The 72,089-nt window shown below is 40.9% G+C and overlaps 1 pseudogene; it reads right to left on the minus strand.

Annotated features, from left to right (window-relative positions):
- Positions 1-37,735: 37,735 nt before the first annotated feature.
- Positions 37,736-37,852, minus strand: LOC132616245 (5S ribosomal RNA; annotated as a pseudogene).
- Between the last annotated feature and the right edge of the window lie 34,237 nt (positions 37,853-72,089).

Raw genomic sequence — 72,089 nt, forward strand, 5'->3', positions numbered from 1 at the left:
TTAACAACATATCCTGGCCCGGGCTCAGTGTGGGAAACATTGAGGCATCCACGAATGGAGTAGTGAGAAACTAAATGCAATAAAAATATCATAGATTTCCAGAGACTCAATGAGGCATATCGAATGACAAATCAAATCGATGAAGTCGGACGGAATCATAGCAAGTGTATGTCATATGTCATAATGAGTTACGGAAGAATAATCCTCCTGAAATCTTTTTCATATTCCAAAATAGCTTACCAAACTCGAGGGAGTCAGCAAACGATTTTCCTTAGTAGTTGAAAGGATAGTTAAAACATTTTATTTTATATTATTCGAAAATAAGGCAATAGTACAATAAGAGGGAAAAGCGGGAATAGTGGAGCTAAACGTAATACAAAATATTGTACCTTTACAGAGACTCGATATAGTATCCAGAATAAGTATCATTAGTAGTCGGAAAAGTAGTTAAGACGTTTGCTTAAAAATTGCTTGAAATCAAGTTACAAAGGACCATAAGGGTAAAATCGGAAATAGTGGGCCCGCCTCGGGACAAACAAGGCGGCGGGCTCAAATTACGTATATTAAGCTTATGGGGTCACCTACAGAGGTCTTAGGGGTATTCCATAACTTTCTAGGCAGTTTGGAGAAGTTTGCATAATTTTTCAGTAAGCCTGCTTAGAGGGTTCAATTCTATTGAACGAAAAAAAAGCATTTTCAATTGAGGATTCCAATGGGCAGAATGTCTTCCGAAGTTCAAATCCAATCCTAGTACACCTAGGACATGCCAAGAGAAGAATCGGGATAGCTTTACATACCTTTTACGCACTTTACGCCTTTCCAAGTTCACTTCCCGTTTCGTCCAAAATCTGCAAATGGTCACATTTACCAAATGTTAACCATAAGGCTTTAGGCTTAAATCTCAAGTCAACACTTTTCTACAAAAGTTTGGGCAGCATCTCCCCTATACACATAGCATCCCCGAGAATTTAACTCGGCCAAAACAATCAACAACAACCCAACAACAACATCAACAACAACAACAATCACTATAACCACAATATAACTTAACTAGCTATCTTTTCAACATAATGTCATAACCTTCATTTCAACTTCAATTTCCAAACTAATCTTAATGGTTTCACATTCATCATTAATCTAGATCATCACAATATAATTTGGAAATATTTCATATCATTTCTACGAAATATTCACAAGATATACAAAATATACAAACTTTCCACCAAAACATAATTCACCCAAAACTTCAAATCTTCAACCTACATATTCATAACATATTTCCATCTTCCAATTTCATCAACCATAATCATAATTTACATCTTAACAACTTCATTTCCATAATATCACAAAATTATTCTAAGGTGACATAATCTTCTACATTCCAACTTCAACCAAAATTCATTCAACTTTCATTCCCAATATAATTTCCATCATAACCACAACTAGAATACAACATAAAATTCAACTCATATCATATATACAACAATATACACACACGGCTACATACACTATATTTCATACCCACTTTGAAATCTTCCATTTTTCCATACAATCAACTCATTCCCACATACTACAACACAAACAAGACTTCATAACACAAATAAAAGGGATGAATTCTTACCCTTTTTCCTAATCTTCTTCACTTGAATATATGATCAAATTGAGGAACCAAGTGCTCCTTCTTCCAAAACAACTACACCAAGTTGTAGAGGGACCTTGAATTAGTAGGAATTCAACAAGAAAATAATTTTAGAGGCAAGATTTTGGGGGTTGATTTTTCTATGGCCAAACCCGAAATTGGCTTGAGTTGTTGTTCTTGTCTTCTCCTTATGTTGTTTTCTTGAACCCTCTATAGGATAATGACTACTATATATTATTAGCACATGGAAAATTTAATTAGGACCATGGGTTTGGGCCATTGTTGGCCGGCCACCGCTTTGAGTTGGGCCCAAATTTTTCTTTTCATTTTTTTGGGCCAACTCGGTTGGTCCCGAGTTGGGCCTAGCCCACTGACCTTTCGACCTTAAAACGTTCATATCTCCTTGTATCGACGTCACCTTGGAACCCACGACCTATGGATGGAAAGCTAATTCAATTATCTACAACTTCTATTTCTTGGTATTTTCCAAATTCGAAACTTATAATACCGTTTTTGCCCCCCAAAGTCAGGTCACCCGAAAACGTTTTCTTAAAAATATTCGTTTGGAGGACTTCCACTTTGATTTGGCCCAAGGGTCCTTCTTGAGTTGTGTTTAACTTCACATATGTGATTCATATAATTTGTCACATGTCCCAAAAAAAAATCTTGACGTGTGGGCCCCACCTTAACTTACAATTAATCCGACGTTCAAAAATACGGGATGTAACAGGTACGTTAAGGGGTGCCCGGGTGGGCTAGCACCGGGTGCCCGTCACGGCCCTCCGGTTGGGTCGTGACAGATAACCCATATGGAATCAAACTTCCCCAACGTCTTTGGAAGACCAATCACGAAATCCATTGTTATTCTTTCCCCCTTCCACTCAAGAATGGGCATCCTCTAAAGTGTAACCCCAGGTTTCTGATGTTCTTACTTCACCAGTTGGCAGTTCAAACACTGAGCAACAAACTCCACTATGTCATCCTAGCCCACTAGTAATGTTGTCCCAGGATTAATGGAATGCCTCGAACTGTGAGCCTCTTGTTACACCTTGGAAATTTTCCCCGTTAGCGTACAGTGAATAAGCTAGTGAAGGGTACGAAATACACGATGATTCGATAAGTAAGAGATAGCATTTGATGATCTTAATCGAGACTTGAACACGATAGACGTAAAGATAGAAGTTTGACGAAGGAAGTAAGGGATATGTTATGTATCGGGTAGGAATTATGGACGACGTACCAATGAGGGCATAATGATCTCTTAGAGACAAGTAATAACGTCCCTTAGATTTGTATTGAAGTGTTGAACAAGTGTTAAGAAGGTTCCATAAAGATCGGAGACCAAACGAGTCGACGAAAACAAGTTCCGGACAACTGGACATTATACGACTGGACAAACTGGCCGTATAAAATTCACGGACCGTATGTTCAGGCCGTAGATCCAGTTTATAACAACATCGCTCACTGGACCAAACATACGGTCCAACATACGGTCAGTGAAAATTATACGGACCGTATGTTGGTCCGTATAAAGTGGTCCGGCCAGCTTTGGTGAATTAATATAAGGGACCCTTTTCATTTGATTTTCATTTCATTCCCACTCTCCACAAGTCAAGAGCCTTCTAGAACATTCTCTAACACTCATCCACAAGAAAATCAAAGGAAATCCACGATCAATAACACCAAATCCATGAGACAAAAGGTAGGAAACCAAGCTAAAGTTCAGCTCTCTCAACAAAACCCAAAGGAAGTGAAGTAGGATTTTGATGCTAGAGGAGAAATTCCATTAAAGGATTGTTCAACCATCATATAAGGTAAGTTTCATGACTAAACCATGTTGTTTAAGGTATTGGAAGGTTGAGATACCTGAATTGTAGAAAGACATAGGAAATTGGTCATTAATGAGTGAATAGTGTCATGGTTGGATGGTAGTTGGATTGAATCATGAATGTTGGTGTGTTGTGATTACGAATACGTTATAAATGACATTTAGACCATGAAATAAGTATTATATATGAGGAAACGCGATAGTAAGCTATAACCATAAATGTGGAGAAATTGAAGAAAAATGGTGGATTGTGGTCAATGTATATAAATGATGATTGTTGGTTGCAATATTGTGAATGTTGTTGTGAGCGTTTGGGAGTTGATATAGAATATGGGAAAAGTAGTATATACAAAGGAAGTGCTGTCCAGTTTTCCCTAGAAATAGTCACTCGTTCTTATAGTCGAATTAAATGACGATAGTGTGAATTCTCTCTTGAAGGTGGAAACGTGATATCGAAGGAGAACAAGCAAGCGATAACTTAGTTAAACGTCAAAGGTATGTGAGGCTAGTCCTTTCTTTCTAATGGCATGAATCTTCTAGCATAATTTTCCTTCCTCTTCATGAGTTCCTATATTCCGGATAGCTAAAAGCCCATATCTATGAGTGGCAATATAAGATAAGATATATGATATGATGAGTCCTATAATGATAATCATGTTATCTATTGCTTACACTCACCTTATATGCTACTTCCTTCAAGGTGAGGCAGGATGTTAATAATTGCTCCATAATGAAATCGGGGGATCACGACCTTACGTCACCCAGATAAAGTAAAGTTGTTCTTAAGCCATATGCATGTATTATGTTAAGTATGTTACGATAAGAATATTATGATGAGCATGTATGATGATGATATAACACAACACCTATTTGGCCGGGCAGTCAACGCCAAGGCTGGCAGCTATAATATACACCACAGCCAAATGGCATGGGCAGGAACCACTAGTGGGCGGCATGAGATGGAACCCCGAACGCGGGAGGCCTGAACGCAGGCTAATGTTATGATTATCACACCGATCCGATATGGACGGGTAGCTTATACATTATGCATATATGATTCGATGATGAGCATGAGTAAGACAACATGCATCACTTCATTTATATTTGACTGTCAGACATAGATGTTTTATATTGATATTTCCTCTCTATATCATCGACTTATTTCATTGTTTATGCCTCTCATACTCAGTACAATGTTAGTACTGACGTCCTTTTTCTTTGGACACTGTGTTCATGCCCACAGGTAAACAGGGAGGAGAGCCTGACCCAGATTCGTAGTAGCTGTCAGCCGATTGAAAGCACTCATTTGTTCCGGAGGTGCTTGATTATTCTGTTGTGTATATTAATGTATATGTATTTTGGGCATGACGGGGTCTTTTCCCGTCCTTATGTTTAGCACTCCAGTAGAGGCTCGTAGATACGCAGTGTGGGTTAAATGGTCTAACGAATTGTTACTATGTATACATATATTATTTTGATAGCCGAGAGGCTTATGTATATAAAAGTATTTCTTTTATGTTCTCAAATAAAAATATGATTTTCTTATGTCCTGATTATAAATTGATAAAAGAGCATTAAATGAGTAAGATGAGTAGTAGAACGAGTGGTGCTCGGTGGCTAGCCACCGGGTACCCGTCGCGGCCCCTAGCTGGGTCGTGACAAAAGTGTTATCAAAGCGGTTCAGTCCTAGGACGTGTCTACGAGCAATGTCTAGAAGAGTCTTGTTTATGGTGTGTTGCGCGCCACATCAATAAACAAGAGGCTACAGGGCATTTAGGAAAATGATCATCTTTCTTCTATGAGATCGTGCGATAGAGCCATGTATAAGATTTTACCCTCCCTAATAGTGTGTTGTGATTTCAGAATGCCGCCAAAGGGAAAAGCTACAGTCGTCCAGAAGGGCAAGACTACGGCAAAGAGACGGGTAGAAAGAGAGCCTTCGATGAATATAGAAGAAGGCAAATCACATAATGAGGCCTTGTCTAATACTTCTTCTACCCCCGTCTAATGTGGAAGAACAAGGAGGAGCTCCAGCTCCAATTCCTCCACCGGTTGCTTCGGGTAGACAAATGACCGAGGCCATCCATTTATTGACACAATTGGTCACCGCACAGGCACAACGACAAAATGTGAGTTCGAGTGATCAGACAGCAAGTACCAGGGCCCGTGATTTTATGAGTCTAAACCCTCCGGAGTTTTTCGGGTCAAAGCCGGATGAGGACCCGCATGGTTTCATAGATGAAATATTGAGGACATTGAGGATTGTCCATGCCTCTGAAACTGAATCCGTGGAGTTGGCATCTTATAGACTCTGAGATGTAGCAGTTTTATGGTATAACAACTGGGTACTATCAAGAGGAGAGAATGCGCCCCCTCCGGTTTGGCAAGAATTCGTAGATGCTTTCATTCGTCACTATTTGCCACCCGAGGTCCGCCGGGCTAGAGCGAATAGATTCCTAAATCTAAGGCAAGGAAATATGAGTGCCCGGGAGTATAGCATGAAATTTAATTCTTTGGCTAGATATGCCCTGGCTATGGTGGCCGACATGGGAGATCGGGTACATAGATTTGTGAGTGTCCTAGGGCCACATTTATTTAGAGATTGTTTGACGGCTTCCTTGCAAGACATGATGGATATTTCCCGAATACAGGTCCATGCTAATAATTTAGAGGGGCGACAACAACCACAAAGAAGTGATCGTGATAGTGATAGAAGGCAAAGCAAGAGGGTCAGATCTATGGGAGCAGGCAGTGATTATAAAAGGGGATCACGACAGACATACTCTAGGTACTCAGGACAGTCGGTGACTAGTGCGCCTCCCCGATTCATAAGTAGGAGATTTGATCGCTCCTTCCGTTCAGGACGGGGCCCGAATTTGAGGGCCTCAGATTCTTAGTTAAGGGAAGATTATAGCCAGAGGAGACCGCCAGTACCGCGATGCAGCCAGTGCGGTAGATTACATTCCGGACAGTGTCGCCAGGGTTTGGATGCTTGTTATACTTGTGGCCAGGTAGGGCACATGATGAGAGATTGCCCGTCGACGAGTGGCAGAGTTGGATTTCAGCCTACAGGTTCAGCGGCTGGTTCTTCCTCAGTGCGCCCGGTAGGGCAGATTCCCCAGATGTCAGCAGGCCGAGGCAGAGGTAGAGGGGCAGCATCTACTTCAGGTGCCACTCAGCCCCGTGTGTATGCTTTAGCTGGAAGGCAGGATCTTGAGTCCTCCCCGGATATGGTTACAGGTACCTTGTCTATATTCTCCCGTGATGTATATGCACTGATAGATCCGAGATCTACTCTTTCTTATATTACTCCATATGTTGCTGGTTGTATTGGGGTGAAACCTGAGCCAATCAAACCTTTTGAGGTGTCTACTCTGGTTGGTGATCCCGTGATAGCAAAGCAAGTGCATAAAAATTGTGTAGTTGTGATATGTGATTACCAGACCACGTGTTATATCCCGTATTTTTGAACCTCGGAGTATCTGCTGGGGTGGGGCCCACATACCGAGATTTTTTTTGGAACATCTGAAAAGTCATATGAATCACATATGTAAAGTTAAACACAACTCATGAAGTACCTTTGGACCAAATCAAAGTGGAAACCCTCCAAACGAATATTTTTAAGAAAACGTTTTCGGGTGACCTGACTTTGGGGGGGGGGGGGGGGGGCAAAAACTGTATTGTAAGTTTGGAATTTCGAAAATACCTTGAAATAGAAGTTGTAGATAATTGAATTAGCTTTCAATCCATAGGTCGTGGGTTCCCAGGTGACGTCGGTACAAGGAGTTATGAACGTTTTAAGGTCGAAAGGTCAGTGGGCTAGGCCCAACTCGGGACCAACCGAGTTGGCCCAAAAAAATAAAATAAAAATTTAGGCCCAATGTTTAAGGGGTGGCCGGCCAAGTGAGGCCCAACCCATGGCTTTAATGAATATTTCCATGTGCTAATTAATTATAAAGGGATCACTATCCCTTAGAAGGTTCAAAAGACTTAGAAGAGAAAGAAGAGCAAAACAAGAGCAAAAAAAAGAAGGCATTTCGGGTTTGGTCTGGAAAATTCACCACCAAAAATCTTGTGTTAAAAATTTGTATTTTGTGGTTTCCTTACTAAGTTGAGTCCCCTCTTCAACTTGGTGTAGTTGGTTTGGAGAAAGGAGGCCTTGGTTCACCAAAGTGATCACAAATTCAAGTAAAGAAGACTAGAGGAAAAGGTAAGAATTTATCCTTTATTCTTGTGTTATGGAGTTTTGTTTGGGTTGTAGTATATAGAAATGTGTTGATTGTATGGAGAAATGGAAGTTTGCAAAGTGGGTGTGTGGTATATATGTGTAGCCATGTGTATTTGTATATTGTATAGCCAAAAATGTATAGAATTCATGTTGTATTCTAGTTGTGAATGTGATGGAATTTATGTTGAGAATGAAAGTGGAATAAATTTGATTGAATGGAGAAAAATAGCATATGGCCGTGTGGTATATTTGACTTGGGAATGAAATGGATTAAGTTTGTTTAGAGTATTGGAGTGTTGTTGTAATGCTTGATATGTAAATGAAGTTAGAATGATATAAGTTTGTATTGAATTGGAATGTAGAAACTTATGTCGTTTTAGTATGGTTTTTCCGACATTAAGGAAATGAAGTTGTTTGGTTGTTAGTTGTGATGACCATTGATGAATTTGGAAGTTGGAAACTTGTTATGAAGTTGTATGCCAAAGATTTGATGTTTTGCATAAGTTATGATTTTGGCGGAAGATTGTATATCATGTATATCGAGTGTATATCTTAAGGAAAACGATATGAAATGTTTCTAGAACTATATGGTGATGATCATGATGGTTGTTGAATATGAAATTATTGATCTTAGTTGAAAGTTGGGTTGAATTGAAGATTATGTCAACTTGTGAGAAAAATGACTAGTTGAAGGATATTTGTGTTTTTAATGTTCATTGTTGATATTGTTGTTGTCGTTTGGGTTGTTGTTGATGATTTATAGCCGAGTTGAATTCTCGGGGTGTCATATGTATAGGGGAAGTGCTGCCGAAATTTCGGTAGCCAAATATGCTTAAAGTTGAAATAATGGCATTAATAATTCACAATTGGTAAACTTGACCAATTGCCGTTTTTCGACGAAACGGGAAGTGAGTTTGCAAAGGCTTAAGGAGCGCGAAAGGTATGTAAAGCAAACCCAATTCTTCCCTTGGCATGCCCTTAGTGTATTAGGGTCGGATCCGGGCCTCGAAGGACCTCTTGGCCCTCAGAATCCGCAAGACAAAATTTCAGTTTTTCCTTCAGTAGAATTGAACCATTTTGATACGCTTTTTCTGAAATTATGCAATTGTGCTCTAAGTTACTCAGAAAGTCATAGAATGTCTGTATAACCTTCGTAGATGATATTATATGTTTAGAGGGCACAATTTGAGCCCGCCACCTTATTTGTTCTGAGGCGGGCCCACTATTTACGTTTTTGCCCCTAATGTGTTAAAGCTTCCTTTTTAAGCGATTTTTGAAAGAAATGTTTTAATTACCCTACTAATCGCTTAACGAATATTATTTTAAATATTCTGTTAAATATTATAAATTATTTTGACACTCGGAATGACTTCGGGAAAGTTATACTTCTGTAATTTATTATGATATCCGAAATACATTTCTTATGATTCCGTCCGACCCCATTGGATTTGTTTGTCTTTGATACGCTTCATCGAGTCTTTGAAAACATTTATTATATTTTTAAATTGCATTAGTCTCTCACTACTCCATTCGTGGATGTCCCAATGTTTCCCACACTGAGCCCGGGCCAGGATATGTTGTCAAGCGTAATTCTCTGCATTGTTCGCCGCGTCCCGATGTGAGGGGGCAGGTATACGCGTACATGGGTCTGTGGAGTATGATGTGCCATGTCCGTCTATTCTGTTCTGATCTGTTATGGCCATTTTGATATGACATTATATGATACGGGGCCACACCCCTTTTTCTGATTCCTCTGTATAGTGGCACCAGCGTCGGGAGGGTGGCCACATTCTGTCTGCCGAGTCTCGTGGCAGGGACCGGATATGATATGATATGACATATGTTTCTGTACGCATTCTGTCTGTTTTTGAAATATGCATTTGACACTCTGGATTTTGTACTCATTTTCTGTAACCATTATGATTTGACTTCTGTGATTCCGCTTTACATATTCAGTACATATTTCGTACTGACCCCCTTTCTTCGGGGGCTGTGTTTTCATGCCGCGCAGGTACAGACGACAGGTTTGCTGATCCACACGTTTAGGATCCCGTTTCTGCTATTTTGGGGCGCTCTCTTCTTCAGAGCCCATCTTTTGGTACAGTCTGTCACTGTTATCTGGATATGTATATTGTTCTGGGTATGACGGGGCCCTGTCCCGTCTTATGATTATGATATGTTCTGTAGAGGTCTGTGGATACATCTGTGTGGGTTCTGTACATATGTTTGGGATATTCTGTTCTGTGATGGCCTTATCGGCCTATGTGTGCCAAGTCTGCTTTTCTGCTAAATTCTGTAGCGACCACTAATATTATTATTATATTATTATTCTGTTAATATGCTAATTTGGGGTATCGGGTACGTATAGGTGCCCAGCTCGGGCACTGGTCGCGGCCCACGGGGTTGGGTCGTGACACCACGGCTGATTTGATTGAGTTGGAAATGTTAGATTTCGATGTAATTATGGGCATGGATTGGTTGGCATCGTGCTATGCTAAGGTTGATTGCCGATTGAAAGTGGTTCGATTCCAATTTTTTAGAGATCCCGTGCTTGAATAGAAGGGTAATGCAGCATCTCCGAAGGGTAGGTTTATTTCCTACCTTAAGGCAAGGAAGATGATAGCCAAGGGTTATGTCTATTATTTAGTTCGGGTACATGACACCGAGTCAAAGCCACCAATTTTCCAATCAGTTCCGGTAGTGAATGAATTCCTAGATGTGTTTCCAGACGAGCTTCCAGGTCTTCCTCCAGAAAGAGAGATTGATTTCGCCATTGATGTGTTGCCAGACACCAAGCCTATTTCTATTCCTCCTTATCGAATGGCTCCGGCAGAATTAAAAGAGCTAAAGGCGCAGTTGAAAGATGTGCTTGAAAAGGGGTTTATTAGACCCAACTCATCATCGTGGGGAGCGCCGGTCTTGTTTGTGAGAAAGAAAGACGGTTCTCTGCGAATGTGCATCGATTATAGGAAATTGGACAAAGTGACGATAAAGAACAAATATCCCTTCCAAGGATTGATGACTTATTCGACCAATTTCAAGGTGCCAAGTGGTTTTCAAAAATAGATTTGAGGTCGGGTTACCATCAAGTGAGAGTTACAGAAGCAGATATTCCCAAAACGGCCTTTAGAACGAGATTTGGCCACTATGAATTCCGAGTGATGTCGTTTGGGTTGACTAATGCTCCGGCCGTGTTTATGAATTTGATGAACAATATATTCAGGCCTCTCTTGGACTTATTTGTGATAGTATTTATTGATGAATTCTGGTGTATTCTCGCACGGAATCAGAACATGCAGATCATTTGCGAATTGTTCTTGGCATTCTTCGAGCCCGAGAATTGTATGCAAAATTTTCAAAGTGCGAGTTTTGGCTAAATTCTGTGACATTTTTGGGCCATATTATTTCAGATGATGGCATTCGAGTTGACACTCAGAAAATTAAAGCGGTGAAGACTTGGCCAAGGCCTACGACGCCTACAGAAGTTCATAGTTTTCTGGGTTTCGCAGGTTATTATAAAAGATTCGTAAAAGGCTTCTCGTTTATTTCAGCCCCATTGACGAAGCTAACCCAGAAGTCAGTCAAATTTCAGTGGAATGATGCTTGTGAGCGCAGTTTCCAAGAGTTGAAAGGCAGCTTGACCTCAGCTCCGGTCTTAACACTTCTAGAAGGGTCAGATGGCTATGTAGTATATTGTGACGCTTCCGGTGTCGGGTTAGGATGCGTATTGATGCAGCATGGTAAAGTTATTGCATATGCTTCGAGACAATTACGAAAACATGAAAAGAATTATCCGACTCATGATCTCGAATTGGCTACGGTTATTCATGCTTTATAAATATGGAGGCATTATTTGTATGGTGTGCATGTTGATATCTATACAGATCACAAAAGTCTTCAATACATTTTCAAGCAAAAGGAGTTGAACCTGCGGCAGAGGTGGTGGTTAGAATTGTTAAAAGATTATGATGTGAACATTTTGTACCACCCCGGAAAAACGAATGTAGTAGCTGATGCGCTTAGCCGCCGATCAATGGGCAATTTATGTGGAGTCCCTCCGGAATAGGATGAGATGGTTCATGAGCTCCACCAACTAGCTAATCTTAGGGTATGTGTAATCGATTCGGGTAATGTGGGGATTAGTATCAATGATCCCACAATTTCATCCTTGGATATGGATGTGAAAGAATGGCAATATGAAGATCCTCAATTGTGTCGTTACAGAGACACATCTCATGGAAAATAGAAGTCTTCATTTGAAGTTTCTATGGATGGAATTCTTAGATACTGAGCCAGATTATGTGTGCCGAATATGGCAGGATCGCGCCGACGAATTCTAGAAGAAGCACATTGTTCACGGTATTTTATTCACCCATGTGCAACCAAAATGTATCATGATCTCAAGATGATGTATTGGTGGGATGGCATGGAGAGAGATATAGCGGAATTTGTAGCATAGTGTCCAAATTGCCAACAAGTAAAAGTTGAAAACATCAGAAGCCAGGAGGCTTATTGCAAGCAATGGAAATCCTTACTTGCAAATGGGAAGTGATCAACATGGATTTCATCGTGGGATTACCTCGTTCCCGTGGCAGGTATTATTCTATATGGGTGATCGTGGATAGATTGACGAAAGTAGCCCATTTTCTCCCAGTTAGGACTACATACTCAGCTGAAGATTAGGCGAGGTTATATCTTAAGGAAATTGTGCGACTTCATGGTATTCCATTATCTATTATCACAGACAAAGGAGCACAGTTTACAGCCAAGTTCTGGAAGTCCTTTCAAGAAGGTCTAGGCACTCAAGTGAAGCTTAGCACGGCATTTCATCCGCAGACCGATGGACAAGCTGAGCATACTATTCAGACCATGGAAGATCTGCTACGAGCATGTGTGCTGGATTTCGGTGGTAGTTGGGATGATCATTTACCGCTAATCGAATTTGCATACAACAATAGGTACCATTCCAGCATTCAAATGGCTCCATATGAAGCTTTATATGGAAGAAAATGTAGATCCCCAATCGGATGGTTCGAAATAGGGGAAGCACAACTAGTAGGCCCCGAATTGATTCAATAAGTGGTGGAAAAAGGTAAGGTGATCCGAGATCGACTGCTGACAGCCCAAAGTCGCCAAAAGTCTTATGCGGATAATCGCCGACGAGACTTGGAATTTAAAGTTAGTGATTGGGTATTTTTGAATGTGTCTCCAATGAAAGGGGTGATGAGATTTGGCAAGAAAGGGAAGCTAAGTTATAGATATATTGGACCCTATAGAATTATCTACAAGGTGGGTCATGTAGCCTATGAATTAGACTTACCCTCAGAGCTTGAATCATTCCATCCAGTCTTCCACGTTTCGATGCTCCGCAAGTGTGTTGGAGATCCCACAAAGATTGTCCCGATAGATGATGTGCAAGTGACAGAAAAGCTAACCGATGAAGAGGCGCCTATTGCTATTCTAGACAGGTAAGTGCGAAGACTTTGAAATAAAGAGGTAGCATCAGTCAAAGTCTTATGGCGAAACAACAATCGGGAAGAAATGACTTGGGAGGCAGAAGAGAAGATGAAGTCCAAGTACCCGCATTTATTCCAACCCCCAGAGGAGATCCAAGATGAAACACCAATGATATAAGGTATGTATGCTTACTTTTCATGTTTTCGGTCGTGCGTGGCCATAGATATGTTGACATTGTGATGTAGCCCTGTGAGGCGATGATATTATGAGTTGTTGTGACAGGTTGGTAGTGCCAAATTACAGGGGAAAACTCTAGCGAAATTTTCGTAGGATCCCGAGTGTTTAACATTCGAGGACGAATGTTCCAAAAGGGGGGAAGAATGTTATACCTTGGAAATTTTCCCCGTTAGCGTACAGTGAATAAGCTAGCGAAGGGCACGACATACACGATGATTCGATAAGTAAGAGATAGCATTTGATGATCTTAATTGAGACTTGAAGACGATAGACGTAAAGAAAGAAGTTTCACGAAGGAAGTAAGGGATATGTTATGTATTGGGTAGGAATTATGGACGACGAGCCAATGAGGGCATAATGATGTCTTGGAGACAAGTAATAACGTCCCTTAGATTGGTATTGAAGTGTTGAACAAGTGTTAAGAAGGTTCCATAAAGATCGGAGATCAAACGAGTCGACGAAAACAAGTTCCAGACAACTGGACATTATAACACCAGAAGGTTCAAATCTCCGTACATCCCCGAGCATACAAATCAGCATAACATATCACCAGCCATATCACCGCATAACTCCAAACGGATCCCGGCCCTATGGCGAGGTCTCGGGAACCGTAACACAGCATACGGCTGAATTTATCATAATGCGCACGAATCATAACCGGCCCGGGAACCGGTGAACAAAGTCATAATAAGGCATGAGCGGAGTCGTGAGCAAACAATGCAATTGTATATCAAAATAGCCTTTCAAAACTTGATTACTTCATAAGTCATTTCATTAATCAAAGTAGTCAAAAAAAAATTAGCTAGGACGAAAGTTTATTTCACAAAATGTTCCCAAAGTGGTATGTATGGCTCAAAACATAGCTTAGTATATCGTAGTAATCAAAACATTATTTCATAGAGGACAATTTCACAATCGAAGATTCTTTATCGAAACTTATCCAAAATAAGAGCCTAATAGGACAAATAAGGCATCTCGGGGTTAGCGGGCCCAACTCGGGTCAAGTCGAGGTGGCGAACATAAATTACAAACATTTAGTGTCTATGGGATCATACATAAAGATTTCGAAGTAATCCGATTGCATTTGCATAAGTTTCGGACGCTTACTTGCTTTCTAGCCAAAATAGGGTCATTAGGCTTCAATTTAATTGAATGAATAGTAGCCATTTTATAGATCGGATTTCGAGGAGCAGAATCGCTCCCGGGGTTCCGATATCAACCTAGCATACTAAGACATGCCAAAAGAAGGAGTGGGGAGCCTTACATACCTTATAAACGTCTTATGCTCACCCCAAACTCAAATCCCGTTTCGTCCAGAATCTGCAAATGGTCAAAGTTACCAATTAGAGATTTTTAAGCTTAAGAATTCCCTTAACTTCATTTTTGTTTACCGAAATTTCGGCAGCACTTCCCCTATATATATATAGCACCCCCGAGACTTAGCTCGGCTCAATAAACATCAACACAACAACCCAAACACCACAAACAACATAAATCATAACCAAATTACTCTAACTTCAATATTCTTCCTTTTTCTATAAGTTGACAACTTTCATTCAAACTTCACAATACCCAACTAATGTCCACATTATTGTATTCATTCTCTCATTCAAGGTTATTCGAACACATCCCAATTAGGTTCCAAACAACATACATAAGTTCATGAAATTCATCACTTTCCATATTTCATCCGAATCGTCAACAATTACGATGAACATACTAACTCGCATTGTATCATTCCAAGTTCATTAACAACAACCATAAGTCACATTTGGAGTCTTAATATCATAATTATACAAGGATATACACGAATATACCAAAGTCATATACTTCCCCATAATAATCCGCAACCATCTTCCAATGCCAATTCGATTCGTTAAACATTCATTTACGTCATAAATGTCACAACGACGCAACAAACAACTAAACGAAATCAAATTCACATTGCCTTTCACACCTTATAGCTCACGGCTACTACCCCACATACACACACACCCACGGTCTCATACATACATCCAAACTATGAGGTTCTCATCTATTCTCAATCCTTATCACATTCATGCAAATTCCATAACATTAAAAGGGCAAAATTCTTACCTTTTCTTGAAATTCCGACTTGTCGCAAACGTGCTCCTTTCTCCAAACTAATTGTACCCCGTTGAAGAGCGTCTTGAGTACTCTACAAATATGGGAAGAACAAGATTTTTGGATTAGAATCAAGGCTTGGGAATTGTTTTTGGTTAGGAAAGTGGGGGTTCGGCCGAATGGCTTATAAGCTCAAGAATGAGTTGTGATTTTTTTTCTTGATAATTCCAAAGGAAAACATTGATATATATCCAAATATGGGTCACATGTATATCACATGACCCTTTAAAAATGGGTTGGGCCTAGCCTTATGGCCGGCCACCCCATAGACTTTGGGCCTCAATTTGTTGTTCAATTTCCTTGGCCCAATTCATTAAAATCCCATTTTTGTAATTCCCGAAACTAATTTCCGAAATTCCAATTTTACCCTCGGCCTTCCCCAATGTCTTAGCACCAATGGTTTCATAACTAACATAGTCATATTAACTAGAATCAAAATATTTCCTTATAACATACAAGTCTTAATTATTTCTCGATTTCCAATTATGCGAAAACACGGGACATAACATTCTCCCCCCCTTAAAAACATTCGTCCTCGAATGTTAAATTAATCTTATAAGGTCTTATGATCATGGCGGGGGTGTCCCTTTTTAATAACGGCATACATAATTCATTTGTCAATCACCACAACAAACTGAAAGTTTAGATTACCTGTGGATGTCGGGAACAAGTGGGGGTATGTTTTCTTCATCTCGTCCTCCGCCTCCCAAGTCATCTCCTCCCGATTGTTGTTGCGCCACAGGACTTTGACAGAAGGCACTTCCTTAGTGCGCAATCTCCTTACCTGTCGATCCAGAATAGTTATGGGCTGCTCGTCATAAGACAAATGCTCCGTTACCTGAATGTCATCCACTGGGAATATCCTGGAAGGATCACCAATACATTTCCGCAGCATAGACACATGAAATACCGGGTGTACGACCTCCAAATCGGAGGGTAAGTCTAGCTCGTAGGCGACCTCGCCTATCTTCCGCACGATCTGATGTGGCCCGATATACCGCGGGCTCAACTTACCCTTTCTACCGAATCTCATAACACCCTTCATAGGCGACACCTTCAGGAATACCCAGTCGCCAATCTAGAACTCTAACGGCCGACGTCATCTATCTGCATAAGCTTTCTGCCGACTCTGAGCAGCTAATAATCGGTCCCGGATAAGTTTTACCTTATCCACTGCTTCCTGGATCACATCTGGCCCAATTAACTTAGTCTCGCCCACGTCGAACCAACCAATAGGAGATCTGCAGTTTCTACCATAAAGGGCTTCGTACGGCGCCATCTGAATACTGGAGTGATAACTGTTATTATAGGCAAATTCAATAAGCGGTAAGTGATCATCCCAGCTGCCCCTGAAATCAATAACGCAGGCCCGCAACATATCTTCCAGTGTCTGAATAGTGCGCTCGGCCTGCCCGTCGGACTGAGGATGAAAAGCTGTACTGAGGCTCACCTGAGTCCCTAATCCCTCCTGAAATGACCTCTAGAAATTTGCCGTAAACTGGGCACCTCGATCAGTAATAATAGATACAGGGACTCCGTGAAGTCTGATTATCTCTCTGATGTACAATCTAGCGTAGTCCTCAGCCGAATAAGTAGTCCGGACTGGAAGAAAATGGGCTGATTTCGTCAATCTGTCAACAATAACCCAAATAGAATCATACCAGCGTGGAGTGCGCGGTAACCCAACGACGAAATCCATATTAATCATCTCCCATTTCCAGGCTGGAATTTCCATCTCCTGTAATAACCCACCGGGCTTCTGGTGTTCAATTTTAACCTGCTGGCAATTCGGGCACTGACTAACGAACTCTGCAATATCTTTCTTCATACCGTCCCACCAATACAAACTTCTGAGATCATAATACATTTTAGTGGAACCAGGATGAACAGAATACCGCGCATTATGCGCCTCGCCCATGATTTGTCGCCGTAAGCCTGCAACATCTGGAACACAGAATCTGCCTTCATATAATAATACCCCTTCAGGTGAAATTTCAAACGGAGTCTTGTCTTTATTAAGGGCCACATCTCTGTACTGAACCAGGATAGGATCTTCAAACTGACGCTGCTTTACCTCTGCTATAATAGATGATTCAGCAACTGCACGAACAGAAATCCCAGAATCTCCAGAATCCGCCAAACGAACTCCAAGGCTGGCCAACTGATGAATTTCACGAACCAAGTCTTTTCTTATCAGATGGTACATCAGCTAAACTGCCCATGGACTTGCGGCTAAGTGCATTCGCTACCACATTGGCTTTTCCAGGATGATACAGAATATCAACGTCATAATCTTTCAATAATTCAAGCCATCTTCTCTGCCGCAAATTTAGTTCTTTCTGCTTAAAAATATACTGGAGACTCTTATGGTCCGTATAAATATCAACGTGGACCCCATATAAATAATGCCGCCAAATCTTCAAAGCATGAATCACCGCGGCTAACTCAAGATCATGAGTGGGATAATTCTTCTCGTGCGGTTTGAGCTGCCGGGAAGCATAGGCTATGACTCGACCGTGCTGCATCAACACGCAACCTATCCCAATACCAGAGGCATCACAGAAGACAACATACCCGTCTGGTCCTTCTGGAAGAGTTAACACTGGGGCTGTAATTAATTTTTCTTTCAACAGCTGGAAACTGCGCTCGCAGGCATCTGTCCACTGAAATTTCGCTGCTTTCTGAGTAAGCTTCGTCAGTGGTGCTGCAATAGAAGAAAAAATTTCCACGAACCTGCGATAATATCCGGCTAACCCTAGAAAACTGCGCACCTCTGTCGGTGTAGTAGGCCTGGGCCAATTCTGTACAGCTTCAATTTTCTGCGTATCGACCCGAATACCGTCTGCTCCGACAATATGCCCCAAGAAAGCCACAGAAGTTAACCAGAATTCACATTTGGAAAATTTAGCATATAATTTCTGTTGACGGAGAGTGCCAAGTACTGTCCTCAAATGATTCGAATGCTCCTCTGCTGATCGTGAATAAATCAAAATATCATCGATAAACACAATCACGAACATGTCCAGGAAAGGCCGAAATACCCGATTCATCAGGTCCATAAATACTGCTGGAGCATTAGTCAACCCGAAAGACATGACTCTGAATTCATAATGCCCGTACCGGGTCCTGAAAGCAGTCTTCGGAATATCTGATTCTCGCACTCGCACCTGATGATAACCTGAGCGCAGATCTATCTTCGAAAAATATTTAGCACCTTGCAACTGATCAAACAAATCATCAATCCAGGGGAGGGAATATTTATTCTTTATAGTCACCTTATTTAATTGCCGATAATCGATACACATGCGCAGTGACCCGTCTTTCTTTCTTACAAATAACACTGGCGCTCCCCAGGGTGATGTACTGGGTCTGATAAAGCCTTTATCTAACAAATCTTTCAGCTGCTCTTTCAATTCCTTCAATTCTGCCGGTGCCATTCTGTACAGAGGAATAGATATAGGCTGCGTATCCGGCATCAACTCTATAGTAAAATCTATCTCCCGCTCAGGCGGAAGGCCAGGAAGCTCGTCGGGAAATATGTCCGGGAATTCACTAACGATCGGAACAGACTGAAGGGTAGGTGTCTCAGCTGCAGTGTCGTGCACACGAACCAAGTGATAGATATAGCCTTTCTGAATCATCTTCTTAGCCTTGAGGTACGAAATAAACTTACCCCTCGGCGATGCTGTAGACCCGAACCACTCTATAACTGGTTCCCCTGGAAACTGAAAACGGACTACGTTTTTCTGGCAGTCAACATTAGCATAACAGGAAGCTAACCAGTCCATACCCATAATGACATCGAATTCCAGCATATCTAATTCTATCAAATCAGCTTTAGTGCAGCGATCACATATAGTCACAGAGCAATTCCTATATACCTGCCTCGCTATAATACAATCCCCAACCGGTGTAGCGACCTCAAATGGCTCTATAGGCTCAGACACTATCCCAATTTTACTAGCAACGAGCGGGGAAATATATGATAAAGTAGAACCAGGATCAATCAGTGCATATACAGATCTGGAGAAAACCAATAATGTACCTGTGACGACATTCGGCGAAGCCTCCTGGTCCTGGCGACTGGCTAATGCATATATGCGGTTCGAGGGACCGCTAGAACCTGAAGCACTGCCACGGCCTCGACAGCGTCCCGCCGGTGCCGGCATACCTCGCCCCGCAGGGCGTGCAACTGATGGAGCAGATGATGAACCAACGGCAGACCCTGTCGGCTGAGCCACACTACCAGAACCGCTCGCCAACGGACAATCTCGCATAAGATGGCCCTGACCACCGCATGAAAAACAGGCTCCAGTAAGTCGATAACACTCTCCCGGGTGCGATTTCCCGCAATGGGAACAATGGGGCCTGGGTGGTCTGGCCTGGCTGGGACCTCTAGACACCTGTGAACCTGCCACTCTGGAGCTCTGACCGGCCCCAGACGGTCCTACACTGTCAAATCTCCTACCGGCTGGTTGTGTACCCCGGCCTGACGGAGGAGGATGTCTGCCTGACTGCTGCTGCTGAGGCTGTCCACCTCGAGAATCTCCAGAATAACCTGCGGACCTGGCCCTCTTGGGCGGCCTCCTGTCCCGATCTCTGCTAGAATAATCAGCTCTATGTCGGTCCTCCATACCCAGGGCATAAGCCTGTAGTCGGGCAATATCCATGTCTGCCTGCAATGCCACCGCCATACAGCCATCAATCAAATAGCGGTCTAACCCCATCACGTATCTGTGCATCCGATCGGCCATATCTGCTACTATGGCAGGTGAATACCGGGCCAAAGAATCAAACTCCATATTATACTCACGGATGCTCCGACCCCTCTGCTGCAGATGCAAAAATCGGTCAACCCGCGCCCGCCGTAACTCTGGGGGCAAAAAGTGGTGAGTGAAAGCAGTCACGAACTCGTCCCAAGTAGCTGGGGTAGCACCCTCACCCCTGGATAGCTCCCAGGACTCATACCAGTGAGCAGCAACATCCCGTAGTCTATGCGAAGCCAACTCAATAGACTCAGTCTCTGAAGCCCTGACCAAGTCTAGTGAGCGCCGCATCCCCCGAATAAAGTCATGGGGGTCCTCGTCGGGCTTAGACCCAAAACACTCTGGAGGGCCACACAATAGGAACTCTCGAACTCTCAGGCTGTCACGCCTGTCGTCATCATCATCATCTCTCCGCCCGCGTCTGCGAGCCTATCCCGCAACCAGAGTGGTCAATAACTGCACAGCCTCTCTCAGTGTCCTGTCCTCCGCCCCTGGCTGAGGAGCTGGATGCTCGGGTGTGGGTACTCGGGCCCCTGGAGTTGCTGATGGACCTGCTCCAGGCTCCGACGGTGGTGTAGCGGATCCCTCTGAGTGGGGCACAACCTCGGGCAAATCATAAACACGAGCCCGGGTAACTCGCTGTGCCTGACTAGTGCCTGCCATCCCTGCCTTGCCCTTCTGGGCCGCCGTTGCCTTCTTCGGAGGCATCACTGCAAACATAATAACGAATCAGATCAAAATCATCCTAATAGCACAGCTCTAACGCACGATCTAAGATTCCAAAGAAAAGTAACACCCTAAATGCCCTGTAGCCTCCTGTTTATAGATGTGGTGCACAACACACCGATAAACAAGACTCTACGAGACACGGCCTGTGGACATTCCGAGGACAAACCGCTCTGATACCACCTTTGTCACGACCCAACCCCGTAGGCCGTGACTAGTGCCCGATTTGGGCACCCAAACCCATCTATCAAATGCATTCAAATACATAGCAGAAGCCGACAAGGCTATATTCCAAACTTAAATAATTTCTAGAAAAATTTCGGCAAAGTTTCCTTTGTTTTACAAACTATCCAAAATAGCCCTGTACACAGCAAACACCAACAAAGGCCACACAGGGCTAACAAAGCAACGTATAAACATATGCGGACCGGCTGCCTCGGCGTATGGGATCGCCCAAACAACATATACACATAACCATACGAAAAGACCATAACCCACAGACATGTCCACAGACCTCTAAACTGACCGACAGAATCATATGACGGGACAGGGCCCCGCCGTACCCAAATAGTCAGATATGCAGAAATATATACATGGCGAAAGATATATATACCAAAAATGGACTCCGAATCAAAGGGAGTACTCCGAAATAGCAGAAGTGGAGCCTACAGTGGTGGATCACCGGCGTCTGTACCTGCGGGCATGAAACGCAGCCCCCGAGGAAAGGGGGTCAGTATGAAAGATGTACTGAGTATGTAAAGCATAGAGTACAGAAATATGGGCCACAACTGAAAGCAAACAGATACAAAGGGAAGTACTGAATGATATATCAAAATTTGTATCAAAACATATATACATAATGCAAATAAAATCATGCAAAGCTCAGGAACGTGGTCACCACTCCGACGCTGGTGCCACACACAGCATAACACTAGAAGGTTCAAATCTCCGTACATCCCCGAGCACACAAATCAGCATAACATATCACCAGCCATATCACAGCATAACTCCAAACGGATCCCGGCCCTATGGCGAGGTCTCGGGAACCGTAACACAGCATACGGCCGAATTTATCATAATACGCACGAATCATAACCGGCCCGGGAACCGGTGAACGAAGTCATAATAAGGCACGAGCGGAGTCGTGAGCAAACAATGCAATTGTATATCAAAATAGCCTTTCAAAACTTGATTACTTCATAAGTCATTTCATTAATCAAAGTAGTCAAAAAATATTTAGCTAGGACGAAAGTTTATTTCACAAACTGTTCCCAAAGTGGTACGTATGGCTCAAAACATAGCTTAGTATATTGTAGTAATCAAAACATTATTTCATAGAGGACAATTTCACAATCGAAGATTCTTTATCGAAACTTATCCAAAATAAGAGCCTAATAGGACAAATAAGGCATCTCGGGGTTAGCGGGCCCAACTCGGGTCAAGTCGAGGTGGCGAACATAAATTACGAACATTTAGTGTCTATGGGATCATACATAAAGATTTCGAAGTAATCCGATTGCATTTGCATAAGTTTCGGACGCTTACTTGCTTTCTAGCCAAAATAGGGTCATTAGGCTTCAATTGAATTGAATGAATAGTAGCCATTTTATAGATCGGATTTCGAGGAGCAGAATCGCTCCCGGGGTTCCGATATCAACCTAGCATACTAAGACATGCCAAAAGAAGGAGTGGGGAGCCTTACATACCTTATAAACGTCTTATGCTCACCCCAAACTCAAATCCCGTTTCGTCCAGAATCTGCAAATGGTCAAAGTTACCAATTAGAGATTTTTAAGCTTAAGAATTCCCTTAACTTCATTTTTGTTTACCGAAATTTCGGCAGCACTTCCCCTATATATATATAGCACCCCCGAGACTTAGCTCGGCTCAATAAACATCAACACAACAACCCAAACACCACAAACAACATAAATCATAACCAAATCACTCTAACTTCAATATTCTTCCTTTTTCTATAAGTTGACAACTTTCATTCAAACTTCACAATACCCAACTAATGTCCACATTATTGTATTCATTCTCTCATTCAAGGTTATTCGAACACATCCCAATTAGGTTCCAAACAATATACATAAGTTCAAGAAATTCATCACTTTCCATATTTCATCCGAATCGTCAACAATTACGATGAACATACTAACTCGCATTGTATCATTCCAAGTTCATTAACAACAACAATAAGTCACATTTGGAGTCTTAATATCATAATTATACAAGGATATACACGAATATACCAAAGTCATATACTTCCCCATAATAATCCGCAACCATCTTCCAATGCCAATTCAATTCGTTAAACATTCATTTACGTCATAAATGTCACAACGACGCAACAAACAACTAAACGAAATCAAATTCACATTGCCTTTCACACCTTATAGCTCACGGCTACTACCCCACATACACACACACCCACGGTCTCATACATTCATCCAAACTACGAGGTTCTCATCTATTCTCAATCCTTATCACATTCATGCAAATTCCATAACATTAGAAGGGCAAAATTCTTACCTTTTCTTGAACTTCCGACTTGTCGCAAACGTGCTCCTTTCTCCAAATTAATTGTACCCCGTTGAAGAGCGTCTTGAGTACTCTACAAATATGGGAAGAACAAGATTTTTGGATTAGAATCAAGGCTTGGGAATGTTTTTTGGTTAGGAAAGTGGGGGTTCGGCCGAATGGCTTGTAAGTTCAAGAATGAGTTGTGATTTTTTTTTCTTGATAATTCCAAAGGAAAACATTGATATATATCCAAATAAGGGTCACATGTATATCACATGACCCTTTAAAAATGGGTTGGGCCTAGCCTTATGGCCGGCCACCCCATAGACTTTGGGCCTCAATTTGTTGTTCAATTTCCTTGGCCCAATTCATTAAAATCCCATTTTTGTAATTCCCGAAACTACTTTCCGAAATTCCAATTTTACCCTCGGGCTTCCCCAATGTCTTAGCACCAATGGTTTCATAACCAACATAGTCATATTAACTAGAATCAAAATATTTCCTTATAACATACAAGTCTTAATTATTTCTCGATTTCCAATTATGCGAAAACACGGGACATAATTAGTTCAATTCCACTGAATGGAACAAGGACAAGTTTAGACGCAGGTTCCGAAGAGTAGAGTAGTCTCCGAGGTCCAAATTCAAACCTAATACATCTAGGACATGCCAAGAGAAGGAAAGGTGGAGCTTTACATGCCTTTCTTGCCTTTTACGCTCGCCAAACCTCAAATCCCGTTTCATCCGAAACCTACAAATGGTCACATCTACCAAATGTTACTATAAGGCTTTTGGCATCCAATCTTGAATTAGTACTTGTCTACCGAAATTTCGGCAGCACCTCCCCTATAAATACGACACCCCGAGAATTCAACTCAGCCAAAATAATTCAACAACAACCCAACAACAACACCAACAACAACAACAATCACTACAAATCACAATATGTCACAATTAGACTTCTTTCCAACATAATGCAATAGCTTTCATTCCGACTTCGCATTTTCAAATCAATACCAACATGCTCATATTCATTACTAATCAAGATCACTACAATATAATTCGGAAACATTTCATATCATTCCTACAATATATTCACAAGATATACAAAATATACAAACTTTCCACCAAAATCATAATTCATCCGAAACCTCTAATTTTCGACATAAATATCCATAACACATTTTCATCCTCCAATTTCATTAACAATAATCATAATTCGTGCCTTAACAATTTCATTTTTCATAATTACATAAATTTACCATAAAATCACAAAACTTCCCATAACAACTTAACAACCAATCTTTCATGCTAATATGGACTAGCATCCTTCTAAATTCACCAACCAACATAACAATTCACATATAGCTATTTCATAATTTTTATTTCCGTAATGAAGTCGAAATTAATACTAACAACATCAATAGCAACATCCTCCACATTCTACAAGTTAACTACATTTATTTTCATCCAAAATTCTCTTCAAATCTCATTCCATAATTCACAATACCAACGGACGAATTTATATCGCTATTTTTCCCGTTCTAATCCGTTAAAACTTTAAATAATCTTGTTAGCAATGAAAAGGAGCCTTATCCATACCTTAAGAATTCAGCCACCACGTTATCACCCTCCTCCTTGGTTGATTTATACCTCAAATTGAAGACAACGCGACATACAACACTTTTGTCTTCATGGGCTTCGGGATTCGGGGCTCGGATTTTGATCAAAATTGATTTTTCTTCTTTCCAATACTCTTTTCTCTCTCTCTCTCCAGAACTTTCTGGTCTTCTTTGTATGAATAATGAGGAGAAAGACCTGAAACTTCATTTAAAAGGGTGTGGGTAATGGGCCTAACCCGGTTGGGCCCGAGTTGGGCCTAGCCCACTGACCTTTCGACCTTAAAACGTCCATATCTCCTTGTACCGACGTCACCTGGGAACTCACGACCAATGGTTGGAAAGCTAATGCAATTATCTACAACTTCTATTTCTTGGTTAATTTCCAAATTCCAAACTTATAATACCGTTTTTGCCCCTCAAAGTCAGGTCACCCAAAAACGTTTTCTTAAAAATATTCGTTTGGAGGGCTTCCACTTTGATTTGGCCCAAGGGTCCTTCATGAGTTGTGTTTAACTTTACATATGTGATTCATATAACTTGTCACATGTTCCAAAAAAATATCGATGTGTGGGCCCCACCCCAGCAAATAATCCGACGTTCAAAAATACGGGATATAACATCCTCCCCCCCTTTAGAACATTCGTCCTCGAATGTTCAACTGGCCTCATGGGGTGTTATAATACTTCGGGACGGTCCCTCATATAGTTATACTTCAAGAGGTCTCTTTCTTTCCTTCAAAATTTTTCAAATGTTACAATTGCCATCCCCTTTTTCGTACTCACTTTCTCTCCATTCCCGAACATCGTGATACTAGGACTTTCCAGCCTTGACTAGTGGTGGGGCTAGTATCAGTCTACTTTGTAATATTTGTACCATGTCTTTCGCTTTGTTTCTCAAATTCTGTGCAGTTGATATCTTTCATACCTCGCGACACTGGCTGCTGAGGTCCACCTGCCGGTCGGTACAGTCATGAATGGGGTGTCATATGCACATTTTTACCTTTCCTACCATTTCGCTTACAAAACATTTCCCAAACGCTTATTTAAACTTACTCTCATTCCCAAGCTGCATTGCGCTATCTTCTTCCTTACCGGCTTATCTTGCCTTAATCTACCCGACTTCTCGAGGGTTTCTAATCACTTCACATATTCTAATTTCTTTTAGGTTACCCCAAATTCCCATATGTCTCTTATACTCACACTTATGAAAATTTTAGTATACTTCCCAGGGGTCACCCATCCCAGAATTTCTTTGGCCCTAGCACGCTTAACCTCGAAACTTTAGTGCATTTCGGCACGTTAACATTGACATAATTGCATCGACTTCCCCACACAACTTTTCTCACACAGTCTAGGGCAAGCCCGGGTCTTAACAATTTCCGGATAATTATCGTAGTGGGTCCCACTCCGCTCTAAAGAGGGTCTTTTATTTCTCTAACTTAAGGAATTACCGAATTAGTCCTTTAAATCCTCAACATTCACCTTTTTATCCATAGAAATAGTTACCTCTCACGATCCTATTGCTTCGAATCTTATTCAGATTCTATCAGTAATTAGGAGGGAAAATATACCACAAAATAGAGCCTAAACCTGTCAATGTATATATATTTCGAGAAAAGACCGATAATATACCTGCATTCGCGTCTGGTGGCGCCTCCGGGTCCTGTCGACTAGTCAAGGCAAAGATGCGATGCGAAGGGCCGCTGGAACTGGGAGCTCCGCCACGGCCTCTACCGCGGCCTGCTGGTGTCGGTGTACCTTGCCCCGTGGGGCGCATAGCCACAGATGAAGATGATGAACCAACAGCTGACCCCGTAGGCTGAGCCATACCACCCGGGCCGCCCCTATACGGACACTCTCTCACAGCGTGGCCTTGACGGCCGCACGAAAAGCAGGCACCTGTAGCACGATAGCACTCTCCACGGTGGTGCCTCCCGCAATAAGAACATTGAGGCATAGGTGGCCTCGACTGGCCAAAACCTCTGTCCGTCCGTGAGCCCGAAATCCTAGAGCTCTGGCCTATCCCTGAATGCCCTAGGCTATCAAACCTCCTGCCTGAAAACTGTAGAGGTGTACTCAGTGCCGACTGGGAAGGATGTCTGCTAAACTGCTGCTGCTGCTGTGGCTGCATACTCCGAAACTATCCAGAATACCCAGTCGATCTGGCCCTCTTGGGCCGGCTCTCATCCTGACTCCTATCGGGCTGACGCCCTTTATGCCGGTCCTCCATGCCCTGGGTGTGCGCCTGTATACGGGCAATATCCATACCGGACTGAGTGACCATCACTAAACAACTATCGATCAAATAATCATCCAGCCCCATTATATACCGGTGCATCCTATCAGACCTAATACATCTAGGACATGCCAAGAGAAGGAAAGGTGGAGCTTTACATGCCTTTCTTTCCTTTTACGCTCGCCAAACCTCAAATCCCGTTTCGTCCGAAACCTACAAATGGTCACATCTACCAAATGTTACTATAAGGCTTTTGGCATCCAATCTTGAATTAGTACTTGTCTACCGAACTTTCGGCAGCACCTCCCCTATAAATACGACACCTCGAGAATTCAACTCGGCCAAAATAATTCAACAACAACCCAACAACAACACCACCAACAACAACAATCACTACAAATCACAATATGTCACAATTAGACTTCTTTCCCACATAATGCAATAGCTTTCATTCCGACTTCGCATTTTCAAATCAATACCAACATGCTCATATTCATTACTAATCAAGATCACTACAATATAATTCGAAAACATTTCATATCATTTCTACAGTATATTCACAAGATATACAAAATATACAAATTTTCCACCAAAATCATAATTCATCTGAAACCTCTAATTTTCGACATAAATATCCATAACACATTTTCATCCTCCAATTTCATTAACAATAATCATAATTCGTGCCTTAACAATTTCATTTTTCATAATTACATAAATTTACCATAAAATCACAAAACTTCCCATAACAACTTAACAACCAATCTTTCATGCTAATATGGACTAGCATCCTTCTAAATTCACCAACCAACATAACAATTCACATATAGCTATTTCATAATTTTTATTTCCGTAATGAAGTCGAAATTAATACTAACAACATCAATAGCAACATCCTCCACATTCTACAAGTTAACTACATTTATTTTCATCCAAAATTCTCTTCAAATCTCATTCCATAATTCACAATACCAACGGATGAATTTATATCGCTATTTTTCCCGTTCTAATCCGTTAAAACTTTAAATTATCTTGTTAGCAATGAAAAGGAGCCTTATCCATACCTTAAGAATTCAGCCACCACGTTATCACCCTCCACCTTGGTTGATTTTTACCTCAAATTGAAGACAACGCGACATACAACACTTTTGTCTTCATGGGCTTCGGGATTCGGGGCTCAGATTTTGATCAAAATTGATTTTTCTTCTTTCCAATACTCTTTTCTCTCTCTCTCTCCAGAACTTTCTGGTCTTCTTTGTATGAATAATGAGGAGAAAGACCTGAAATTTCATTTAAAAGGGTGTGGGTAATGGGCCTAACCCGGTTGGGCCCGAGTTGGGCCTAGCCCACTGACCTTTCGACCTTAAAACGTCCATATCTCCTTGTACCGACGTCACCTGGGAACCCACGACCTATGGTTGGAAAGCTAATGCAATTATCTACAACTTCTATTTCTTGGTAAATTTCCAAATTCCAAACTTATAATACCATTTTTGCCCCTCAAATGCAGGTCACCCAAAAACGTTTTCTTAAAAATATTCGTTTGGAGGGCTTCCACTTTGATTTGGCCCAAGGGTCCTGCATGAGTTGTGTTTAACTTTACATATGTGATTCATATAACTTGTCACATGTTCCAAAAAAATATCGATGTGTGGGCCCCACCCCAGCAAATAATCCGACGTTCAAAAATACGGGATATAACAATATGTGATCTGAACTGGAATGAATGAGCGAACTTAGTCAACCGATCAACAAATATCTAAACTGTATCAAACTTGCCCAAGGTATTCGGAAGACCCACAACAAAATCTATGGCAATCCTCTCCCACTTTCACTTAGGAATGGGCATTTGCAGAAACACCAGAGACCACCACTACCAGGTCTCTGGTGATCATACCTAACTTGCTGATATTTCCCACACTTAGCCACAAAATCTGCAATATCTCTCTTCATCCTACCCCACCAGTAATGCTGCTTCTGATCACGATACATCTTAGTAGCACCCGGATGAATGGAATATCTGGAACTGTGGGCCTCTTCCAAAATAAAACGAATCAAATCACCAACACGAGGAATTCACATTCCTCCCTTGATCCTCAGAATCCCCTAACTATCAAGCATGGCCTCCTTGGCCTCTCTTCTCAGAATCTTATCACGAATCTTAAACAACTGGGCATCCTCAAAGTGCTAGGACCTAATCTTCTCCAAAAGAGATGACCTCACCTCAACACAAGCTAAGACCCTGCCCGAAATTGAAAGATCAAGCCACACAAAACTGTTAGCCAGAGTCTAAACCTCCTTGGCTAACGGACGCTCTGAAGCAACCAATCGGGCTAAGCTACCCATACTCACTGCCTTGCAGCTCAAGGCATCAACTACTATATTGGATTTCTCTGGTTAACAGAGAATGGTGATGTCATAATCCTTCAAAAGCTCCATCCACCTATGCTGCTTAGAATTTAGATCTCTCTGACTGAACACGTGTTGAAGGCTGCAGTGATCGGGGAACACCTCACAATGGAATCCGTACAGGTAGTGGCTCCAAATCTTCAAGACAAAGACTACCGCTAACAACTCCAAATCATAGCTAGGGTAGTTCTTCTCGTGGATCTTCAACTGTCAGGAAGCATAGGCAATGACTTTACCCTTCTGCATCAACACAATACCCAAACCAACACGGGATGCATCACAATACACTGACAAATCCTTACTCTTCATGGGTAATGCCAAAATCGGGGCTGAAGTCAAAAGCGTCTTGAGCTTTTGAAAGCTCTCTTCACAAGCATCGGACCACTGGAAGGGAACCTCTTTCTGAGTCAATCTGTTCAACGAAGAAGCAATAGAAGCAAAACCCGTCCCAAATCGACGGTAATAACTGGCTAATCCTATGAAGCTACGAATCTCAGTCATAGTAGTGGGCCTCACCCAATCTTTAACAACCTTAATATTCTTGGGATCAACCATGATCCCATCCTTAGACATAGCGTGGCTTAGGAATTCCACAGACTCAAGCCAGAATTCACACTTCAAAAACTTGGTGTAAAGCTTCTTCTCCTTCAATAACCCAAGGACAATCCTCCAATGACACTCATGTTTCTCCCTACTCTTCGAATATATCAAGATACCATAGATGAATACAATGATGAAGGAATCAAGATATGGCTTGAAAATGCCATTCATCAAAGTCATACATGCAGCTGGGGCATTTGTGAGCCCAAATGATAGTACATGTGACTCGTAATATCATAACGAGTGCTAAAGGCCGTTTTCAGAACATCCTCGGCCTGAATCTTCAGCTGATGGTAGCTTGACCTCAAATCAATCTTTGAAAATATAAAAGCACCCTGAAGTTGGTCGAACAAGTCATCAATGGGAGGAATCAGATACTTATTACGAATGGTGACCTTGTTCAACTGACAGTAATTTATGCACATCCTCATCATACTGTCTTTCTTCTTCACAAACAAAATAGGAGCACCTTAAGAGGAGACACTCGGTCTAATGAACCCCTTACTCAATAGATCCTGTAACCGCTCCTTTAACTCCTTCAACTCAGTGGGCGCCATCCTATAAAGAGGAATAGAAATAGGGCGCATGCCCAGATCCAAATCAATACAAATATCAATGTCGCGGTCGGGTAGCATAAATGGAAAATTAGAAGGAATGACCTCTGCGAACTTACACACAATGAGCACAGACTTAAGAGGCGGAGAATATCACGAACATGAGAGTAATAAGACAAACACTCCATGCTAACAAACTTCTTCGTCCGGAGATACGAGATGACCTTCTTCAGAGCGGGGCTCGGAGTACCCCTCCACTCTAATCTAAGAATCCCATGCATAGCTAACGTGATAGTCTTGGCATGACAGTCCAAGATTGCGTGATACGGTGACAACCAAGTCTTATCTAAGATAAAATCAAAGTCTACCATATCCAATATTATTAAATCTACCCAAGTATCATATCCTGTAAAAGTAACTAAGCAAGACTGCAAGACTCGATCAACAACAACTGATTCTCCAACCGGAGCAGACACATGGACAGGCACATCAAGACGGTCACCAGTCAAATCCCAACCAACTGAGTGATAGGATGATACATATAAGAAAGTAGACTGCGGATCAAACAAGACTGAAGCAGGTCGATGACGAACATAAATATTACCTGATATCACAGCGTCAGATGCCTCAGCCTTGCGCCTAACCGGAAAAGACTAACAAGGACCACTACTGCGGCCACTCTGGCCGAACTGCACCCCTCCTCTAGAGGCTTGAGAATCACCTTACCCGACTGGTGTCCACCCCTGGACTGATGAGATCTCCACGGCCTGAATGAGCACCGCTTTTGGCTGAAGAACTACCTCAGCCACTAAATGGTGTCAGAGTCCTCAGAGTCTGGAATTGGGAACCCTGCTGGGACCCACTCTGTCAGGATCTGGGACAATCTCTCATCAGGTGACCAGAGTCACCACAAACATAAAAAGATCTAGGCGTTGGAGACCGATACATAAAAGACAATAAAATAGAGGGACCACCGCAGTCAGCTAGACGAGAGTAAGAACCACTATGGAACTATTCAGCTCCATAACCATTGGGTCTAGAAGGAAAACCTTAAGAAGCCTATAGTGCGGACTGAACAGGGCGGCTGGGGGCTGACTGATAAGGCCTGGATGACTTTCCCCCACCCCTTTAGCTAGAACAACTATAACCACCATGATGATGTGGCCTCTTCTCACTAGACTATCCTAAAGATCGAGCCTTGGCAGACTCAACACCTACAGTATGATCAACAATCACCTAAAAGGAAGATCCCAAGTTCACCAACTGGAGACAAACAACATGGAGTGGATACACATGCCCACCAAGAAACCTACGAACCCTCTCCTTCTCCGTTGGAATCAACTGGGTAGCATACCTAGCCAAAAAACGAAATCTATCCTCATCTCTAACACTGACATGCCACGCTGACAGCAAGTGAAAGAACTCATCTCTACGCTCATCCGTCAAAGTACGCGGCACGTACTTCTCCAAGAAAGCCTGATAAAACTGGGTCCAAGCAAGTGGACGTGCACCAACAAGTCTTCCCTCAATATAAGTCCTCCAATAAGTCTTTGCGTCGTTGCAAAACTGAAATGACACATAATCCACACCATGAGACTCCATAATACTCCTTTTATAGAGCGTCTCATGCATCTCCACTATGAACTCGTACGCATCCTCACTATGCAAGCCAAAGAACTTAGGCAGTTTCATCTTCAGGAACCTCCCAACAAGCTCTTGATCTTTAACGGTGAAAGTATGGACTGCTACGGGTTTGGGAGCAGCCTCAGGGACTGGAATACCGCTTAAACGTCGGGCCATGGAAGTAGCAGGATATTTCCCTATAATCTGGCCTTGCTCGGGACTTCGTACCCCGCTCGAGTCTGGGAACAACCTGAAGTAGTGGCACCACCTACGACATCCTGGCCGTTAAGATGAATAAGTACACGAGCCATAGTGTCACACTGTAATCTCGCTAGGGTGTGATGGGCACCCGACCCTTACTTAGGGCCGAGCGAACCCGCTGACTCTTACTACACACATACTCGTTTTGGACTCCTAACTTATACAAAAATGAAGTACATAGTTAAGGCTTCCAGAATCATTATTTTCATCGATCTTAAGGCAAGTAAATCTGTAATCATAAGGAATCTGTAACATAATGCATAATGACACATCGGCTGGTGGAGCCGCTTACAAGACTGACATTCTATACCCACGACTGTGTCTGCAAAGTCTCTAATATCAATCAGAATTCATAACATATACACTCAGACTCGGAAACACTCCGGAAGGAAATGGAGCTCGCCAATCCCGCTGGAACATCTTCTAGCATTGTCTTCTACTCATCTGGGTGTACCTGCGTGGCATGAAACGCAGCCCCCGAAGAAAGGGGGTCAGTAGGAATATGTACTGAGTATGTAAAGCATAGAACACAGCAAACAGAACCACAAACGGAATCAAAGTACAGAGAGTAAGTGCGCTATTCAGAATACCAAAATGCTTACTTTTAAAACACAAATCATGCATGTCAAAATCATATATCATATATGCATAAAACAGATCCCGGCCCTCTAGAGAGGGACGCGGTGGACAGAATCATCATATGTCATCCTGGCCTCCACCCCCATATCATCATATCATCATATACCTATATACATATAACAGATTCCGGCCATCTAGTGAGGGGCGCGGTGAACAATGCAGAGGAAGGCGCACGATAACAGATCCTGGCCCTGGACGCAGTGAAGGATACATTGAGGCATGCACGAGCAGAGTAGTGAGAAACTATATGCACATAAATCAATTTTAAGACTCGATGGATAAGCACACAAAACGACACTTGAGGGATCACAAACACGTTTCGGGTAAATCCGAGTTAGTACAAGAAAGTTATGGACATTTTAGTACAGAAACCTCTACGAACGTTTTAGAAGCTATCTTTGGAAAATCAAAGCAATAATCATATCAAGTACCTTTCAAATATCGTTATGGATCAAATCAAAATAGAACTTTCGGAAACACACACATGTATCAAAGCATAGCAAAACAGTTTTCGAAAGTCAAGAACATTAGCCATCCTAGTGGCTCTAAGAATAGGAGTTTCTTTGAAATCATACATATACTTTGTCTGTTTGTCTCACAAGGATCATGCCAAAAGAAAGAAAGGGTAAGCCTTACATACCTGCTCCACGTCCTATTAGCTACGCTTAATTGTCCAAGCTCGCTATCGCTAGTCTACATTAGAGAAGATTTACACAATCGTTAGACTCATCGTTATACGCTCGTCTTAGTCCTTCAAATAAATTTACTTATAATCTGCCGAAATTTCGGCAGCATTTCCCCTGTAAATACAACCATCCCCGAGAATCCAACTCGGCCAAATTATCAACAACAATACCGACAACGATATTAACAACTTCAACAATCAATCCAAAATGCATTCTAACGTTAGTAACTCCTTTATATAATTCGACGACATTTTACTTTTATTCAATTCAATCACAACAACCCAACTTACAATCTTCCAAACTCAATAAAACCCACACATCTCTCACTTCGAAATTCATGAATTATATCTACAACCACACGTTGAGAACATTTTCTTCACAAATACAAGAAGCCATGCTAGTGTCACATTAACCTCTTCAACAATCCCACAATAATTACAACTTCATTTCAGGCCACTAAATCCTCATTTTACATCATAGAATCTACTACAACAACAATTAAAATACTATGTAAAATTAGTTCATCACTTCTACACAATACAAACACCTACACGGCCTTACTCCAAAATACATAGTTCCATGAATTTCATCCATTGCTACATACCACAATACTCACAAAACATCCATAACACATGAAAGAGAAGATTAAACCTTACCTTTCTCCACTTGTCTTCTTACTTGGCTAGGGTTTGTAGATCACCCAAATGAATGCTTGGCTTGCTCCAACAACTCCTACATGTTAATGAGGACCTTCCAATTGGTTTAAATCCTAGAAGAAAATTATTTTTCTTGATCAACTTCTATGGCATGATTTTTCCTAGCCATGGCCGAATGGCACTCCTACTTTTTCTCCAAGTTTTCTTGAGTTGGAAGATGAATAATTTTGTCTTGCTTTGTAAGCTCTCATATATACCACCCTCTTATAGGCTATGCATATATATATATATATATATATATATATATATGCATATCCTATAAGAGGGTGGGCACATGCCCCACCCCATGGCTTGAGTTAATTGGCCAAGCCATGGGTGGGACCCACACACATACACCATACGGCCAAGTTGGAAGGTCTTGAACCTTCTTGAATATTTTTGTGAAATTCCCTTCTTGCCCCGAGCCTTCCTCAATAGTACCATGAACCACTTTGTAAATTTCCCTTTTTACCCTTAGCCTTTCTCAATATTTCCATACTAATAAACAACTTGTATATTAAAATAACTTTGGAAAGTAGTTTTGCCCTTAACTTACCACGACTACCTTGAAACATCCGAACATACAAAATACGGGATATGACATCCTCCCCCCCTTTAGAACATTCGTCCTCGAATGTTCAACTGGCCTCATGGGGTCTTATAATACTTCGGGAGGGTCCCTCTTATAGTTGTCCTTTTCTTCATGCTCATTCCTTATCTTTCACCCCATTTCCTTTATGATCGAACTCCTTGGTCTTTACATGAGTCCCCGTTCCATGTCATGGGTTTTCTAATCCACTGCGCCAACTTATTATCCTTGTCCTTCCCAGGTCATCTCTTCTCTGTTATTGTTTCGTCACAACACCTTAACAGAAGCCACGTCTTTGGTACGTTATCTTCACTTGACGATCCAGTGTGGCTATAGGCTACTCATTTATCCCCATGTCTGCCTCATGGTACACTTATTGTCAATTCGTTTCTACTTCTTTCAGGTATCCTTCTGATGTGCCGATATGCTTTGAACTCTGGCTCCGAGCTAATAAATTTTCCTCCTCTGGAGCCTGAAAATGTTGCGATTCCTTTTAAGTCTAATATAATATGTTCTCCCCCTCCCCCCTTTTTAAGGGGCTCCTTATACGCCAACAGTCTTCGAGTACCCTTGTCTATGATAATTACCTACTGCCCTTCACTTTCTTCTTTAGGCCGGGGTTCCATCATCGTATAGTCCGACCTGTCTATCTTCTTGCTACTTACACTCTCGTATTTAGCTAGAATACTTATGAGGGTATCCAATTCCGATGGCATCTTTTTGTCTCTCCATACCTCTGTCATTTGTGAATAACGGTGTCTTGGACTCACAAGTTCATAGGGACGTCGAGATTCACTATATCCTCTTGTGAAGTCTTTGATTATACCTTACTCCTCGTCTTTCTTCCTGACTCTACTCATAACGTACCTAAACGTCTTCCCCTGGATTCTTCTTAACTACGCATTTGTGTTGCAGCTGTGCATCCATGTATTTCGAGCGTCCTGCTACTTTTGCCCTTAGCACAGAATCCTTACAGCTTACACCCTCTCTATCCTTGCTCATCGAACCTTTAACCATATTTATGATGCTATGACCGAGCGGTCTCCCATGTACGTTACTTGCATTTCATTCCATTTCCTCTAAGATCAAATCTCTTAGACCTCCCATGAATTCTCATTCAATACCATTAATTTCCCAATCAGCAGTGTCGACCCATCATCTTTATTCTTTTCTCGACGCGTAATTGGGTTCCTACCACTAACTCGTTAAAGTATCCTTCTTACTCCTATGGTTAACTTTACACCTAAATGCTCTCCTCTTCCTTCGACTAACCCGTTAGTATACCTTTCCTACTCTCATCCTTAACCCTTCTTGGGTTTCTTCCACCTCGAACACTTTTCTTCTCTTGTTATTTGTGGCATCGGCTCTGAAGTTCGTGACATTTTATTTTAAATGCGCAATTTCGTTCCATTTCTAAGTCATCTTTTCAGAAAAATCCCCTCCATGTCCGAGGCAACCACATTAATATGGCTTCACATTTATCCCTTTATATACCTTTCAAGGGCCTAAATCTCCTAGCATCGTCGCAAGGCCTAAGCATTATTTCTCTTACCTCACATTCCTTGTCGCAATCACTATTCCTTCAGCCCCACTTATTGAAATCGGTTCTCGAACCTCACACATTCCTATTTTGTTCCATATTACCACACTTTATCATTTTCACATGCCTATCTTCGAATTTTTTACCCAAATAGTCTCGTGCCTTGCCTGTAGTCTCTCTCTGGGGTTTCACTCACTCATGTTTCTTACCTTTCACCTTTTTCTAACGTTTTGATCTCCTTGCCTTCCATTTACTCACTCTCTTTCTTTTCCAAATATCGTTGTATTAGAACTTTCCAATCTTAACCAGTAAACAAAATAACATCCACTTACCTTGTGACACTTGTACCATATCTTTTGTTGTTACTTGAACTTCGGTACCCTTACTCGATTGATGCCTTCCATACCGTAGCACCGGTTGCTGGGACTCACATGCCCACCGATACAATCACATGTGGGATATCATATGCATTTATATATATATATATATATATATATATATATATATATATATATATATATATATATAATTGCTACCATCTCACCTACAAAATATTTCCAAATGTTATTCAACCTCATCCTAGTTCTAGAGCCGTGATGCACCTCCTTTCTCTTCACCGGTCAAGTCTACCTCGTCCTACGCGACCTCTTATGGTCTCCAACCATCCCGTATACTCTAGTTTCCCTTAGGCTACTCTAACTTCTCATTTGTCTCTTGTGTCTAAATCTATAGGATTTCTTGCACACTTCCCAGGGGGTCACCCATCCTAATATTTCTCCCACCTTAGCATGCTTAACTTCGGAGTTCTGATGGGATCCGGTGCGTTAGTGCTGGTATTATCGCATCCACCTCATCGCATGACCTTCATTACATGGTCTGGAGCAAGTCGATGTCTTACAGATTCCAATACATTCTCGTAACACGTCTTTATCCTTTACAATTACTATTTTAGCCTTTTCAATTCCCACAATTCACCTTTCACCTATGTGTATGACTACCTTTCGTCCTAGATTCCTAGATTCCCGATGGTAGTGAACACACCTTCGTCGCCATTACTTATAAGTACTCGATTATCCACCTCCTTGGACTTCCGCTCGCCACTCTTATATAATAATCTACAGCAAAACTGATTGTCGACTTTCCCTGAATTCCCCAACAGACCTTGCTCCTACTAAACCTCGAATGTTATCTATCTTAACCCTTTGGACTGCTAATCGGCTTTCTCGAAATTATTCTTCATGCTATGCCAAGTTAAGAACTCCTCCAAAACAACGCATTCTACTTATTGTCTATTTACAATATTTCCTCCCCACGCTTCCTTCTGTTAGGCGTACGTAATTAAATGATCTGTTTTTGGACAACTCTGGCAGAATCTCCTTTTTCAATTCTTGCTATTCAGAATCTGCACGCAGCAAACACCAACAATGCCTCACAGGGCAAACAGTTTACGACACATTCCAGCCACCCAGAGCTTCCAATTCCAGATAGAAGGACAAAATATCAGAACTTACCTCCGTGTCTTCCCATATCGTCACTCACCTTATTCCGTCAACACTGTACTCCCGTTAAGATCAAAGGTTAGTGCAAGGAATCTCATTTCCTATGACTTGGCTCTGTCGCACGATCAAAGACAGAAAGAAGGTGAAAAATCCCTAGATGCCCTGCAGCCTCCTGTTTATAAATGTGGCCGGCTTCACACCCATAAACAGGACTCTACTTGACACGACTTTGCAGACAACCCCTAGGACGATCTGCTCTGATACCACTTTGTCACACCCTAATCTCGCTAGGGTGTGATGGGCACCCGACCCCTACTTAGGGCCGAGCGAACCCGCTGACTCTTACTACACACATACTCGTTTTGGACTCCTAACTTATACAAAAATGAAATACATAGTTAAGGCTTCCAGAATCATTCTTTTCATCGTTCTTAAGGCAAGTAAATCTATAATCATAACGAATCTGTAACATAATGCATAATGACACATCGGCTGGTGGAGCCGCTTATAAGACTGACATTCTATACCCACGACTCTGTCGACAAAGTCTCTAACATCAATCAGAATTCATAACATATACACTCAGACTCGGCAACACTCCGGAAGGAAATGGAGCTCGCCAATCCCGCTGGAACATCTTCTAGCAATGTCTTCTACTCATCTAGGTGTACCTGCGTGGCATGAAACGCAGCCCCCGAAGAAAGGGGGTCAGTACAGAATATGTACTGAGTATGTAAAGCATAGAACACAGCAAACAGAACCACAAACGGAATCAAAGTACAGAGAGTAAGTGCGCTATTCAGAATACCAAAATGCTTACTTTTAAAACACAAATCATGCATGTCAAAATCATATATCATATATGCATATAACAGATCCCATCCCTCTAGTGAGGGACGCGGTGGACAGAATCATCATATGCCAACCTAGCCTCCACCCCTATATCATCATATACATATATACATATAACAGATCCCGGCCCTCTAGTGAGGGGCGCGGTGAACAATGCAGAGGAAGGCGCACGATAACAGATCCTGGCCCGGGACGCAATGAAGGATGCATTGAGGCATGCACGAGCAGAGTAGTGAGAAACTATATGCACATAAATCAATTTTAAGACTCGATGGATAAGCACACAAAACGACACTTGAGGGATCACAAACACGTTTCGGGTCAATCCGAGTTAGTATAAGAAAGTTATGGACATTGTAGTACAGAAACCTCTACGAACGTTTCAGAAGCTATCTTTGGAAAATCAAAGCAATAATCATATCAAGTACCTTTCAAATATCGCTATGGATCAAATCAAAATAGAACTTTCGGAACCACACACATGTATCAAAGCATAGCAAATCAGTTTTCGGAAGTCAAGAACAGTAGCCGTCCTAGTGGCTCTAAGAATAGGAGTTTCTTTGAAATCATACATATACTTTGTCTGTTTGTTTCACAAGGATCATGCCAAAAGAAAGAAAGGGTAAGCCTTACATACCTGCTCCACGTCCTATTAGCTACGCTTAATTGTCCAAGCTCGCTATCGCTAGTCTACATTTAAGAAGATTTACACAATCATTAGACTCATCGTTATTCGCTCGTCTTAGTCCTTCAAATAAATTCACTTATAATCTGCCGAAATTTCGGCAGCATTTCCCCTGTAAATACAACCATCTCCGAGAATCCAACTCGGCCAAATTATCAACAACAATACCGACAACGATATTAACAACTTCAACAATCAATCCAAAATGCATTCTAACGTTAGTAACTCCTTTTACATAATTCGACGACATTTTACTTATATTCAATTCAATCACAACAACCCAACTTACAATCTTCCAAACTCAATAAAACCCACACATCTCTCACTTCCAAATTCATGAATTATATCTACAACCACACGTTGACAACATTATCTTCACAAATACAAGAAACCATGCTAGTGTCACATTAACTTCTTCAACAATCCCACAATAATTACAACTTCATTTCAGGCCACTAAATCCTCATTTTACATCATAGAATCTGCTACAGCAACAATTAAAATACTAAGTAAAATTAGTTCATCACTTCTACACAATACAAACACCTACACGGCCTTACTCTAAAATACATAGTTCCATGAATTTCATCCATTGCTACATACCACAATACTCACAAATCATCCATAACACATGAAAGAGAAGATTAAACCTTACCTTTCTCCACTTGTCTTCTTACTTGGCTAGGGTTTGTAGATCACCCAAATGAATGCTTGGCTTGCTCCAACAACTCCTTCATGTTAATGAGGACCTTCCAATTGGTTGAAATCCTAGAAGAAAATTATTTTTCTTGATCAACTTCTATGGCATGATTTTTCCTAGCCATGGCCGGATGGCACTCCTACTTTTTCTCCAAGTTTTCTTGAGTTGGAAGATGAATAATTTTGTCTTGCTTTGTAAGCTCTCATATATATATATATATATATATATATATATATATATATATATATATATATATATATATATATATATATATATATGCATAGCCTATAAGAGGGTGGACACATGCCCCACCCCATGGCTTGAGTTAATTGGCCAAGCCATGGGTAGGACCCACACACATACACCACACGGCCAAGTTGGAAGGTCTTCAACCATCTTGAATTTTTTTGTGAAATTCCCTTCTTGCCCCTAGCCTTCCTCAATAGTACCATGAACCACTTTGTGAATTTCCCTTTTTACCCTTAGCCTTTCTCAATATTTCCATACTAATAAACAACTTGTATATTAAAATAACTTTGGAAAGTAATTTTGCCCTTAACTTACCACGACTACCTTGAAACATCCGAACATACAAAATATGAGATATAACACATAGTATCCTGGAATGCTTGATTAGACGTGGCATCGTGGTAAGTCTGGGCTGGTCCTTCACCTCCCTGCAAAGCGTTAGCCCGAGCTCGGCCTTTCCCTTTCTTTGCGCCACCAAATACGCAAAGTCTAATCTTATTCGAGTTCTACATTAGAAATCAAGAAGAACAATCACCATATTGCTATGCTTCTAGTCTAAGTCAAATTCTAACTTATGGAATTGGGAAAACGGACCCACAAGGGTAAAATGAGAAATTGGAGGGTGGAATATGCAATTAATGCTCTAGATGAGGAAACACACTATTTAATTGCTAAATTATGTCAAGATTAAGCCTAATTTAAATTTAAATTGAAACCCCCAATTTTGGATAAGAACCCTAACTTTTCAATCCTCAAATTAGTCATCAATAATGGAAGAACTAAGCTTAACAATAATGAGTTCATCAAATTCTATGGCTATACTAGTCAATTTCATCAACAATTCCCATTTAGGAATTCTAGAACCTATTTCAAAACTTTATCGTAAGATTCATCTTCTCCGCTTTGATTCTAGTGATTCTAAGCATGAATTAAGGGTTTAGGTTGGTAAATGATGAAGTCTAGGGTCAAAGATCTTACCTCAACGAAGATTCAATCCAAAAACTATTTAATTTTCCGAAAGTGTGCTTAGAGAGTGATGAAGGGAAATGATAGGCTTTAAGGGTTTTAACGTAATAAAGAAATAGAAAATTTGCTCGTCATCCGCTACAGTGGATGGAATACCCACTGCAGCGGTCACGCTACAGCAACTTTAGGCCCGTTGTGGCGACCAACTCCAAAATCTCGACTAGCCACTACAGCGATTCTCATATTGCTGTAGCAAGTCCGCCTCAGCGGATATATATTCGCTGGGGAAACTCACCTCGAATCCTCTTCACCCGCTACTGCGGTCGGTCCCTCGCTACAGCGGGATCGCTACCGCGAGCCTGGTGCCTCTGCAGCGGACACCAGACACCAGAAAATCCTAGTTTTTGACAAGTTTCCACCCGAAATCTAACTATCACTCAAGGCCCCACAGATACAAAAACAAATAAGCAAGCACACACAAAAATGCGCTACTAACTCATCCGTGGCCTCAGAATTTCCAACGGAGGTCTATTTGACCAAGTCAACCCCCAATGACCAAAAGTCAAGTTTCCAACCCAAGTCCCAAAATGCTCCCAAGTGCTTGGGGAACCAAACCGAACATCCCAACAAGTCATAAACGGTCATTCGGACCTCTTGAAATCGATAGAATTCGAAAAAAGGTCTTGATATAGACTATGGATCAACCAAACATAGTATGGAGGGACCTGGTTCCATACCAGTTCCCTTATCCAATGCAATATGTAAAGGACATAGGATTTTACCGTGGAAACTCCTTTTTCAAGGGATTAAAAACCACGATCTACCCCAGTTGGATTTCAACTCCACTAACTGAGCAACTTTAGATTACAACTCTATTGTAAGCTAGGAATTAACACCCATAACCCCTCACCCTTACAATAACGCTCCTGTATCCTAGGAACTAATTCACATAGTCCCTCAGCCCGTTAAATACTTCAATTGCAAGCAATTCCACTTAGCTAACTCTAGCTAAGGATCACTAATACACCTTGACTAACTCTAGCCTAGTGTACCACTCAAAAGCATATGGAAACACACTTCCAACAAGCTGACTTTGAGACTTTTAAATACCCACAACCAGCTTCTCAAACAAGAGGAGTAGGTTTGCAATTCTAAGTACAAATGAAACAAATCTTAAGACAAACTAAGAGACTTGGATATCTTCAAATTTAGCATCTGGTCCTTCAGTTTGTTCTCAACTTTCTTAGTTGAACAGTCGAGAGTCTTATGACGGCTACACTTTGTAAAGTGATTTTAGGTTTTCCAAGTGATACACAATATGTTGGGATATGTTGAATATATATTGGGGAACATGTGGGATGTGATGGAGACTTCTCATCCAAAGTTTGACCCGAGTTGTACGGTCCAGTTTGTCAATTATCAAAACATAGGCTCATAGGATGCACCTTATCAATTTCCCCGTTTTGAATATTGATAAACCTATAGACGATGTTCCCCTGAGAACTAGATTTCCACTTATTCCCCCTGCAAAGTAGACCATCATTTTTAAGGCATCTGCAGCATGTTAGCAAAAATAACAAAAATTCCCACCGGATGACCAGATCTCCACATTATCAGTACATATTTTTTGTTCAGCATTCCCCCCCTCCCCCCACCCCAGCCCGTCTTCCCTTTTTGTTCAGCATTTCTCCTCAGTTCATTTGTCTGTCTACTTCTTCTCCCTTTTGGCATCATCGAAAAAAGTCGAGCTAACATAAGAAAATCAAGAATTTTAGTAGCATAAACTCAGAGCGACTCGGGAAACACAACACAGAAAATTTTGGAACAATTTGGCAAATGACAACGCACAAAATAGAGTAATAGCCAAATGATAAATACCAAAAAAAAATTAGCAACCAAGCAATGGAATGTATAAGAATAATATTGTCTTAAACCCAAGCCATATGCTGAGAAAAGGAGTGTAGAAAGGTACGAGAATAGAAACTGACTCAGGAAGAAGTAGGAGAAGAAAAAGAGGGAACAAAAGTCTGTAAGAGCCAGTCAATGTGCTCACTACTGGTGCTCTGATCGTGCAGCATCTGATCACGAAGGATATCAATCTTTTGTTGTAGTCTTGCGTTCAGAGCTTGCAGGCTTGCAATTTCAGCACTGGCAGCTTTCGAAGCACTAGAGAGACCCGATTCCTGTGATCTTTCAGCCTTTGTGAGTTCCCGAATTTTAAGACACTCTGAGCTCATAAGGTCATTTTCTCGCATTGGCAATGATTCTAGGTGCACGTGCCCTGTGACTGTGACCTATTCTTTTCCGTGAGGAAGGGGTTCTGGTAATTCGTGTTTTGGCATCGCATAAGGTACTTCCATCCTTAGTCATATTTACCTCCAGTTGCCTTTTCTCAGGTTGTGCTCGCTCGAGAGCACATACCACAACACCAGCACATGCAGAAGCGTCAACCGCCGCATTCAATACAATACCATTTGAAGATTTAGATTACCTTACAGATGGACTGAGTCCCTCATTTGAATCCTTTGACAAGATGGCAATCTTAGAATCCATGCCACTAACAACACTTTCATCATTTCTCATAGCTTGCAAGGTCTTTTCCATGATAACAAGAACTTCAGCTTCACTTTGTAGTAGATCTGATTCACTCACCCCCTGTTTAGAGATATACCCATCTGACTGTATAGACGAGTTGTCCATTCTTTGTTGGAGAGTGAATTACTTTGAGATGCAGTTCGATCTATCATTTTGCTATTTAGGTTGATTGAGTTGGAGGCAGTAAGGGAAGCTACGAATTTTCTAGGAGTGTGACTTTTGCGGATTCGAGAGGAGTCTGAGACTTGAGGCTTTGAAGAGAGGGTAGATAGATTGTTCTTTGTGATATTTGAGGATTCAAGCATAGAAGGTGTTAGGGAAGACTTCTAGAGAGAGAGAGAGACAGGGAGGAATTCAGCAGGGTTTCAGATTAGTGGAAGGAGAGAGAAATGAGAGACACGTATTAATGGGAATATTTCGGTAGTTAAGTAGGATGGTACGTGGATGACTTGGCACTTGTAGAAATTTCAAGATTTATACAATCATTGAGTAGACTAATGACCTGAGTCTCAGAGACCAGCTCTCTGGGCTATTTCATGATAGATTTTGGCAGAAACTCTGAAAGGTGCACTGTCTCGTGCACCAACTGTGCCCTCCAAGATTATTGTGCGTGTACATCGCAGCTCTCCCCTCTCAAATGCCAAAAATGTTGTGGAAGCTTAGTTAGGCTTGATCAAGCCTAGCTTCAAATGGTTTCTTTCAAACTACTCCCTACTCAACACTTTTGTGAAGATGTTAGCAACTTGGTCCTCTGTCTTGCAGATTTCCAAACGTATTAGATCTTGTGTCTTAGAAAGTGATGTCTGACCTCGATGTGTTTGGTTCATTTATGGTGAACGGGATTGTTTTCCATGTTGAGTGCACTTGTATTGTCACATAGTAAAGGAACACAGTCAGTTAGAACACCGAAGTCTTCAAGGTGTTGCTTGATCCACAACAGTTGAGCACAATAAGAAGCATCAACAATATATTTGGCTTCGACAGTTGAAAGAGAAACTGAGTTCTGTTTCTTAGTACCCCAAGATATCAGACATGATTATAGAAAATGAGCCATTCCGGATGTGCTTTTTCTGTCGACAAAGTAACCAGCATAGTCAGCATCTGCATATCTAACCAATTCAAAGCCGTCTATTGTGGATAATAAAGGACAAGGTCTGGCGTTCCCTTGAGATATCTCAAAATTATTTTGGCAGCCTTCAAGTGAGATTCCTTGGGACTTGACTGAAATCAAGCACATAATCTGACACTAAATACTATATCAGGACTGCTGGATATTAGATACAAAAGAGATCCTTTGATACCCCTGTACATTGTCTCATTTACTGGATTACTAGATTCATCCATATCAAGTCGAGTGGCAGTAGCTATCGGACTATTGATAGGCTTGGCATTCTCCATTTCAAAATGTTTGAGCAACTCCTTGTTGTACTTCTATTGATTTATCATAGAACCTTTTGGGGTCTGCTTTACTTGTAAACCAAGAAAAAACTTCAGCTCACCCATCATGCTCATCTCGAATTCACTTCCCATAAGCTTTGCAAAGTCCTTACATAGTGAATCATTTGTGGCTTCAAAGATAATGTCATCGACATACACTTGTACAATCAACAGGCTTCTTCTTCTCTTCTTCAGGAATAGAATGTTGTCAATCTTTCCTCTGGTGACACCAATTTCAAGCAAGAATTTTGACAATCTTTCATACCAAGCTCGAGGGCTTGTTTCAGACCATATAAAGCTTTGTCAAGTTTGAACACATGTTCTGGATGTTCATGATTTTCAAAGCCAGGAGGTTGCTTGACAAACACTTCTTATTTTAATTACCCATTCAGAAAGGCACTCTTGACATCCATTTGGAATAACTTGAATTCCATATGGGATGTAAAAGTTATAAGATTCCTGATTGCCTCCATTCTGGCCACGGGAGCAGACGTCTCATCATAGTCTATTCCTTTTTCTTGATTGTAGCCTTGAACTACTAGTCTTGCCTTATTTTTTGTCGTATTCCCAAGCTCATCAAGTTTGTTACGAAACACCCATCTGGTGCCTATCACAATTCTATTTGATGGTTGAGGGACCAGGTGCCATACTTTGTTTTTTCAAATTGATGAAGCTCTTCTTGCATAGCAGCTATCCAGTTAACATCCTTTAAGGTTTTTTTGATGTTCTTAGGCTCAATTTGAGACAGAAAAGCTGAAAAGGTAAATAGGTTTCTTGCCTTAGATCTTGTTTGAATGCCTGAGCTTAGAGAAGTAATTATATTGTGAAGAGGGTGAGATCCTCTGAGCTTCCAAGTGGATGTTTTAAAGGCAGGAGTAGATGGACCAGCTTCTTCGTTGTTGGATCCATTGTTATCATCCATTGAATCATTTCCACCACTTCCTTGATCAGCTTCCGAAGTTGCTGAACTGCATCTGTCACTCTATGCACAGTGATCTGAGAGGCAGGTTCCTCTGCTTCCTTTGGAGAATGATCAACATTTTCTTCATCGACTGGTTTGATTAGATTCATTAGCTTAGTCTTTTCATTGGAGATATCAATGTCTTCATCAAGAACTTTTGGGAAAACTCCATCTTTCTCTTCTTCATGTGGAACCCTGATATTCCTTTGAAAGCTAGACTCATTGAAAATTACGTGCACACTTTCCTCCTCAGTTTGTGTCCTTTTGTTGTAGACTTTGTATGTTTTGCTATGAGAAGAGTACCCGAGGAAGATAACCTCATCACTTTTGGCATCAAATTTTCCCAGAGCTTTCTTGCCGTTGTTAAGTACAAAGCATTTGTAGCCAAAAGCTCTTAAGTAAGTCAACTTGGGCTTTCTTCCATTTAACAGCTCATATGGAGTTTTTTCAAGTAGAGACCTGACCATGCATCTGTTTATTACATGACAAGCATTGTTCACGGCTTCAGCCCAGAATGTTCATGGCTTCAGCCCAGAAAATTTTGGACACCCCACTGGCTATTAACATTGTTCATGCCATGTCTTCATGATTTTTGTTTTTTCACTCCACAACACCATTTTGTTGAGGTGTTCTAGGGGCAGAAAAATTGTGACTGATGCCATTTTCAATAAAACAAATCATTGAATTGAGCATTATCAAATTCAATCCCATGATCAGATCTAATGGTTGTGACAAGGGTCCCAAGCTTTACTTGGATCTGCTTAACAAAAGCGTGAAACACGGGAAATTGTCTCATTATTGCTTTTCAAGAACAAGGTCTAGGTGAACCTAGAGTAGTCATCAACAATTACAAATATATATTTCTTTCCTCCTCTATTGGGTATTCTCATTGGTCCGCAGAGATCTATATGAAGAAGTTCAAGGGGCCTCGAGGTACTTACTTCTTTCTTGGGTTTAAAGGAAGATCTCACCTGCATCCCTCTTATGCAAGCATCGCAAGTATTATGATCCTTGAACTTTGCCTTTGGTAATCCATAAACCAGGTCTTTAATAGCAAGTTTGTTTAATAACAAAAAACTCGCGTGCTCCGGTCATCTATGCTAGAGGTCAGGATCTTCCTCAATCGCACTCAAACAGGTCAATCACTTCTGTGTTGGGAGCCAAAGTCTGTGACATATACATTTTTGAATCTCTTAGCAACCAGAACCACTTCACTAGTTTTAAGACTTGTGACTGTGCAGGAGCAAGACAAGAACTTGACTTCATTTCCTATGTCACAGATTTGAGATACGGTTAACAGGCTATACTTCAGACCAATTATGAAGTACACATTTTCTATGGCATGAGCAAGTTTCCTCCTGACTTTGCCTACTCCAAGAATGTACCCCTTCTTACCGCTTCCAATACACTCCCACCTTGAAAAGCTTTGAGTGAGAGAAAGTTATCCTATTCACCGATCATGTGCTTTGAGCAGCCGTTATCCATTTACCATTTTTGACCCCCTCCATCTATTTCATTCTTGACTTTCTCATCTTCACCATCTGGATTTAACTTGGCCATGAGTGAGACTATCGAATCATATTCATTGTATGCTTACTTAGGAATGAAGTTCTTTTTGCTGAATCTTTTGTCCCTTCTAATCATCCTTTGTAACTTGCGGGTGAAATGTTCCTTGTCAGACTCATCATTTTCCCATGGTGGTGTTATAAATCGAGTGTCCTTCTTCTAAGTTTGGTAGCGCAACCACTAGACTGAGGAACCTTTCTAGGTGTTAGACTTTTAAAAAGGACCTGCTCTGATACCAATTGATATAGACAATGCATCCACCAAACACAGTATGGAGAGACCTGGTTGTGTACCAATTCCCTTATGCAATGCAGTATATAAAGGACACAAGATTTTACCATGGAAAACTCCTTGCTCAAGGGATTAAAAACCACGACCTACCCCAGTAGGATTTCAACTCCACTAACTGAGCAACTTCAGATTACAACTCTATTGTAAGCCAGGAATTAACACTTATAACCCCTCACTCTTACAATAACACTTATGTAACCTAGGGAACTAACTCACATAGTTCCTCAGCCCATTAAATACTCCAATTGCATGCAATTCCACTTAGCTAGCTTTAGCTAAGGACCACTAATACACCTACACTAACTTTAGCCTAGTGTACCACTCAAGAGCTTGTGGAAATACACTTCCAACAAGCTGACTTTGAGACTTTTAAATACCTACAAACAGCTTCTCAAAAAAGAGGAGTAGGTTTACAATTCTAAGTACAAATGAAACAAAGCTTAAGACAAATTAAGAGACTTAGATATCTTCAGAGTTAGCATATAGTCCTTTAGTTTGTTCACAGCTTTGTTAGTTGAACATTTAGGAGTCTTATGACAGCTACACTTTCTAAAGTGATTTTAGGTTTTTCAAGTGATATACAATATGTTGGGACATATTGAATATATATTGGGGAACATGTGGGATGTGATGGAGACTTCTCATCCAAAGTTTGACCCTAGGCATGGGCGGCAGCACTACTGTTGTACGGTCCAGCTTTACAGCTATTTAAAGCTGTGCCACTGAGTGCGCGCTGTATATTCAATACAGATCGCAGACCAGGTCTCTTGTCGGTTCCTCATCAGTTTGTCAATTATCAAAACATAGGCTCATAAGATGCACCTTATCAGGTCCGTTTACTCAAAAGTCAACTTTGAGTCAAACATATATCACTTTAAGGCTCAACTTCCGAAAGTCACACTAAAACTCGGCCGATGACCTCGGGAAAGAGTCAACAGGGGTAAAAAGGTCAATAGTACTACAACGACCAATCGGGTCATTGGACCAGGTTCTATGCCTATTTGGTTGTCAATATCAATCTTAGCCCCATTCAGCTATCATTCACATCATTCTTCCCGGAACTTTTTCTTGTAGAGCATTACCATATGTATGCTCAAGTATAATAAAAATGAGATACAATATGAAGGCCTTAATGTATAACATCCACAAGTAAGAAATAACACTCATAATAGGTAATGGCTCAAATTAGCTATTTGTCATCCTAACAAGAGAATTTTGGAGTGCTGTGAACACATAAGTAATTAATCAAGACATTCAAATCCACACAAGAAATCAAATCTAAAAAATTCAACCATCTTCTAATGCCCACATGCTTTGGTATTCTTACATTATAATTAACAATTCATATACGACATAATTACCTAAACATCGCACCGGTACCCGTACAAGTGCTCATTACCTTACAAGTACGGAACCCTCTTTTGACCCATTTCCCTTAACATTAGTTAATTACCAACCAAACAGTTCAAATTGAGTGAAGTAAGGTCACACCTGGCCTTAAATTTGAAGTCCCAAAGCGTTTGAACGGACTTGCCTTTCCTCAACCCTCCTAAACGATCCCAATCTCGATATGAGCAAAGATAAAGTCTTTTGGAATCTCTTCTACACCCAAAAAACAAACGAGTTCCATCTGGTCAAACTAGTACTCAACGAGGTTCAACGAGTCCAACGATACCCATATTTCTATAGTAATAATCGTGTCCAAAAGAGTAAAACCTGAGCCTCCAAGGGAAAAACTAGAATTTTATTTCAAAACCATGACCCATTGGTTTTACATCCAAAAAATTGACCAGTTTCATCCATGAATTCACACTCAAATAAAGGATTTACATTCTCTTAAGTTTAGTGCTCAAAATCCCCTTTTCTTTATATCCAAACATGGATAAAATGCTAAATAAATGATGGGAATCATGGGGAAATACCAAAACAAGAGTTAGAACTTACCTTATATCCAAGACGAGAAGAAGAGTACAAAAATCACCCAAATCGAAGCTCTAAAACTCTCGAAAATTGATTCTGAATGAATAAAACGATGTCAGATTTTTAATATCCACTCACTTTTTACCGCATTTGCGTTGACATCGCATTAGCAGACCCACCACTCTAATTGCAGTCGCACGAGCACCAGCAATAGTCCGTCAAGGTAAAATGGCCATAACTTACTCATACGATCTCGGAATTCGGCTATTGTTGCTGCTATGGTTCCAAAATCACGATATGGATCTGATGGTCCAATAAAAACGCAACTTAAAGTTCATATGCTTAAAGTGGTACCATTTATGCATAAAAAAATGATGTCGAAACCTCAAGTAAAACTGCGACATCACCCGAACCAATCCGAAACTTATCAAAATTTCACCAAAACTTGAGGACACATACGAAATCATCATACAAACTAGCAAGAACAATCAAATCATGAGCCCAAGCTCATTTAATCAACTATTTGATCGTTGTCAATGCTTAACTTACATTTCTACTAAAATGCAACTGAAGTGTCTGAATCACTCCCTGAGCCCTTTGGGCTTTGTCCCAACCATCCAATTAAGTCATAAATCTATTTCAAATAATCATAGAACTGTTGAAATTCCTGTATGAACTTTGAATTTTAAATTTTTAAGCATTTTAAGAAAATACTTAATTCTTTGAAATACAAATTCTCCTAATAAATTTAAAACCAAATTCGGACCAAATTATCTTGATTTGCTTGAAATCATTTTACCATATGGAATTCAAAATTCCATTATGCATCTATAAATGCATTTCAATGCTCCCCTTCTACCTTCAAAAGTTGGTGTTAATTCATATGTTTTGCTCCCAAAGATAGTGCTCTTTTTTTTTCTTCCTTTTCATGTGTTACCAAACATGACTAGGAATTTAGATGAAAGCCAAAATATAGCTAGGATTCCAAAACATGCATAAGAATTGTCTATCTTGTGTGATATACCTGTTGCTTAAATTATATTTCTTCCCGAAGAAACCATTCTTGCTATTTGGCCAAATGAAAATGAAGCTAAGGTAGTCACCGGGTATTTAAGTCACACTGAGGAATAAATGTTTAAAAAGTTAATGAAACTTGAAATCTGCCTGTCATATATATTGGAGGAGCGAGAAAATAATATTAGGACAACTAAGCAAGAAAATGTGGAAATCATGTTCAATTGACAATCCTTTAATTTCCGTAGCATGAATTTCATATAAATTAACCTCGCCTCGTGTAATTGATTGAACATGATTTCCTTTTTCTTCTCTTCATTTTTTCCTGAGTTGTCCTAATATTAGTTTCTCGCTCCTCCAATTTCTATGAAATGTAGATTTCAAGTTTAACTAGTTTTTGACCTTTCTTCCTCAATGTGACTTATGTACCTGGTGATCATAACCTTAATTTTTTTTTTCATTTGGCCAAATAGAAGGAATGGTTTCTCGGGACTTAAAATATTTTGGGCAACAAGTAGATCACATAGGATAGGCAATTCTTTTGCCTGTTTGGACAAACTAGCTATTCCTTTGGATTTTCTTTGGCGTTCATATGAATTTCTAATCATGTTTCGTAACACACAAAAAAAGAAATAGAAAAAATGACCACTTTCTATGGGAGCAGAATATATGAATGATTACCTATTTGTGTAGGTAGAAAGGGAGCATTGAAATGTGTATATATATGCGGAATGAGAGTTGTTAATACCATATGGTAAATGATTTCAAATAAATCAAGATAATTTGGTTCGATTTTGGTTATAACTTTATTAAGACATATTGAATTTAAAAGAATTAAGTATTTTTCTTAAACTGCTTGAAATTCAAAATTCAAACAATAATTTATAAAAAATTATACCAATTCCCACGATGCATCATTTGGGTGATGAAAAATTCAAATGATTAGTTTGTGACGTTGTATATTCACTACAAGAAACATAATCTTTAACGACCACTTCTTAACGAAGGGACATGAATCCGGTCGTTATAAATGTATTTCTAACGACAAATATTTTTCCCATGGTTAAAGCTAATTTTTAGCTCCAAAATAATGAGGGGATAATATTTGGTTGTTAAAAATACAAATCCTGTCGTTTAATAAATTAATTGGCAGTACCTTTTCCCTCTTTTTCCCCAACCCCACTACCTCCTCTAAAAAAGAAACCATTACCCTTCTTCAAAAAACACTTCTTCCATAGAAACTATCGTCTGCTCTCATTTAGAACTTGCAATTGCTATCAAGAGTAAATTTCTGGGAGAAGAATTAACTTATCGTCACCCCCGTCGGCATCAATTGCCCATCTTAGAGTTCCTTCTCAACAAGGTAAGGTTAAAAAATTATCTTTTTACATGTTAATTTTGGTCAAATTAGTAGGGTTGTGATTGCACTTGTACCAAAATGGATGTTGGATTTGCTTTGTTGAAGAAGAATCGGAATAATACCCTACTCATTTTGCATCACAGCCAAAAAACAATACAGCGAAAAGATTTGCTTCTCAAATATAAAGTATGAGCAACCAAAGAAACTAAAAGAGTTTTAACTGCTTCAAAAACAATGCTTGTGTGCAAATTTTAATGTGCCACTAATTAATAAGCTTAATTGGGATAAGAATTATAAAATCTTAACAATGAGTATTGTAAGTTGTAAGTGATACGAATCTTCTAGAGTTTCTATTAATTTGCCTTTGGTATTTATCCTTGAAATTGTCATTCCTTCTTTTATTTTCTTTTATCATTATTAAATAACACTTTCAGGATTTTATAAATATCAAATTTGGGATGTCTTTGTTTTCCTAGTACGCAAATTAGCTATTAATATCTTGGTTTACAAAATTCATTTATTTTCCAATTGGTTTCTAAAAATTTAGGCGAAGAAATATCTTTGCCTGAAAGTTGTACAGTGGTGCTGAAGGTGGAAGTTGTATAGTAATTTGCATAGTGTTGGATGCTTCAGGTGTTGGACTGGGTTGTGTATTGATGCAGCACGGTAAAGTTATTGCTTATGCTTTAAGGCAATTGCGAAAACATGAGCAGAACTATCCAACCCATGATCTAGAGTTGGCTGCAGTAATTCATGTATTGAATATGTGGAGGCACTATTTGTATGGCGTTCATGTTGATATTTATACAGACCACAAGAGTCTCCAGCATACTTTCAAGCAGAAGGAGTTGAATTTGCGAAAAAGGCGATGGTTGGAACTATTGAAAGATTATGAGGTTAGCATCTTGTATCATCCAGGGAAAGCGAACGTCGTAGCCGATGCTCTTAGCCGTAGATCCATGGGTAGCTTATGGGATATCCAACCGGAAAAGATGGAGTTAGCTTGTGAGCTTCAACAACTAGCTAGTTTAGGAGTTCGATTAATGGACTCAGGTAACACGGGAGTTACTATTTGGAATCCAGCTATTTCGTCTTTAGTAGTTGAGGTGAAAGAGCGCCAGTATGAAGATCCCATGGTAGTCCATTATAAAGATACATTCCTTCAGAATAAGAAGTTACCATTAGACATTTCTGTAGATGGAATTCTCAGATATCGAGGCAGATTATGTGTTCCTGATGTTACAGGGTTACGTCACTAGATTTTGGGGGAAACCCGTTGTTCCCATTATTCTGTTCATCTGGGAGTGACAAAGATGTATCATGATATTAAGTCAATTTATTGGTGGGATAGAATGAAGAAAAAAGATATAGCAGAGTTCGTATCTCAATATCCCAACTGTCATCAGGTAAAGATCGAGCATCAGAAGCCTAGAGGATTGCTACAAGCTATGGAGATTCTGACTTGGAAGTGGGATGTAATTAATATGGATTTCATTGCAGGCAGACCTCGTTCTCTGTGTAAGTATGATTCCATATGGGTAATTGTGAATAGACTTACGAATTCAGCTCATTTTCTGCCTGTCAGGACTACGTACTCAGCTGAAGATTATGCAAAGGTCTATATAAAGGAAATAGTATGGCTCCATGGTGTTCCGGTATCCATTATCTCCGATAGAGGTGCGCAATTTACAGCTAATTTCTAGAAGTATTTCCAACAGGGTTTAGGGACTCAGGTGAGTCTTAGTACAACATTTCATCCCCATACTAATGGACAAGCTGAACGTACCATTCAGACTCTCAAGGATATGCTACGGGCATGTGTGTTAGACTTTGGTGGCAGTTGGGATGATCATTTGTCACTCACTGAGTTTGCTTATAATAATAGTTATCATTCTAGTATCCAGATGGCCCGTATGAAGCTTTATATAGGCGGAAGTGTAGATCACCAATTGGATGGTTCGAAGTAGGTAAGACTAAGTTAGTAGGGCCAGATTGATCCAGCAAGCAGTGGAGAAGGTCATGCTTATTTAGGATGGATTAGTTATAGCCTAGAGTCGTCAAAAGTCTTATGCGGACAATCACCGATGGAACTTAGAGTTCCAAGTTGATGACTGGGTATTCTTGAAGGTGTCACCTATAAAAGGTGTGATGGGATTTGGTAAGAAGGGTAAGCTTAGTCCTTGGTATATTGGGCCTTACAGGATTTGTACGCAAGGTAGGCCATGTGGCTTATGAGTTAGATCTACCTTTCATCCGATTTTCCATGTATCAATGCTTCGCAAGTGCATTGGAGATCCTTCAAGAGTTGTACCCATAGATGATGTTCAAGTTACCGAGCAATTATCCTACGAAGAAGTTCCCATTGCTATCTTAGATAGACAAGTTCACAGATTGAGGACTAAAGAGGTAGCTTCAGTTAAAGGTCTAAGGAGAAACAATAATAGGGAAGAAATGACTTGGGAAGCAGAAGAAAATATGAAGTCCAGGTATCCATATTTGTTTCCACCCCCGGAGGAGGCCACCATTGTCTCCAGGTGCGTAATGCTTTTGTTACACCTCGGAAATTTTTCCGTACTTGTGTGATGAGTAGAACAACGAAGGACTTGAGTGTATGGTGTTTTACTAAGTCGGGAATGGCTAATTTTGCATTTTTGGAAATAATAAAGTTGCAGAAAATTTTTCACCCAGTGGTCGTATATGGCACTATACGGCCCGTAAAGTGATTTACGGACCGTATAGTGCAATCGTCTTTCATTGCGTCAAAAATCTCAAGTTTCTGTTAAGAGTTGAAATGGTTAAAAACAACCCAGAATACGGCCCGTAAACTAGTTTACGGACCGTAAACCAGGTCGTAAACCCCCAGGTCCCTCAGCCAAGACTTTCTGTAAATGGTGAAAATGATTAAAAACGACTTGGAGGACGGCCCGTAAACTGGTTTACGGACCGTAAACCCCAGTCGTAAAGTGCCATGACACTCAGCCAAACCTTCTGTTTTTGAATTGCTTAAACACGATCATGGAAGACGGACCGTAAACCACAATACGGTCCGTAAACTGCAGTTTACGACCACTGTTCACCCGACGAGAATTCATTAAAGATCAGATTTTGGGATTATTAAAAAGGGACCAAAGCTCACTTTATTTCATTATTCATCCATACACTTCAAGAAAAGCTCCAGAACTCTCCACATACTTCATCCATAGAAATTCAAAAGAATCCAAGGAACATCAAGGACAACAACACTAAACCTATGAAATCAAGTGCAAAAACACATCAAGGGATCATCTAAGTCAAGTAATTCCCAAGAAGGTGAAACTAGGGTTTTGTCTAAGTGAAGCAATTCAACTTAAGGATTGTTCAACCACTATCCAAGGTAAGTTTCATGATTATTCCATGTTGTTTGAAGTATTGGAAAGCTTAGATACTTGAGATGTAGAAGAACATAGAAATAGGTCATTATTGAATGAATAGTGACATGAATGAATGATAGTGGAATTGAACTGCGAATATTGGAGTGTTGTGAGTACAAATACGTTATAAATGATGTCTATATCATGAAACAAGCATTAAATGCAAGGATGAGCTAAAATCATTAAATAAGGGAAAATTGGAAGAAAATGGTGGATTTTGCTAAATGTACGTAAACGACGATTGTTGATTGCGATATTGTGAACAATGTTATGAATGTTTATACAACATGGAAAGTAGTATGAGCAAAGGAAGCGCTGTCCGACTTCTCCTAGAATTAGCGACACATTCTTGTAGTTAGTATGCTAATGTTGATATGGATTCTTTATGAAGGTAACGACGCGATATTGAAGGAGAACGAGTGAGCGATATCTTAGCTAAACGACCAAGGTATGTGAGGCTAGTCCCTTCTTTCTGATGGCATGAATCATGTAGCACGAAATTCCTATTCTCTTCATGTGTTCCTATAGTCCGAAAGGCTAAGAGTCTAACTCCTTAATGTCTATATAAGATGAGGAATACGATATGATGATGCTAGTATAATGATGATGTTAATTATCGCTTACACTCACCTTATGTACTAGTTCCTTCAAGGTGAGGCAGAGTATCAATAATTGTTCCATAATGTAATCGAGGGATCACGACCTTACGTCACCCCGATAGAGTAAAGTTGATCTTGAGCCTTATGTATGTATTACAATGAGATAAGTATTTTATGATGAGTATATTATTATTATGAGCATTTTATGATAAGCATGACATGAGCATTTCACACCGTGCCTAGTTGGCCGGGCAGTCACCGCCAAGGCGGGCAGCTATACGGATACACCATGACCCTTTGGCATGGGCAGACACCACTAGTGGGCGCGGGCTAATATTATTGATTATCACACCGTTCCGACATGGACGGGAAGCTTGCATATGATGCATATATGTTATGAGGATGAGTATGAGTAAGATGGCACGCATGATTTCCTTTATTATTATCAGACAGATCCAGATATTTCATGTTGATGTTATCACTATATTGTTGATGTTTCTTTCATTGTTTATGCTTCTCATACTCAGTACACATTCGTACTGACGTCCTTTCTTCGAACGCTGTGTTCATGCCCACAGGTAGACAGAGAGAAGAGCTTGGCCCAGATCCTCAGTAGCAGTCAGCTGGTTGAAAGCACTCCATCGTCCGGAGGTGCTTAGGATTATCCTTTTGGTATATATGCATATTTTGGGCACGACGGAGTCTTGTTCCGTCCATGTATATACAGTATGTTAGTAGAGGCTCGTAGATACGCAGTGTGGGTTAGATGGTCTCACAAGACGTTTTCATATGCGTGTATATTATTTTGATGGCCGAAAGGCAATTGTATATAAAGTAATTATGTTTGTTTAATTATGATTTTCCTACAACGGGTATGTAAATTGATAAAAGAATGTTAGACGGGCAAGATAAGTAGTAGAGTGAGCGGTGCTCGGTAACTAGCTCCGGGTACCCGTCGCGGCCCCTAGGTGGGTCGTGACAGAAGTGGTATCAGAGCAGTTCGTCCTAGGAAGTGTCTACGAGCCGTGTCTAGTAGAGTCTTGTTTATGGTGTGTTGCGCGCTACGCTAATAAACAAGAGGCTACAGGGCATTTAGGAAAATTACCATCCTTCTTCTCATGAAATCGTGCGATAGAGCCATGCTTAGGATTATGTTATTCCTAAAAGTGCGTTATGGTTTCGGAAAAGGCCGCCAAAAGGAAAAGCTATAGCTTCCCAGAAGGGCAAAGCTACGACAAAGAGGCAGGCGGAAAGAGAGCCTCCGGCAAATGTAGAGGAAAGCGAATCGCAAAGTGAGGCCGCGCCCAATGTAGAAGAGCAGGGAGGAGCCTCAGCTCCGATTCCTCCACCGGGTGCTTCGGGTCAACAAGTGTCCGAGGCCATCCATTTATTGACACAATTGGTTGCCGCTCAGGCACAACGACAGGATGCGGGTCCAAGGGATCGTTCATCTAGTACGAGAGCCCACGACTTTATGGCCTCAAATCCTCCGGAATTCTTTGGGTCAAAGCCAGATGAAGATCCGCAAAATTTTATTGATGAGATGTTGAGGACTTTAGAGATTATCCATGCTTCCGAGACCGAATCCGTGGAGTTGGCTTCTTATAGACTCCGCGATGTGGCGATGTTATGGTATAAGAATTGGGTGATAACAAGAGGAGAAAATGTTCCACCTCCCGTGTGGCAAGAGTTTGTAGATGCCTTTATTCGTCACTACTTGCCACCCGAAGTCCGCCGAGATAGAGCGGACAAGTTCCTGAATTTAAAGCAAAGGGGTATGAGTGCCCGAGAGTATAGCATGCAATTCAACTCATTGGCCCGATATGCTCCGACTATGGTGGCCGACATGGGAGACAGAATCTATAGATTTGTGAGTGGTCTGGGGCCACATTTGTACAGAGATTTTTTGACGGCCTCCTTGCAAGACGGGATGGATATTTCCCAGATACAGGCCCATGCTCAGAATCTCGAGGAACGACAACGACAACAAAGAAGTGATCGTGATGGCGACAGAAGACAAGGTAAGAGGGATAGATCTATGGGAGAGAGCAGTGAGTATAGAGAGGGACCGAGACAGACACATCCCAGGCACTCAGGTCAGTCTGCGACTAGTGCGCCTCCCAGATTCTCAGACAGGAGGTTCGATCGCTCTTTCCAGTCAGGGCAAGGTCAGAGTTCGAGGGCCCCAAGTTCTCAGTATCAGGGAGATTTTAGTCAGAGGAGACCTCCAGTACCGCGGTTTAGCCAGTGTGGCAAATTACATTCCGGACGGTGTCGTCAGGGTTCAGATGCTTGTTATGCTTGCGGGCAAGTTAGTCACATGATGAGAGATTGCCCCTCAGCGAGGGATAGAGCTGGGGTTCAGCCTACAGGCTCAGCAGCGGGTTCTTCTTCAGCACGCCCGACAACACAGACTCCTCAGACTACAGCAGGTAGAGGCAGAGGTAGAGGGGGAGCATCTACTTCAGGTGTTGTTCAGCCCCGTGTGTATGTTTTAGCTGAGCGACAAGATCTCGAGTCTTCCCCAGATGTTGTCACAGGTACCCTGACTATATTTTTCCGTGACGTATATGCTCTGATTGATCCAGGTTCTACCTTCTCATATATTACTCCATATATCGCTGATTGTGTTGGGGTGAGACCTGAGCCAAGTAAACCTTTCGAAGTATTCACTCCGGTTGGTGATCCTGTAATAGCGAGGCAAGTATATAAGAACTGTGTAGTCATTATACGTGATCGTCAGACAAAGGCTGATTTGATTGAACTTGAGATGATAGATTTTGACGTAATTATGGGTATGGACTGGTTGGCATCATGCTATGCTAATGTTTGTTGCCTGACAAAGGTAGTTCGATTCAAATTTTCGGGAGAGCCCATACTCGTGTGGAAGGGTAATACAGTTTCCCCAAAAGGTAGGTTTATTTCCTACCTTAAGGCGAGAAAGATGATAGCCAAGGGTTATATTTGTCATCTAGTTCGGGTTCATGACACGAAAGCGGAAGTGCCAACTTTCCAGTATGTCCCGGTAGTGAATGAATTCCCAGATGTGTTTCCCGACGAGTTACCAGGCCTTCCTCCAGAAAGGGAAATTGACTTTGCTATTGATGTAGTACCCAACACCGAGCCTATTTCTATTCCTCCCTATCGAATGGCTCCAGCAGAGTTGAAAGCGCTAAAGGCACAGTTGAAAGACTTACTCGAGAAGGGTTTTATTAGACCCAGTTCATCACCATGGGGAGCACCGGTCTTGTTCGTGCGAAAGAAAGATGGGTCGCTACGAATGTGTATCTATTAAAGATAGTTGAACAAGGTGACTGTGAAGAACAGATATCCCCTTCCCAGAATCGATGACTTGTTCGATCAATTACAAGGTGCTAAGTGGTTTTCTAAGATAGACCTAAGACCGGGTTATCATCAAGTGAGGATCAGAGAAGAAGACATTCCCAAGACAGCCTTCAGAACGAGGTACAGCCATTACGAGTTCCGAGTGATGTCGTTTGGGTTGACAAACGCCCCGGCGGTGTTCATGAATTTAATGAATAATGTGTTCAGGCCGTTCTTGGATCTTTTTGTGATAGTGGTTATCGACGATATCCTGGTATATTCTCGCACAGAGTCAGAACATGCAAATCATCTAAGAATTGTTCTTGGCGTTCTTCGAAATCAGGAATTGTATGCAAAATTTTCGAAGTGCGAGTTTTGGCTAAAATCTGTGGCATTTCTAGGTCATGTTATTTTAGATGATGGTATCCGAGTCGACACTTAGAAAATAGAAGCTGTGAAGACTTGGCCAAGGCCTACGACACCTACGGAAGTTCGTAGTTTTCTTGGGTTAGCAGGATATTACAGGAGATTTGTAGAGGGCTTCTCATCTATTTCAGCCCCATTGACGAAGTTAACTCAGAAGTTGGCTAAATTCCAGTGGAATGATGCTTGTGAGCGTAGTTTCCAAGAGTTGAAAAACAGGTTGACCTCAGCGCCAGTGCTAACACTTCCAGAAGGGTCTGATGGCTATGTCGTATATTGTGATGCCTCCGGTGTGGGAATAGGATGCGTATTGATGAAGCATGGGAGAGTCATTGCATATGCCTCGAGACAGTTGCGAAGGCATGAACAGAATTATCCGACTCACGATCTCGAATTGGCCGCGGTTATCCATGCCTTAAAAATATGGAGGCACTACTTGTATGGTGTACGTGTTGACATCTATACGGACCACAAAAGACTCCAATATATTTTCAAACAGAAGGAGTTGAACCTGCGGCAAAGGCGATGGTTAGAATTACTAAAGGATTACAATGTGAACATTCTATATCATCCAGGGAAGGCGAATGTAGTGGCAGATGCACTTAGCTGCCGATCGATGGGTAGTTTATGTGGAGTTCCTTCGGAAAAGCAGGAAATGGTTCATGAGCTCCATCAACTAGCAAGTCTCGGCGTACGTGCGACTGATTCAGGAGATGCAAGTATTAGCATCAATGATCCCACAGTTTCATCATTGAATCTAGAAGTGAAGGAACGGCAATATGAGGATTCCCAGCTAAGCCATTATCGAGATCTAGCTCACAAAAAAGAAAAGTCTCCATTCGAAGTTTTCATAGAAGGGGTCCTTAGATATCGGGGCAGGTTATGTGTACCGGATGTGGCAAACTTACGCCAACGGATTTTAGAGGAAGCGCATTATTCCAGGTATTCTATTCATCCAGGTGCAACCAAGATGCACCACGACCTTAAGTTGCTATATTGGTGGGTGGCATGAAGCGAGACATAGCAGTAAGCGAGACATGGTTGTATATTATTATGGGAAATTATGTGATTTTTATATGATTTTTATGTGTGGAAGTAAGATTCTAGATGTGAATTATGGTTGTTGTTCATGAATTTGAAAGAAAACAAGGCGAGTTGGTGGTGTTGTTGCATTCGTTGAAGTTTCGGATAGAATATGGAATTGGCGGAATTGTTTATATCCTTGGGTATTGATTGGAATGTTATTGAAATATGTTTGAATAATCTTGAATTGGTTAATGGATATGGAAAATATTAGTTTGATAGTGTGAAGTTGGAATGGAAGTCGTTGAACTATGAAGAAAAGAGGACTATTTATGTTATAGTGCGTTTTGTGGTAATTGTTGGTGTTGTTGGATTGTTGGGTTGTTGTTGTTGCTATATTGAGCCGAGCTAAGTCTCGGGGATGCTATATGTATAGCGGAAATGCTGCCAAAATTTCGGTAGACAATATGAATTTAAGTTTGAATTCATAAAAGCTTGAAACTTATATTTGGCAACTATGACCAATTGTAGATTTTGGACGAAATGGGGATTGAGTTTGGACGAGCGTAAGGCGCAAGTGAGGTATGTAAAGCTATCCCTTTTCTTCTCTTGGCATGTCCTAGATGTACTAGGTTTGAGTTTGAACCTCGGGGATCATTCTATTCATAGAAATCCGAGCTTACTTTTAGCACTATTCCATTCAATGAAATTGAATTAGAAACTTATGCTTTGTTGAAAAGAAATGTTCAAACATTCGTAATTTTCGTAAACATGATCGAATCACCCCTAAGCTTTCATGGTTGATTCCATAAGGTCAAATGTCTAAAAAATTTGTACGCCGCCTCGACTTGGACCAAGGTGGGCCCTCTAGCCCCGAGTCTCCTTCGTTGCCCTAATTGACTTAATTTTGTTCGATATCGAAAAGAGACTTTTTCTTATGACTTTAGCTATTAAAGAATAATGTTTTGATTACTCCATGATATTTTGATTTACATTTTGAACTATGAATATGATTTCAGAAGTACTTTTGTGAGATAAACTCCGTATTGATCAGTTGTCCGGACTAGTTTGCCTAATGGGTTGTCATATGATTATGTCCAGTTTCATAAATGTTTTGATATGTAAATTGCATTAGTTTCCGCACTACTCTGCTCGTGCCCATTATTATGATATCGTTCGCCGGTTCCCGGGCCGGTTTTGTGATCGTGCGCACTATGATATATTCGGCAGTATGCTGTGTTACGGTTCCCGAGATCTCGCCATAGGGCTGGGTTCCGTTTATGGAGTTATGCTGTGATATGGCTTATGATATGTTGTGATGATGTGTGACGGGGATACGAAAATTTGAAACCTTCTGGTGTTATGCTGTGTTATGGCGCCATCGACGGGCGGGCGACCATATTCTCTGTGCCCTATGCATGACTTATATTTTGAGAGTAAACATTTTGATATTTTGGGTTTGCACTTATGTTCTGTACTTCTATTTCGTTTATGCCTCAAGTTTGTTTTCTGTATCTTCTGCTTTGCATACTCAGTACATATTTCGTACTGACCCCCTTTCTTCGGGGGGGCTGCGTTTCATGACCACAGGTACAGATGCACAGTTTGGTGATCCACCAGTTTAGGACACCCTCTTTTGCTATTTGGAGTGCTCCTCTTATTCTGGAGCCTACATTTTGGTATATATCTTCGTTCGCTACATATGTATGTATTTGTTCAGGGGTGCGGTGGGGCCCTGTCCCACCATATGATTCGGTTGGTCTGTTTAGAGGCCTGTAGACGTATATGTGGGTTGTGCCAACTTCTGTTCAGGTGTGTTTGTATGATCACACTCGCCATGGCCGCCTTGTCAGCGCGCATTTGTATATGTTTTGGGCCGTTGCGCCATTTGATAGCCTTGTCGGCTTCAGATGATAATGATTTTCAGATCTGTTTATAATGATGAATTTGAAAATTGACCTAAGCTATTATATGACGATTTGGTATGTTTGTCCGTTTGGGTGCCCAAGTAGGGCACCAGTCGCGGCCCACGGGGCTGGGTCGTGACAAAAGTGGTATCAGAGCGATTTGTCCTCGGAATGTCTACAGGCCGTGTCTCGTAGAGTCTTGTTTATCGGTGTGTTGTGCACCACATCTATAAACAGGAGGCTACAGGACATTTACGGTGTTACCTTTCTTTGAATCTTAGATCGTGCGATTGAGCCAGCCGTAAGAAATGAATTCTTTCTACTAACCTTTGATTTCAGCTGGAGAACGGTATCGACAAAGGATAGCGACTGATGATATTGGAAGCTACACGGTACACAGGTAAGCAATGGTATGAAAGATGTATGTTGGGGAAGTTATTTGAAGTATGATTGAAATGTAAAGTGAAGATCGAAAAGGAAAGTAAAAAGGAAAGTGCCACCGGTGCCGACTGGGTTATGTTTGTGAGGTAAGTCTCGATATATTCATACTTTTACTTGGAAATTATTAGCCTTGTGTGGCTATGATACGATATGATACGTATGTATATATGTTGGCCCTGTGAGGCATTGTTGGTATTTCTGCGTGCAGGTGTTGGGATAGTAAGAAGTACAGAGGAACCTCTACCCAAATTTTTTCCAAATTTATAAAAAGGAAAGAGAGTAACTGAGTGGAAGATAAGGAGATCAAAATGTCAGAAAGGTGAAAAGTAAGAAACGTATGTAAGCAGAGTCTCAAAATGAGCCGACGGGCAAAGCACGAATTTATTTTCAAAAAGGAACTGGAATGTAATAGTGCAGGGAAAGAGGGAAACCTATGGTATGGAATGATGAATCATGTGAATACCAAGTAATTCAATTATCGAGAAAACAGAACGACAGATAAGGAACGGGTATGGAGGAAGATATGATTACTAAAAGATAAATTGCTACGTTAATTATATTATTTGAGGACCAGCTATCAGATAAGATTTTGTACTATGTGATCGAGAGTTCTCATCGCCTCATAAAAAGAAACTCCCCCGAAATGTTTGTGGGACCCTATAAGGCCAATCCAACATTCGAGGACGAATGTTTTAAGAGGGGGGGGGGGGGGGGAGAATGTTATATCCCGTGTTTTGTGCATTCGGAAAATTAGAAATGAGTTTGACTTGAAAGAAATAAGGCTATGTTTATTTTATCTAACATATGTGTGTGATATTTATGTGAAATATTGTTGCGGAAATACGGAGGAAGGCCAAGGGCAAAATTTGGAATTTTGTAAATTAGTTCGGGAATTACAAAATAAGATTTCTATTCTTTGGTGTTATGGAATAAGTATATATGTTATGATGATGAGAATTGAATGAGAATTATGGAGTTGTGATGTGTATGTGTCAAGCCGTGTGTATGTGTGAAGTAGTGCATGGCCGTGTGCCATGGTGATGAAGGGAGGAGATGAATTAAGTTCCATTTAGTGTGTTAGTTGTGTTGTTGTGGTGTTTGTAACGTAAATAAAGGTTTAACGAGCTAAGTTGGTATTGAAAATGGTTGTATATTATTATGGGAAATTATGTGATTTTTATATGATTTTTATGTAGTTGTGGAAGTAAGATTCTAGATGTGAATTATGGTTGTTGTTCATGAATTTGAAAGGAAACAAGGCGAGTTGGTGGTGTTGTTGCATTCGTTGAAGTTTCGGGTAGAATATGGAATTGGCGGAATTGTTTATATCCTTGGGTATTGATTGGAATGTTATTGAAATATGTTTGAATAATCTTGAATTGGTTAATGGATATGGAAAATATTAGTTTGATAGTGTCAAGTTGGAATGGAAGTCGTTGAACTATGAAGAAAAGAGGACTATTTATGTTATAGTGCGTTTTGTGGTAATTGTTGGTGTTGTTGGATTGTTGGGTTGTTGTTGTTGATATATTGAGCCGAGCTAAGTCTCAGGGATGCTATATGTTAGGGGAAATGCTGCCAAAATTTCGGTAGACAATATGAATTTAAGTTTGAATTCATAAAAGCTTGGAACTTATATTTGGCAACTATGACCAATTGTAGATTTTGGACGAAACGGGGATTGAGTTTGGACGAGCGTAAGGCGCAAGTGAGGTATGTAAAGCTATCCGTTTTCTTCTCTTGGCATGTCCTAGATGTACTAGGTTTGAGTTTGAACCTCGGGGATCATTCTATTCATAGAAATCCGAGCTTACTTTTAGCACTATTCCATTCAATGAAATTGAATTAGAAACTTATGCTTTGTTGAAAAGAAACGTTCAAACATTCGTAACTTTCGTAAACATGATCGAATCACCCCTAATCTTTCATGGTTGATTCCATAAGGTCAAATGTCTGTAAAATTTGTACGCCGCCTCGACTTGGACCAAGGTGGGCCCTCTAGCCTCGAGTCTCCTTCGTTTCCCTAATTGACTTAATTTTGTTCGATATCGAAAAGAGACTTTTGCTTATGACTTTAGCTATTAAAGAATAATGTTTTGATTACTGCATGATATTCTGATTTACATTTTGAACTATGAATACGATTTCAGAAGTACTTTTGTGAGATAAACTCCGTATTTATCAGTTGTCCGGACTAGTTTGCCTAACGGGTTGTCATATGATTATGTCCAGCTTCATAAATGTTTTGATATGTAAATTGCATTAGTTTCCGCACTACTCTTCCGTGCCCATTATTATGATATCGTTCGCCGGTTCCTGGGCCGGTTTTGTGATCGTGCGCACTATGATATATTCGGCAGTATATGCTGTGTTACGGTTCCCGAGACCTCTCCATAGGGCCGGGTTCCGTTTATGGAGTTATGCTGTGATATGTCTTATGATATGTTGTGATGATGTGTGACGGGGATACGGAGATTTGAAACCTTCTGGTGTTATGCTGTGTTATGGCGCCATCGACGGGCGGGCGACCACATTCTCTATGCTCTATGCATGACTTATATTTTGAGAGTAAACATTTTGATATTTTGGGTTTGCACTTATGTTCTGTACTTCTATTTCGTTTATGCCTCAGGTTTGTTTTCTGTATCTTCTGCTTTGCATACTCAGTACATATTTCGTACTGACCCCCTTTCTTCGGGGGGGCTGCGTTTCAAGCCCGCAGGTACAGACGCACAGTTTGGTGATCCACCAGTTTAGGACACCCTCTTTTGCTATTTGGAGTGCTCCTGTTATTCCGGAGCCTACATTTTGGTATATATCTTCGTTCGCTACATATGTATGTATTTGTTCAGGGGTGCGGTGGGGCCCTGTCCCGACATATGATTCGGTTGGTCAGTTTAGAGGTCTGTAGACGTATATGTGGGTTGTGCCAACTTCTGTTCAGGTGTGTTTGTATGATCACACTCGCCATGGCTGCCTTGTCAGCGCGCATTTGTATATGTTTTGGGCCGTTGCGCCATTTGATAGCCTTGTCGGCTTCTGATATATATGTATATATATGGTTGTGTTTGAAATGTGTCTGAGACAGTTTGATACAATTTGAGGCAGCGTGTGATATTTGTGCCCGGCGATGTATATTCCGCCAATCTATCAGATTTTGATACGGCCTAAATGGCCTGTATGTTCGTATATATGTGTATATATTCGGCGATATGTATTCCGCCGCCCCTTTTTGTTCTGATATGATATCTCTGTACACGTGACCGCTTCAGATGATAATGATTTTCAGATCTGTTTATAATGATGAATTTGAAAATTGACCTAAGGTATTATATGACGATTTGGTATGTTTGTCCGTTTGGGTGCCCAAGTAGGGCACCAGTCGCGGCCCACGGGGCTGGGTCGTGACAAAAGTGGTATCAGAGCGGTTTGTCCTCGGAATGTCTACAGGCCGTGTCTCGTAGAGTCTTGTTTATCGGTGTGTTGTGCACCACATCTATAAACAGGAGGCTACAGGACATTTACGGTGTTACCTTTCTTTGAATCTTAGATCGTGCGATTGAGCCAGCCGTAAGAAATGAATTCTTTCTACTAACCTTTGATTTCAGCTGGAGAACGGTATCGACAAAGGATAGCGACTGATGATATTGGAAGCTACACGGTACACAGGTAAGCAATGGTATGAAAGATGTATGTTGGGGAAGTTATTTGAAGTATGATTGAAATGTAAAGTGAAGATCGAAAAGGAAAGTAAAAAGGAAAGTGCCACCGGTGCCGACTGGGTTATGTTTGTGAGGTAAGTCTCGATATATTCATACTTTTACTTGGAAATTATTAGCCTTGTGTGGCTATGATACGATATGATACGTATGTATATATGTTGGCCCTGTGAGGCATTGTTGGTATTTCTGCGTGCAGGTGTTGGGATAGTAAGAAGTACAGAGGAACCTCTACCCAAATTTTTTCCAAATTTATAAAAAGGAAAGAGAGTAACTGAGTGGAAGATAAGGAGATCAAAATGTCAGAAAGGTGAAAAGTAAGAAACGTATGTAAGCAGAGTCTCAAAATGAGCCGACGGGCAAAGCACGAATTTATTTTCAAAAAGGAACTGGAATGTAATAGTGCAGGGAAAGAGGGAAACCTATGGTATGGAATGATGAATCATGTGAATACCAAGTAATTCAATTATCGAGAAAACAGAACGACAGATAAGGAACGGGTATGGAGGAAGATATGAATACTAAAAGATAAATTGCTACGTTAATTATATTATTTGAGGACCAGCTATCAGATAAGATTTTGTACTATGTGATCGAGAGTTCTCATCGCCTCATAAAAAGAAACTCCCCCGAAATGTTTGTGGGACCCTATAAGGCCAATCCAACATTCGAGGACGAATGTTTTAAGGGGGGGGGGGGGGAGAATGTTATATCCCGTGTTTTGTGCATTCGGAAAATTAGAAATGAGTTTCACTTGAAAGAAATAAGGCTATGTTTATTTTATCTAACATATGTGTGTGATATTTATGTGAAATATTGTTGCGGAAATACGGAGGAAGGCCAAGGGCAAAATTTGGAATTTTGTAAATTAGTACGGGAATTACAAAATAAGATTTCTATTCTTTGGTGTTATGGAATAAGTATATATGTTATGATGATGAGAATTGAACGAGAATTATGGAGTTGTGATGTGTATGTGTCAAGCCGTGTGTATGTGTGAAGTAGTGCATGGCCGTGTGCCATGGTGATGAAGGGAGGAGATGAATTAAGTTCCATTTAGTGTGTTAGTTGTGTTGTTGTGGTGTTTGTAACGTAAATAAAGGTTTAACGAGCTAAGTTGGTATTGAAAATGGTTGTATATTATTATGGGAAATTATGTGATTTTTATATGATTTTTATGTAGTTGTGGAAGTAAGATTCTAGATGTGAATTATGGTTGTTGTTCATGAATTTGAAAGAAAACAAGGCGAGTTGGTGGTGTTGTTGCATTGTGTTGAAGTTTCGGGTAGAATATGGAATTGGTGGAATTGTTTATATCCTTGGGTGTTGATTGGAATGTTATTGAAATATGTTTGAATAATCTTGAATTGGTTAATGGATATGGAAAATATTAGTTTGATAGTGTCAAGTTGGAATGGAAGTCGTTGAACTATGAAGAAAAGAGGACTATTTATGTTATAGTGCGTTTTGTGGTAATTGTTGGTGTTGTTGGATTGTTGGGTTGTTGTTGTTGATATATTGAGCCGAGCTAAGTCTCGGGGATACTATATGTTAGGGGAAATGCTGCCAAAATTTCGGTAGACAATATGAATTTAAGTTTGAATTCATAAAAGCTTGGAACTTATATTTGGCAACTATGACCAATTGTAGATTTTGGACGAAACGGGGATTGAGTTTGGACGAGCGTAAGGCGCAAGTGAGGTATGTAAAGCTATCCGTTTTCTTCTCTTGGCATGTCCTAGATGTACTAGGTTTGAGTTTGAACCTCGGGGATCATTCTATTCATAGAAATCCGAGCTTACTTTTAGCACTATTCCATTCAATGAAATTGAATTAGAAACTTATGCTTTGTTGAAAAGAAACGTTCAAACATTCGTAACTTTCGTAAACATGATCGAATCACCCCTAAGCTTTCATGGTTGATTCCATAAGGTCAAATGTCTGTAAAATTTGTACGCCGCCTCGACTTGGACCAAGGTGGGCCCTCTAGCCCCGAGTCTCCTTCGTTTCCCTAATTGACTTAATTTTGTTCGATATCGAAAAGAGACTTTTGCTTATGACTTTAGCTATTAAATAATAATGTTTTGATTACTCCATGATATTCTGATTTACATTTTGTACTATGAATACGATTTCAGAAGTACTTTTGTGAGATAAACTCCGTATTTATCAGTTGTCCGGACTAGTTTGCCTAACGGGTTGTCATATGATTATGTCCAGCTTCATAAATGTTTTGATATGTAAATTGCATTAGTTTCCGCACTACTCTTCCGTGCCCATTATTATGATATCGTTCGCCGGTTCCTGGGCCGGTTTTGTGATCGTGCGCACTATGATATATTCGGCAGTATATGCTGTGTTACGGTTCCCGAGACCTCGCCATAGGGCCGGGTTCCGTTTATGGAGTTATGCTGTGATATGTCTTATGATATGTTGTGATGATGTGTGACGGGGATACGGAGATTTGAAACCTTCTGGTGTTATGCTGTGTTATGGCGCCATCGACGGGCGGGCGACCACATTCTCTGTGCTCTATGCATGACTTATATTTTGAGAGTAAACATTTTGATATTTTGGGTTTGCACTTATGTTCTGTACTTCTATTTCGTTTATGCCTCAGGTTTGTTTTCTGTATCTTCTGCTTTGCATACTTAGTACATATTTCGTACTGACCCCCTTTCTTCGGGGGGGCTGCGTTTCATGCCCGCAGGTACAGACGCACAGTTTGGTGATCCACCAGTTTAGGACACCCTCTTTTGCTATTTGGAGTGCTCCTGTTATTCCGGAGCCTACATTTTGGTATATATCTTCGTTCGCTACATATGTATGTATTTGTTCAGGGGTGCGGTGGGGCCCTGTCCCGACATATGATTCGGTTGGTCTGTTTAGAGGTCTGTAGACGTATATGTGGGTTGTGCCAACTTCTGTTCAGGTGTGTTTGTATGATCACACTCGCCATGGCTGCCTTGTCAGCGCGCATTTGTATATGTTTTGGGCCGTTGCGCCATTTGATAGCCTTGTCGGCTTCTGATATATAAGTATATATATGGTTGTGTTTGAAATGTGTCTGAGACAGTTTGATACAATTTGAGGCAGCGTGTGATATTTGTGCTTGGCGATGTATATTCCGCCAATCTATCAGATTTTGATGCGGCCTAAATGGCCTGTATGTTCGTATATATGTGTATATATTCGGCGATATGTATTCCGCCGCCCCTTTTTGTTCTGATATGATATCTCTGTACACGTGACCGCTTCAGATGATAATGATTTTCAGATCTGTTTATAATGATGAATTTGAAAATTGACCTAAGCTATTATATGACGATTTGGTATGTTTGTCCGTTTGGGTGCCCAAGTAGGGCACCAGGCACGGCCCACGGGGCTGGGTCGTGACAAAAGTGGTATCAGAGCGGTTTGTCCTCGGAATGTCTACAGGCCATGTCTCGTAGAGTCTTGTTTATCGGTGTGTTGTGCACCACATCTATAAACAGGAGGCTACAGGACATTTAGGGTGTTTCCTTTCTTTGAATCTTAGATCGTGCGATTGAGCCAGCCGTAAGAAATGAATTCTTTCTACTAACCTTTGATTTCAGCTGGAGAACGGTATCGACAAAGGATAATGACTGATGATATTGGAAGCTACACAGGTAAGCAATGGTATGAAAGATGTATGTTGGGGAAGTTATTTGAAGTATGATTGAAATGTAAAGTGAAGATCGAAAAGGAAAGTGCCACCGGTGCCGTCTGGGTTATGTATGTGAGGTAAGTCTCGATATATTCATACCTTTACTTGGAAATTATTAGCCTTGTGTGGCTATGATACGATATGATACGTATGTATATATGTTGGCCCTGTGAGGCATTGTTGGTATTTCTGCGTGCAGGTGTTGGGATAGTAAGAAGTACAGAGGAACCTCTACCCAAATTTTTTCCAAATTTATAAAAAGGAAAGAGAGTAACTGAGTGGAAGATAAGGAGATCAAAATGTCAGAAAGGTGAAAAGTAAGAAACGTATGTAAGCAGAGCCTCAAAAAGAGCCGACGGGCAAAGCACGAAATTATTTGCAAAAAGGAACTGGAATGTAATATTGCAGGGAAAGAGGGAAACCTATGGTATGGAATGATGAATCATGTGAATACC

The sequence above is a fragment of the Lycium barbarum genome, chromosome 10 (assembly GCF_019175385.1).
Source record: "Lycium barbarum isolate Lr01 chromosome 10, ASM1917538v2, whole genome shotgun sequence".
NCBI lineage: Eukaryota > Viridiplantae > Streptophyta > Magnoliopsida > Solanales > Solanaceae > Lycium > Lycium barbarum.